Consider the following 72,089-nt stretch of genomic DNA (forward strand, 5'->3'; position numbering starts at 1 on the left):
CGAGCCACCCAGGCGCTACAAGGCTTGCAATTTTTAAATGAATTTATCAGTCTGATAGATAAAAAAGGGGTCATTTGTCAAACAGTAACATTATCATTACAATCTATTATTAACACTATATTAAAAGAATAACTATGCATTGTACAAATGCACTACAAAAATACAAATCCTTTGTTCCAGCTGCTCTAAGGATCTGGATTGGGAGGGATCGGACCTCTCATCCCATTGGCTCTGTTATCTGGGTTTCAACTTCAGTCCCTGGCCTCTTGCCATCAGTCTTTCTGTCTCCTATAAGACCTACCTTGGCCACTGCCGTCCCTGTGCTCCCGACACAAGACCAGAGGACAGGAGAAGGCTGCTAGAAAAATCATACTGCAGATCAGTGCTCAGAAGATACAGCCTCTGCCTTGTCTCCTCACACTTGTCACAATCAGCTGGAGGGGCCCGAGGCCAACCACCAAGACAGCTGCTTCTTGGGAACTGTCACTCCACACTTTTTTCCATCTGAGTCTCTTTCCTTTCGGAGCTCCTCCCTAGAGGCACATAGATTCAAAGCTGTAATTACAAAGCAGTAACAAAGATTAGAAAAATACTTGAGAGTTTATGGAGAATTTCATGGAGACGCCTTGATTTTGTCCGTACCACATCTCCCTAAGTTAAGTACAGCAGGGTTATAAGAAGGCTCCCTCAACTTCACTTTGGGGTCAGCGATCTGAAGCTCAGAGAGATTGAAGAATGTGTGTTCAAGTGACAGAGATGGGACCTCAGCCCAGACCTTTTTCCTCTAAATTTAAAGTCACATGATTTCCATAATAGCAATGAGGATTCATCAAATTTCCATAGTTTCTTCATTTGAAAGACCTCAGAGATTTCAATTCTTAAATATATATGTATTTTTTATCTTCCTACCATCCCTGGTCATTGGAGAAGGTGGTATGCCCACATTTTATAAACAAAGAAAACTAAGGCAAGAAATAGAATCTGACCAATCTAAGACTCACGCAAATATACAGACAACTCATTAAAAAGATCTTGTTGGCATTTGCTTTGCCCACCTTCCAGCTACCATGGCATCTCTCTCTAATGGGTTTTATGGGAGGATTTACAGTGTACCATGCCCGTTTTCTCACCCATGACCTTTGAGTTTGAGTACCTAAAATCCAGCTTCAAGGGGTGATTTGTTGCCCGAACTTCCAGGAAAGTGTAGGGGAGGAAAAGTTTTCCTTGACCCTCTTTGCATCCCTGGCTGGGTCTGAAAATTAAACTGACAAAGACAGATGCACAGGAGAAAAGCATATACATTTCACTGGATTTATACATATACCTGGAAGTCCTCACAAAATAATGAAGTCCTGAAGAAATTACCAGAGCGGGAAGCTTTTAGACAAAGAAACAATAGATTTGTGAAGAAGGGTTTGGGCTGGGGTAGCAAACGTGAAGAAGTAACAGGAAAGACAAGGATTAGTTTAATGAGGTTTGTTTATATGGATTTCTTGGCCCCAAATTCCATCTCCATGATAAGAAATGTCTTCCATCCTCCTGGTGCAGGGAGGGCACCTTTCACATAGGCAATTAATGCCCTGTTTCAGGGAAGGGCGGGGTGGGGGAGGCGAGCGTGGACGTCCTGCCTCTGCCTTTTCTCAGGCTCTTTCAGTTTAAGACATTCAATATGCCAGGGTGCCACCTTTTGGGGTAGTGTGTCTTGAACCCCATCAGAAGCAAATCAAGAACCACACATTTGAAAGACTCCACCTTCTCAGCCACTATTTAAACAGGTACAAAGCAGAAAACCATGAAACAACTTGAAGAAGCATAGAAAGATGAACTTTATATAACCCACCAGTGATTTCCTCTATGTGAAAAACCTCTGTCAATGCCTCAGCTATTATCATTCCTCCTTCTATTACTGCTGCTACCATCTACAGAAGGGCAGGAACTCTACTATTACTAAGCATTTTGCTTATATCTCATGGATCCTCACAACAAACTCAACAGTTAGGGATTTTTATCACCATTTCACAGATAAGGAAACAGACACTGATAGAGGTTAAATAGCTGGCCCAGGCTCACACCTCAGAAGTGGCAGGCGGCAGCATTCAAAGCCTGATCCATGTGACGCTGGGTCAAACTTCTGGGTGACTCTCTGAGGAGTGTTCTCTGGGGCTGTCATTTCAGTTCAATTATGCCCAAATCTAACAATATTTTCAGGAATGATTTATGATCCACTTGTGTGCACAGCACCTCTTCTGGGTAACAGGAGGCAAATAAAGGTGTTTATGCCATGAAACTGAGCAATTTTTGGAGGCAAAAATGTTGAGAAAGAAGACAAACCTCTAATACTGTGGAAAGAGTGTCTCCATTGGAGCCAGATGGGCCCAGGTTAAGGCCTGATTCATCCATTTATTGGCAACATGGTCTCTACTCTTTAGCCTCAGTTTGCTCATCCATAAAATGGGACTAATACTATCTCTCCTTTGAGGTTGCTATGAGGACAAGATAAATTATTTAAGGACCTAGCACATTATGTGGCCAGAGCACCCAACCATTCCTGCCAGAAATTTTACTGAGGGCCTGGGAGCTGGAAATACAGTGATGGACTGAGTGAAAATGGTTCTTGCTCTCACTGAGTTCACTATTTAGCGTGAGATAAATAGTTGTTTATATTATAGTGGCTCACCAAGTAACACAGCATTGGAACACATAACTAGAGGACAGAGGGCTGTTCTTCACCTAACAACCACAAGGAACAGCTCTCTCATGTAAGCTCAACTGGCCAAACAGAGTCCTAGCAAATGAATTTATGAATAGTTTAGGAAATAAGCCACTCCATTAGGAGTTAGACTAAAAGCCCAGGTATCTTGGTCTCTCTGAGCAGACATTCCTTTATTTGATAAAAGGAGTAATGCAGATGAATTCTGTGAGATGAGACAGTCTTATCAGTAAAAATAGCATCAAAGCTGGTACAAAATGGAAACATCTGGTTCTGGCAAAGGAGCTAAAGGAAACATGGTGCAGAAGCAAGTGACCTAGGCTTAAATAGGAGAGCTGGACTCGGGACCCAGACCAGGGCCTAAATGGCTGTGTGATTAGGAGAGGCCCCTGAGCCCCTCTGGGTCTGTTCCCTAGCTGAGTTCCCATCCACCTCTCCCATTCAATGGTTCAATAAATACAAAATAGAAAAATAATTAAGTGGGCACCTGGGTGGCTCAGTTGGTTAGGCGACTGCCTTCGGCTCAGGTCATGATCCTGGAGTCCCGGGATCGAGTCCCACATCGGGCTCCCTGCTCGGCAGGGAGTCTGCTTCTCCCTCTGACCCTCTTCCCTCTCATGCTCTCTGTCTCTCATTCTCTCTGTCTCAAATAAATAAATAAAATCTTAAAAAAAAAAAAAGAAAGAAAAATAATTAAGTAAGGTTAGTTTCCATAGCAATGAGACTAGCTCCAGTGAGCAATTTGGGCATCTAGTAAAATTAGAGACTAGATCATACCTTGACATCATTTCAGAAGGTGGATTTTGTAAACACGGCCCATCACCAGGGGATTCCCGCCTTACTCCACAGTAGTAGACAATGTTGGCTTTCAGTTACTGACTGGGGCAGTGATTGCCATTTCCAAGTATTTTTGGCTCTCTTCCTTCTGGGCAGAATTGTTATTTCTGGGCCAGCTGTGGGTTGCTGCAGTCATGTGACTAGTTCTGGCCAATGAGTGGGGAGTGAGAGACTGGCATCACGTTTCCAGGTAAGAGCAGTTAACTGTGGATACAAGACTCCTCAGAGCTCACATTCCCTCCAGCATGGTGACCCACAGTGTTCAAGACGGGGGCTGTTTTCCACCCTGGGTCCCTGAGTGACTAGAATAAACAAAGCTCCCTGCTATCCCGTGGTGGATACATAATAAGGAAAAAAAACCAAACCTTTGTGTTTTACGCCTTTGAGATTTGGGGCTATTTTGTTACTGCAGCATAATCTAACCTATTCTTACTGATGCATTACTTCATATAAATGTTTTGCTGATTTAATAGCTTCATGCAATATACACTAGAATTGTGTACTAAAATCTTTTACATTTAACTATGACTTCCTTCCACCTGATTTGACACCAGTGCATTGCCAGTACAAGGGACACCATCCACCACACTCCTGCAAGGGCCATTCACGTGGAGTGAAATGTGACAAGCAGTTCTGGACTTGTAACAGTATAGGGGAAATAAACTCATCCCACTGACTGTTTTTTTTTTTCTTTTTTTTTTTTATTCTTATGTTAATCCCCATACATTACATCATTAGTTTTAGATGAAGTGTTCCATGATTCATTGTTTGTGCATAACACCCAGGGCTCCATGCAGAACGTGCCCTCCTCAATACCCACCACCAGGCTAACCCATCCTCCCACCCCCCTCCCCTCTAGAACCCTGTTTGTTTTTCAGAGTCCATCGTCTCTCATGGTTCGTCTACCCCTCCGATTTCCCCCGCTTCATTCTTCCCCTCCCGCTACCTTCTTCTTCTTTTTTTTTTTCCTTAACATATATTGCATTATTTGTTTCAGAGGTACAGATCTGAGATTCAACAGTCTTGCACAATTCACAGCGCTTACCAGAGCACATTCCCTCCCCAGTGTCTATCACCCAGTCACCCCATCCCTCCCACCCCACCCCTCACTCCAGCAACCCTCAGTTTGTTTCCTGCAATTAAGAATTCCTCATATCAGTGAGGTCATATGATATATGTCTTTCTCTGTTTGACTTATTTCACTCAACATAATACCCTCCAGTTCCATCCACGTCGTTGCAAATGGCAAGATCTCATTCCTTTTGATGGCTGCATAATATTCCATTGTATATATATACCACATCTTCTTTATCCACTCATCTGTCCATGGACATCTTGGCTCTTTCCACAGTTTGGCTATTGTGGACATTGCTGCTATAAACATCGGGGTGCACGTACCCCTTCGGATCCCTACTTTTGTATCTTTGGGGTAAATACCCAGTAGTGCAATTGCTGGATCATATGGTAGCTCTATTTTCAACTTTTTGAGGAACCTCCATACAGTTTTCCAGAGTGGCTGCACCAGCTTGCATTCCCACCAACAGTGTACGAGGGTTCCCCTTTCTCCGCATCCCCGCCAACATCTGTCATTTCCTGACTTGTTAATTTTAGCCATTCTGACAGGTGTGAGGTGGTATCTCATTGAGGTTTTGATTTGGATTTCCCTGATGCCGAGCGATATTGAGCACTTTTTCATGTGTCTGTTGGCCATTTGGATGTCTTCTTTGGAAAAATGTCTGTTCATGTCTTCTGCCCATTTCTTGATTGGATTCTTTGTTCTTTGGGTGTTGAGTTCCACTGACTGTTTTTACTTCATTGATTTTCAGGTTAATGGAAATAATCTTTTTCACTTGCAAAGTATTTTGTAGTTTTAAAAAGCTCTTGCATTCGGGCGCCTGGGTGGCTCAGTCGTTAAGCGTCTGCCTTCAGCTCAGGTCATGATCCTGGGGTCCTGGGATCGAGCCCCACATCGGGCTCCCTGCTCTGCGGGAAGCCTGCCTCTCCCTCTCCCACTCCCCCTGCTTGTGTTCCTGCTCTCGCTATCTCTCTCTCTGTCAAATAAATAAATAAAATCTTTAAAAAAAAAAAAGCTCTTGCATTCAAAATGTACTGTGTCATTTATGAAACAGTCACAACCCTATAAGGCAGATACTATTAGCCCCATTTTATAACCAAGGGACTTGAAATATAGCTTAAGAGGCTGCATGAGGTTGCTAGTTAATAAGTGGCAACACTGGGACTTGAACTCTTGTCTCCTAACTCCATGTGTGGGACTAACTCAACTGCCACCTTTCCTTCAGCATCTTTACTCTGAACAGAAGTCTCTTTTTGTTTCCATCTATTCTAATTAGGTTTCCCTTAAGTGGGGGAATACTATACCGATCGGTTCCTCATCATTATTAGTTTTTTGCAACCTGGTTGTTCAAAAGAAAGTGTGGGTGGCAGAAACCCTCTACCATGCGTCCTTGGGGTGGTGGAGTCACTCTGGCTGTGGCACTAGAAGAAAATGCCATCACTAGGCCTGATACACTGGAGGCTGGCCCTCTGGTCCTCCAGAACCCCTGAACCCTGCCTTGGTTGTCAGTCCTGGCCCTGATCTTGGAGAGGATGACAGTCTGTGCGACTCATAATCTCACACTCTGGACTTGGCAAAGTAACTTGCCCCTGAAGTGTGGGGACAGGGAGCACAGCAGGGCAGAAGCCTGCGGTACTGCCCAACTACTCCCCCAGAGAGTCTGAGCTAGTCTCCTCCTCTCACACTGCCATCTCCCTTTTCTTTCCTTCTGTGTTTTCTCTTTTTTTATTTTTTTTATTTTTTTTTTATTTTTTTAAAGATTTTATTTATTTATTTGAGAGAGAGAGTGAGAGAGAGAGAGAGCACAAGAGGGGGGGAGCGGGAGAGGGAGAAGCAGACTCCCTGCTGAGCAGGGAGCCCGATGCGGGACTCGATCCAGAGACTCCAGGATCATGACCTGAGCCAAAGGCAGTCGCTTAACCAACTGAGCCACCCAGGCGCCCCTGTGTTTTCTCTTTTGGTAAAGTTTAGGTTTGGTCTATCAGCTTCCTTTCCTTAATTGGGTTTTATGTGAATGAAATCGCCCCATTTTCTGCATCACTGATACCAAGGTCAGTCGGGCTGGGGCACAAGTACTCAAAGACCCAGGCAGGAAAGCCCCACCATCAAGGGTCTTCAGAGGTGACTGACAGAGAATCCCTCTCCTTCCTCTCTCTGATTAATGCCCAGATGGTACAAAACTTCAGAAATCACCTGTGTGGTCCCTGAGTCTCCAAAGCTCTCCTGTGGATGTGTGTGGTGACACTCACACCAATCTCTGGAGGTGACGTGATATCAGAGGGCCTGTGTTGTCCTCACTGCCAACATAGAAAGACAAATCTACCTCTCTAGGATCTGCCCCTGGGACCCCAGCTCCCACAGAGTGTCCATCTTCCTCTCCCCTGAGGTCTGCTTGCCTGACTCCAATTTCTGTCCCAGCAGAGCGGATGTGGATGATTCTTTTCAAGAACTTTCTTCCACCAAGGAGGGTCTGATGCTGAGTTCTCATACTGGGAAGGAGTAAGCTTCCAGGCTGACTGCTAGGAGGCCCAGCTGCTTCACCCTCTCAAGGGCTCAGCTCAGGGCTGGGAAAAGCAGGTAGCAGAGGGAAGAAGAGAAGCTGCCTAGAGGAGGCAAAACACTCTCCCACTTCTTCTCCTCTCCTTCCAACCCAAGGCTCCCAAAGCTGGGGTTAGGTCACAGGGTCCTTAGCAGATGTAGGCACAGAAAGGCTACAGGACCTTGTCACAGGGGAGTCTTGTAGTTTCAGACCTCCATTTCATACCTACCTGGCCAGCAAAATCATCCTATTGTGCATTTTCATCTTTTTCAGTGCTTTTTGCTTTTTCACAGAAGCAATTTCACATAGATGTGTAGGATTATTTGATCAGTGTCTTTCTCCCTCGTTAGACTCACTACATAAAATCAAAGACCATACAGTTTTCCCTAGCCTAGAAAAGACTAGGCACTTGATAAATATTTGTTGAATGGATGAATTAATCTTCACTGCTGACATAGCAAGAGAGAATAAGCTTAAGCTATAGCAAGAAGGATTAGCTCAGCACTACTCCGGAGCCCACCACCTGGTTTTAAATCCTGGCTCTGGAACTTAATTCCTATGAGCCCTAGGCAAATATTGCTGTCTTGCCTCATTTTATAGTTCTCAATGGTGGTAACAGACTGCTACTATTGCTCTATATGGTTTTTCTGAGGATTAGATGAGATGATACATGCACTGTACTTCAGACAGTCTCTGGGCAATATAAATGCTCAGTAACTATTAGCTAACTACAGCTTGCTTGCAGATGGAGGGTAGCTGAAGGAGAAGTTTTGATTTTGCTCTTTGCAAGATACAGGAGGAAATGTGTAATATCTTATACTTACCCAAGGAGGTAGTTTTGAGATTTAAGCAAAAAGGGTTGTTTAACTATAATTTTTCAACAAAGACACTGGCCATATCTAGAAGTAGTATCTCTATAACAACATGGTCCTGGTTATTATACCAGACAATGACATTGTTGAAGGAATCAGGATGTAAGCCATGGAAATCTTTGGCAGTAGATAACTGATCATAAGTGCCTAAGACCAAAAGAGACTAAGTGGGCATCCCAATAAAAGCCTATTTAAAAAAAGACCAAAAACCCTCCAGATGTGATGTATAACAGCTTGATTAGGATCACAGAGCTCTTCCAAAGGACAGTCCAGGTGAAGTACAGTGGTTAGAAGAGCACGGATTTTGGAACCCGAATGCCTAAGCTCACATCCCAGGTAACCCATTACTTGCTATGTATCTTGGTTACTTAACCTCTATGGGTTTCAGCCTCCTCATCTGTAAAATAGAAATGATAAAAGATACCAGTTTTCTAAAACCATTACAAGGGTTGAATATATAATAGCATACAGTAAGTACTGCATTTAATATTAGGTCTAATTAAAATGTTGTTGTTTTTTTAAAATCACTATTGTGTAACAAAAAACCTATTCTTAGCCACTGGGCAAATGATCATCCATTTTTCCTAGAAGGGGAGGTAATCTGAAATAAAGGGCTACATAAAATCATAGAAAGTAGACAGTCTTCTGTCTGCTCAGCTTCCCTTGGCTCCATGTTTTACATATATCCTTTCTATAAACTATTTTTCTGCTTAAGTCAGACAAGATGCAGTTCCTATTGTTTATGATGAAGAGTTCCAGCTGATAATGCAAACTCCCCAGACCTACTAAGTGAGAATCTAGATTTTTGGAAGCACCCCAGGTGATTCTTATACCTACTGAAATTTGAGAGCCTTGGCTATTTTGGACTCTTAGACGCCTTCCAACTTTGATACTCTCTGATTCTATGGTTGTCTGGTTGTATGAACTGCTGGGCCCACTCCTTGTTGACAGATCCACTGGGCACAGTTTTCAGAGGCTGAAGCCATCTTTCTCCCTGTTCTCTCCACATCAGAAAGATGGCTTCAGCCCTCCTCCTTTCCCTACCCCCCACCTCACACCCATACATCACACTTATATCTGCCATAGGTGTGTAACCTGAGCCTGACCAGGGAACAGACACTTTTCTTAGCAAAAGTGACTTTGTTTTCCAGGATCCTCGACCATATTGCAGGGGGAAAAAAATCATGATATTCTATCTGTTCTTCATGGACAATTTTTCAGCAACTTTCCAGCAAAAGTTAAGAATGACATTATGGAATATGTAATGTTGTTCTCTCATTTAAAACAAGAGGCACCATCTTTCCATCTTTCCCAAAGGGGATAAGGGAAATAAATTATGTTCTACAACATCCAAGTTATTTCTCTAATGACCAATAGAATTTTTTAGCAAGATAGCAAAAGATGTGTAACCCCTTGTGATGATAATGCATTGGCAGGCTTCCCTCAGGCTAAGGGGATCTGCTGAGGCCCAGCATGGCCAGGAAACCTTAGACATAGTGGTGGTGCCCTGGCCTGAGGGAGTCAGGCCGCAGGACTAGCAGGAGCTGGGCAGAGCATGTAGGAAGGGCAGAACTGTGTTGGCCATTCTGGGAGGACATGAGCAGCTGTGCTGAAGTGGAGGTAAGCAGTGGGGAAGGAAAATGGTTCTCGGACAGAACAGCCAGTAGGGACCTGGAAACATTCTGATGCCTCTTTCCTGGCTGAACCTCACTGCTGGCTTCCCTGCCCCAGATCTCCCACATGCCCTCCTCATCTGTATCCTTAAAATATCACCTTTATCAGGTTAATTCCCCCTTCTTGAAAACCTACACAACGACCCTCATCTATGGTATAGAATGAGTCCCAAACTCCTGAATCAGCTGTTCAAAGCTCACCACAGCCTGCCTCAACTTGTCTTCCCAAATTGGCTCCTAGAATTTCCGCGAACCTTCTCAAATACTCACATACCTTCTGCTCAAGCAAAATGAACCCTACTCTCTTCTCAGTGCATTTCCCACATACTTAATTCCAGGCTTTTGCTGTCATGATTTCCCTTCCTGCTACTGAGCTCTGCTCTTCCCTGACCTGGCCTATCCTTTCCAACTTTTCAAATCCTGTGCTTGCCTGAAGGTAGATCTTCATTGCTCTATCTCAACCACCTACCAACATGGATCTTTGCCGCTTCATGGTCAGTCCTTAACAGCTGCCTGGGTGAAAAGAGACACACAGTCTGGAGGCAGAGAGCATGGGTTCAAATCTAGCTGTGCCAGTTACTAGCTCTGTGATTTCCCTAAATTTTTTTGGCTCTACAACTTGGGAAGTTTTTTCTATGATTGTGGATAATGCACATAAAATCTCTGCCATGAAGCATGGCACACAGTAGGTGCGCAGTAAGTAGTAGCTTGTAGTATCAGTAGCACCTACTACCGTGAATTCCTAAATCTCCTCTGTGTAGAGGTTGACTCCCCAATTTGACTCTTGGTGCCTCTTGGTGTCTTCCCTTGGAGTACTCCCCTCTACCACCATGGCCCACTTCCAAGTTCTTAGAATGGACTCAGAAGATACTTTCTGGGGTCTCTGGGAATTTTTGCTACAAGTTCATTGATTTTTCTTAAATAAAATAAAGTTGATGAAGCCTGAGACCAGCTTTGTACTCAACTGACAAGCCAGCTTCACAGAGCCTGGAGACAAATCCATATAACAATCTTAGGATAAAGTCAATGTGTGCTTCTGAGAAGGGAAGTCCTTGAGAGTTACAGTCTTGATCTGAGAACCAGGGCTTTCTCTGCAGAGCTGCCTGAGAACACCAGCAGCTTGCTAAGGAAACCACTTGGTTGTCAAAACACATCCCAGCTTCTCCTGTCAGAGATGTCAGCCAACATCTTAGAGAATGGCAGAGCAAGCTCTTGGGAGTTCAACGCTGATAAATGATTTGTAAATGTCACATAGACCCTAGGGGAGGATGCCAGTGTAGCTGGAAGTCACCTCTATTTCAAAGCAATGGAAAATTGTGGAATTTCCAGCTTTCTTGTATAAGCTCATGTACCATATTTTTTAATTTATGAATAGTAAAAAATTACTATAAATCCACTTGTCCCTACTGCACCACAATAATAAAATCTCCCCTTACACTAAGACCAATAATCTTATTACTCCCTTTACCCCATCCAGGTATGCCTTCTCTCTTGTTGCTGTTGATTCAACCAATCAACCAACAAGTATTTATCATGCTCCACTGTGTGTCCAGAACTCTGTCAAGGGCCAAGGAAGATAACAGAAGAAAACGTGGCTTCTGTTCTCAAGGAACAATTTAAAATCTAGTTGTCCTGTCAAATCTGCATTACCCAAGATCTTCTGCTGGCCTTCATTCAGCAGTCAGCCAGGAAATATTTATTAGACATTACTGTGTGCCTGGGATACAGAGGTTGAATGAGCCAGACAAGGTCTTGGTTCTCATAGAGCTTACATTCCAGTAGGAGAAAGAGGCAGTGAGCAAGTAGACAAATATTATAAGTTAAGAAATGGTAAGTGTTATAAAATAAATTAGATAAAAGACAGGTAGATAGGGTTGGAGAGGCTGGAGGCAAGAGAAAGTCTTTCTGAAGAGGTGGCATGATTAATTTTTCAAAAAAGCTAAGACAGAAAAGAGATGCTTAGAAATCCCTTCCAGTAGGGGGCTATCTATAAACCCTGGAGAAACACAAAGGATACAAGAATGAACTCTAGGCCTCTTGGTCAAGGGCTCTACTTTATTCATAGCATTAAGCACAGTTCCTGATACATAGAAGATGTTGAATGACAGTAGATGTGTAACATCTACTACATGACAGACAATGGACTGGGTACTGCCATGCGCTCTTCATTCAATTCTCACAACCGCCATATGAGAAAGGTACTGCTATCCTTACATGACAGACACAAAGAGGTTTTCACAGAAAATAAGCTAGAGTGACAGTGCAAACCCCAGCCGTCCATTTCAAGACCAGCTGGTCTCCTACGCTGTGAAGAATGTAGGCATGAGCGAATGAATGATAGATCATCCACATGATCTTTGAGCTCATTAATTTCTAGAAGGGATACAGGGATGGAGGCTACATGCTTCAGGCTTTGGATTATTGGAATCCATACAGTAAATTGCACCTGGCACATAGCTACACCCAAATGTTCACACATTTTCCAATATCCAACCAAATAGCCACTTGTCTGAGATGAGAGGCAGTCTGAGAGAGGTTATTTTCTGAGGTTGGACAAAGCAAACAGTAAAATAAATGGCATTTCTTTCCTCCTGTGTAGCTCATCAGTTCACAAGAAATTTTTGTGAACTGGTAGATCAAAATTTTTTTTATCACTATAAACTAATTACAGTATTGAAAAATAATGCGCAGTGACCTGCAAAGGACAGGAAAGAGCCCAGTCCTCAGATCTATGCTGGAAACAAAATTGAGATAAGGTGAGAGCCAGTCTCCCATTTAGGGCTTCACATACACTGCACCAGGACAACATTATTCCTGCTCTGCTGCACTGACAGTCCACCCATGGCCCCAGGTGTCCTACCTCTGTGCCTCTGCTCAAATGGAGGCTTCCTCATAGATCCCCTGCCATTTCCCCCACCTATGTACATCCCCACCATCCTTCACATCCATTCCAAACAGCTGATTCCTTTATCTGTTTTTGTTACTTGCGCACTTAAGTTTGGGCCGCTTCATAGATCATGGGCAAATAAGTCCTTCTAATTCATCTTTTTATACCGTATAGCTCTAGCCCAACATGGGCGATATTAGTGCTTAATAAACATTGCTGAAATGAATTTGATGTGGCTCCCACTTGGAAGATGCAGGGCTTGTTCTAAGCTCCCTCCTGGAACTTTACATGGTAATAACAACAAAAACTGACCCTTGCTGAGGGCTTATTACCTAACAAACATCTATGTTGTTTAATACATTTGATTATGACAACTCTAAAAGAAGGTCATATTATTATTCCTAGTTTATTGTTGGAAAAGACTGCAAGCCATTTAGAAGGAGATCACTTGCATTTGGTCACATAGTTGATAAGTGGCAAAACTAGGATTCCAACTCAGATCTACCTGCCTCCAAACCTCTCACTTAACCAAATGCTTGACTGCCTCCTTGCCTCCCCATACACTAGCCCTGTGGCTCCTCTTTATGCCTTCCTGATCCTCTTCCACCTGAGGCCCCTATATCCCAGCCCTCTGTTTTTCCACCTCCTGGGGTATAACATACACCCCCGCTGCTCTCTGGAGGACCTAAATTCTCCATTTCCCACGATTCTTTAATCCATTCTGCCATCCAGCATTCCACTGCCAGGCTCTGCCACCCTCCACACAACCTTCTGCTTAAACTCCCATTTTTTCTAGGCTGTGAGATCGTAGTTAAATTGCATTTGACTTAACTAGTTCATACTGAAGTGTGAGTGATTGCTAGCCACTTAAAGATCAGTGGGAATTTGACACTTGATACGAGGATATCTCAAAGAACTGAGTCTGAATCTGTGAAAGGAAAATTGCAAAATGTCTTGAGCAATGGCAACATTTCCTAGTTACACACATAGCCAAGATGACTCCTTTGAACATCTATTATTTGGGTATCAGAAGGTCTATACATACACATTTGCTTTAGAAAACTCTAATGAGTTCGTGGTCAGACCTCATTCATATATTTGTATCAAACAATTCAACACTTTTCATCATGATCCCATCATGTTCCTTTTTCCAGGTTCGTCTCTGAAATTCAGTGTCCACACTATACATCTCCTCTGCTGCCCACAGCATGAGGGTGGTCTAGACCCAGCATCAGAAAGGGGTGATAACTAATTCACAGCAGAGACTTAATCCTCAGCTTTGCCCTCTTGGAGTTTTCCCAGAAAAGACCTAACAAACACTGCCTTGCTGGAGGTGGCATCAGAGCAACCCCTTCAAAGTTGCAGAACAAAGCCTCTGTGTGGCTCTAGGAAATTCCTTCCTCCACTCAGATTCAGGTCTGGTTTGGTAGCCTCCAGCTGTCAACATCTGGAATCCATTTCCTACTTGGAAAAGCCACCCAGACAGAACTGCCTATACCCATAATTGGGCCCAGTGATGTGGCCAAGGGAGCATGGGGATCCCCTGAGGGCTGGGAGGGGATTGGGTCAGTGCCAGATTATCCAGTAAGAAGAGTTAACCTGAGCTGAGGGCACCAGCTCAACAGGGGACATCAAAAAAAATTTAAAATAACACTTGGAGGGGCGTCTGGGTGGCTCAGTTGTTAGTGTCTGCCTTCGGCTCAGGTCATGATCCCAGGGTCCTGGGATCGAGCCCCGCATCAGGCTCCCTGCTCGGCGGGAAGCCTGCTTTTCCCTCTCCCACTCCCCCTGCTTGTGTTCCCTCTCTCGTTGCCTCTCTGTCAAATAAATAAATAAAATCTTTAAAAAATAATAAAATAAAAAAACGCTTGGTGTTTCAGTGAAAGCATCAAGGAAAATACTAGAACTTTTGGGAATTTTTTAAAATTTATGTTTTGCTTAGTACTGTTTTTATTTTGAATTACATATGGGGGAGCACCATATTATTTTCAGTGCTTAAGACTTCTAAAGATTTTACTGTCCTGGGCCAAGGATTAGACAACTATATTGTATTGGACTGGGGTTGAGGACATGGGTTAAATGCCACACAGAGCACCTCAATATCTTATGTATGCCTAAATTCCAACAGCTAGCACAGCACAACTCAGAAAATGTGTGATGGCTTCTTTGCATTTGGCCCTATAGACACTACTGCTACCGGTATGACAGTCAACCAACCTGGCGGTCCAAGGTTTCCCATGAAAATGACAGTGGAGATTGATGGGAAAAGAGACCATCACCATTCTTCCCACCTCCCACTTCCACTTGGGTAACCCCTTAATTCATCTTCCAACACGGAAAGCTTTGGGAGTAAGGGAGATGGAGTGTTGGAAATAATAAGATTTCATCGATCAACAACAGGTATACATTGGTTGTCCTTGGCAGATCTGATGTATAGTCACTCTCACCAACATATTTTTACCCATGGTGGCAACGTTTCTGGTCTTCCACCTCTGTCCCTCAGCCCATCCTCTCTTCTATTCCCACCGTATGGCTCTTCCCTAGCTCCGAAACACTCCCTTGGCCAGAGAGTGCTCCATCCTTCCATTTCTAGGAGCTCCAGCTCACAGTGAATGTCTTCATGTACCTGGACTACACACATGGTGAGTTAAAGCAGAGCAATGACAACTGAAAATGCAGGCCATTCTCCCACAGCTTCCTAGATGTCAAAAAATGTATCAGTAACTGCTCTACAGCATTCAGTGTGGGAGGCCCAGAGTGACTACATTTTATTGCATTGAAAAACAGCTTGCCAAGGGCTTAATCCAGCTCCCTAACCATAGCAGGTGCCTCATCAACACATTACATATGGATATTACGATGAAGCTTATTTATAGGTGCAGTGTCCTGGGGGCCTGGAACCTACTTCTAGGGCATATGCAAGATGTCTGGAGAGGAGTCAATTCAGTCCAGAAAGCCATATTATTGAGTATCCCCTGTATTCCAGGCTAATTCTAGGCACTGAAATGAATCAGAAGATGGCGGTCAATTCCTGTTCTGAAGGAAGGGTTTGAGCCTGGGTGGAAGAGAGGTAGGTAAACAAGTGCTGAGGTTGGGGCAAATGTATTTACAATAGGAACACCAAAGAAGGGAAATGGCTGTGGGCTGGAGGAACTGAGGATGGCTTCTTTAAGGAGAAGGTATTGGAGCTGTTCATTGAAGTAGGAAGAGAATTTCAACAGATAAAAGTATAAGAGTCAGGTATACCAACCAAGAGGATGACTGATGGGAAGGCACACTGCTAGGTATCAGCTGGGGGCATGACTTTATCCAGTCTGGCTACAAAGTGTGAGTGTCTTTGGAGGTACGTGATGTAGAGAAAGAAAAGGCTGGGAAGAAAGATCTAGCATCATATTTGGGAGGACTTCCAAGTCAGGCTAAAGGGACTGGAATTACTCTGGTTAGCAGTCCTGAAATGTCTTGATCACAGGTGTTGTCCTCCAGAGAGATTAATTTGAAAGTCACAAGTAGGTGGACTGGAGGCAGACATGAAAGGCAACAAGAAAGACCGTGGGAGGCTACTCTGGCCATTCCAGACTCCATTTTAAAATTGGTGTCCAAATGACATGGGATTTATAGGTGACTTTACTACGACCAAAGAAGAACAAAAAAATAACAAGAATATAATAATAACATGTACACTATAGAGTACAGTAGAGGAACAGAAGCATAAACAACTGTCGGTTGTCCAACCTAGATATTCTGTGAGAAATACAGTTGACCCTTGAGCAACATGGAGGTTAGGAGCACCAAACTCCCACGCAGGTGAAAATCTGCATATCACTTCTGACTCCCTCAAAACTTAACTACTAATAGCCTACTGTTGACCAGAAGTCTTACCAATAACATAAACAGCCGATTAGTACATATTTTGTGTATGTATTATATGCTGTATTCTTACAATAAAGTAAGCTAGAGAAAATGAAATGTTATTAAGAAAATCATAAGGATGAGAAAATACATTTATAGTACTGCAATGTGTTTATATAAAAAAAAATCGGTGTATAAATCAACCCTCACAGTTCAAACCCATGTTGTTCAGGGTCAGCTGCAATTCCTTGCAATTCGATGCCTTGGCCACATAAGCACAAGGAACTGTGCTTGGGACCACTTGCTTCAATTTCCCAAGTGGCATCCATTTTAAAAATGCAGATTATTGCAGTAATAGAAAGTTTAATCAGCCGGGGAAGAAAGCAAGCATGTTTCCTATGACTGGCATGGATTACTAAGAGGTACCCATTCAGGTCTTAGTGATCTCAGTTGTTTATAATACATGCCAAAGGGACAGATGTTTGCACTCCTTGGAGTAAAGCTGCTGTATAAATCTTCAGTTTTGTTATTATAGTAATCTGTAAAATTACAATAAATATTACATTACAATGGTGTCACGTTATAGGCACTCAGAAGTTCCAAAAGAGCAGGACTTGCATTGGAATACAATTTATACACCACCAAAAAACAAAGCCAAAGACTCTTAAAAGTAGTCTTCAGATGTTTCAGAAGACCAATCACTATAAAACTGAAAACAAGAAAAAAAAAGGGGAGGGCGGGCAAAGCTCATTCTTTCTATGTAAAAGTGAACGTTTGGCAGATTATTATTGATCTCTCGCTATATTGGAGTGCATGGCGTGTTGTACGGAAAGGCCATGTGCAAGGAGCTGAGAGCCATGGCCAGACACAGGATGTCATGTGCTATGAGCAGGCCAGCTTGCAACCTGACAGAGAAGACTGGGCACAAGGGATAGAGTTACATGTGACGTGACAGGGCTGCAGGACTTGGCAGGAGGACGGGGATGACTTATACTAACAAGCACTAAATCTATGTCCTTTCCCTCATACTGCTTCTGAAGATCACTTCTTCTAGAAATTCTGGCTCAAATAACTCCACTGGACTTTGATCAATCCCCCAAACCTTTAAGTGCAATTGTAGTTCTCAAGGGCATTTTTAGTTGATTCTTTGGTTTTCGTTAGTTTTTTTCCTTATGATTTTTGCAGGTATCTCCTCATGTTCAGGCAGGTGTAGCCTGCCCACGTGAGTCTCTAGGTTTCCTGAGGGCAGAATTGGGTTCATTTCTGTCTCCCACACAGTATCCAGGACTGATGGCTTGTGCCAGCAGATGCGAGACACCTGTGGGAGGCAGAAGTGACTTCTCCTGGGTACAGAGGGCATGCATGATAGAGGGTACAGAGGACGTGGTGAGAAGAGGGAGACACTGGCCAAGCCCCCTTGATGGTCAGTGCTTATCTCCAGTTCCTCACCAACCACACCTCTCCAATTCTCCCAAAGGAGGGCTCTCACACGTGGAAAAGAGACCCGATGCCTCCCAGAAGGAGGAAAGAGTGTGGGCAGGCTGAAAGGGGAAACCCCGCTGTGCTCCAGAGCCCTTCAGTCCTGGAAGACCCACAGAGGAGCATACTCATGGGCATCCAAGCCAAGTTCACCGTCCAGGCACCAATGGGGTTGTCCTTCTGAATGTCTAGGCAATTGTATACTTTGCACACAAAGTCTGGCTTCCCCACCATGCTCTCTTCTTGACCCCACCACATTCCCTCCTAGGTCTTGCCGTTACTGTTCCTGGTCTTTGAATAGTTAGGAGGAACTATAGGTGTCTAGGGCTTCTTGCCTCCCTGCTCCCCACCTCTCATGTGGGGCTGGCCTCAGTCCACAGCCTCAGATTGCACACAACTGCTTTTTAGCACAGGCTCAAAAATCTGTTGGGGTCTCCTGTTAGTTGGCCAAACAATTAAGGGGGTATCTGAGGACCTTTGCCTGCCCCCCCACCACCAATTTTTAAAACTCGCCTCTGAACCCACCACTGGCCATCCAGCGGCAATTTGTTTTGTGCTTCCCTTGGGGAGATGGTCCCGTGGCATCTCTTTTGGGTGTGCTGCCTGGAACGGCAGGGCCACGTTCCTGCTCCTTGGTGGTGAATGGCCATAGGTGGTGTTGGGATTGATAATCCTGCCTGGAACTGTCCAATGGGCCTTCATTTTCCCAGGCACTCAGCTCTGCCTGAGGTCTCCACCCCTGTACTTCTGCAGGAAAACATACACTCCCTTCTGGTGCCCCCATAGTCCCCACATCCCTGTCCCCCTCTCTTCATCCTATTTCATGCCTTCTCATGCTTCCCTTACATGTCGCTCTTCTTGAACATGCTTCTCTCTCCCCTAGTTACAGCATTGTTCATTTTCCCCATAGCCCTCAATTTCAAAATGATCTAGCAAAATATTCATTTGCTTACTTGATTGCTGATTCTCCCCACTAGACTGGGAACCAATCAGGGAAGATCCCTTGCCAGTTATTCCTAGAGCCTAGCACGGTGCTGCCTCAGAGTGAATATTAATTGAATAATATTTGTTGAATAAATGAATGAATAAGTGAATGAATGAATGAATGATAGTATCAGGGACACTGGATGATAAATGTTTCAGTTTTCCTCCTAGACAGTGAGATTCTTCTCTATAGGAGCCTGTTCATTACAGTGCTATACCTCCATTGCCCATACAGGCCTGACACTTGCAATAAATGCAAATTGAGTTGAGCAAAAGCAAATCACAGGAAACAAATCAGGGCTTCACAAGCATGACTGGATACCCAGGAGCCAACCCTCACGGGCAGATGGGGTAGACATAAACTGATGTGGCAGGGGTGTGCCGGGGCAGGCAGGGTAGGGGGCAACTTGAGAACTTTCATGCAGAAGAAGCAGAGTGCAACACAAGAAGAAATCCAACCTCAGAGTCAGGGAAAACAATTCCAGTCCCACTTTACATTAGCGATGGGTATGACCTTGGGGAAATCACCTCTTCTCTCTGGGTCTCAGTTTGCTCATTTGTAAAATGAGTGGGACATACTAGATTACTTGTAAGGTTCCTTCCAGCTGAAACATTTGCATCGTGCTAAGTTTGACATCAGAAAATAAATACCAATTAAAAGGGCAGGTAATAAGCATCTGGCTTTGTCTGGAGGCCTGTGGTCTGGAGTTGCTTCACTCCAGGCTGGGCCACACCTCGCCCACCATGCACACTCCAATACATGTGCACACCATAGGCACACCATGCAAACACAAAGGGCACACAAGCCCAGAACCCATCTCTACAGCCAGAGAAGAGCCAGGTGAAGAGGTGAGGGGAAGCGTATCCTGATGACTCCTTGTGTGATGTCATGTCCAGGAAAAGACTAAGGACCGGAAGGAGAAGGAGGCCCAACCTCTGGTAGTCTGGGCCCACTTCTACCAACAGCTCAGGCAAAGCCCACTCCTCAGAGTCTTAGGCAGAAACTCCAATTTGGCATTTTCTTCCTCCTCCCCAGAAATGGAGCAGCCTGTCTTACAGCCACTAGCATGTTCTAATTTTCATGAAGAGTTAGAAGTGAGTAACATCTTCTTAATAAGGCCTTCCCTGGTCTAGGAAATTGTAGCATGAGAAACCTTCCCCAAGCCAGGGGTCAACATTTGCAAGAAATACAAATTCAATGGGGTAAAATCAAATTAGGGAGCCAGGTCAGGTGTCACAGGCATGACTGGATGCCCAGGAGGCACCCTCTGTGTGACAGATAAACCGATATGACAGGGATGCACAGCTCTTGAGCTGAGGCTGGTTTTGACTTTTTTTTTTTTAAGATTTTATTTATTCATTTGACAGAGAGACACAGCGAGAGAGGGAACACAAGCGGGGAAGCGGGAGAGGGAGAAGCAGGCTTCCCACAGAGCAGAGAGACTGATGTGGGGCTCGATCCCAGGACCCTGGGATCATGACCTGAGCCAAAGGCAGACACTTAACCGACTGAGCCACCCAGGGGCCCCTGGTTTTGACATTTTTAAATGACTACATTTCAAATAGTTATGTGAGTACCTACAGTGGTAGCTTCCATTTGCTTCTTGGCCTACAAAGCCTATAATATTTACTATGTGGCCCTTTTCAGAACTTTTGTCAACCTCAGCCCTGCAAAACTGCTGATTGTCCCTGCCAATGTCAAAGTTGGGACACCTACTATAGTCCTGGGAGTGGCACCAGCCTTGAACTCTGGACACCATGCGGAATGATGGTGATGAGGACAGGGCAGTCACTGTCTGGCCCACTACTCCCATCTCCCTCATCCCCAATTCCCTTCCCTCTTCCTAGCCACCTCCCAGGGCTCCAGAAGCTTCTCTTTTCTACCTTATGCTTCCTTACCCTCCCACACCTGACCCATAACCCTTCATTTTGAAACTCCCTCCAAGACACGTGATCACATGCTGTCTTGCATGACTTGCTTTTGTTTTACAGGAACTGCTTCCCCAGAGGGACTGGAAGCGTGAGAAGGCAGGGACCACGTCCTAACATTTGTCCCAGTATTCCCCATTCCCAGCACAATGAGGAGTGCTGGACCTGAAGCAGCTGGTGAGTAGCCATGAGCTGCTGAGGTCCAACTGCAGAGAGTACTTGAACATCACCCAGGTCACCCTCCACTGTGCACAAGCCTGCCATTTCTGGAGGGCACCAGGCGCAAGGTGTCCCTGCTCCAAGAGAAACACTTTGTGCCGTCCACTCCAAGCCCAGAAGTGCTCCTCTCGTTAACGCTAGAATCACCCAAAGGCGGGCTCTGTGAAAACATTCCTCTAGGGCTGATACTCTGTTTCATTTTCCCCTCCAGGGAGTGTCCCAGCCAGGCAAGGCACATCAAGGAGCTGGGGTTCTTAAAGCATGTGAAAAGATTTGTGTTTTGAATCTGTCATTGCTTAGAGTTCAGGAAGCATGTGGACAGGACAAGAAACCAGTAAGTAGAGAAAAAGAGGGGGCCAGACGCTTTGCAATAGGGAAGCTGTCCTTCCACAAGAGCATGACACAGAGTGAATATTAATTGAATAATATTTGTTATTACCTGCTCTCTGAGCTGTGGTGGCCAGAACTAGTAGATTATGAGCCCAGTGCTGGTTTCCTGCTGTGGGAGCCAAGACACAACATCTGGATTAAAAGCTTGGCTGGGGCCACTTGATCTAATCTCCTCAGGAAAGCAAAGGCTATGGAAAATCAATGACAGCAGAGAAGGGGAGGGTGGGAGAGGATGAAGGGGCCCCTTATCTAAGATAGCCTGGGTAAGAGCCTTGACATTCAGGCTCCTTTTTTGCTAATCATGTGAACAGGCAAACCAGGATGGCTGGAGTGAAACCGTGCAGCCTTTTTTGAGAATCATGGCAACAGGTGCCCTGAGGAGACAGATTGAAATCTTCGTAGTGGGTGCCCTGGTACCATGGCACTGAACTCTGGGATGCGAGGGTGCGTCAGTGTATTAGGGTACCCAACCCCCCCCCCAGAACTGCCCTCATCCCCTTTGTAGCCCTGCTTTGCAGGATCCCCTTCTCCTGTGCAAAATACGGAAACTCTCTTTTCCTTCCCTCTCTCCCTGAGGATTTGTATTAAGACTGAAGCCACTTACTGGACATTTCAAGAATCAGTTTGCTCTATTTGGACCAACATCTAATAGGCATCTGGATACATCTAAGACCCGTGTGTTGCTGTCTATTTGAGCCTCAAGGAACTGATTTTCAGGTCATAGGTGGTGACGTCTTTTTTGTCTTTAAGGGAGGGTGGAGCCCGAAGGGGCATCCAGTCCCAATCACCAGGTGTGTGCTGAACTACACACATGAGCTTTAAAGCCAAAGAGGGCTTGGAGGTGAGACTGTGAAGTTGAGCTCTGGCAAGACGCCCTGCTTTTAGGCAGATTGTAAATTATAAATAAATAATCTCTGTTCTTCTTTTGCTTCAGCATGTAATGAAAAACAACAGAGCTCTGCCTGCACAGTCCTTCTGTTTCTGCCTCAGATTTGCTGTTAAGAGTTCCTGATTGGAAATGACTCCAGGCAGTCACAGACACTGGCTTTTATTAATGTGTCGGCATCTTATTTAAATCCACAGTTCCCAGACATCAATTTAGCAAAGCCTCCCTCATCCCACGGAGATGTGGATACGCCCCCTCGGAACCAACAATTAAGCTCCCTGCTGTCGTGGGGGAGGTGTGGGTGTGGGTCACCAGCCCACCTTGGAGGGGATATAAGACAACATGTCTTTGGATTATTTAGCTTATTTAGCAGCAAAAGCCAGAGCAGGAATCCGGAGCCCCAGAGAGAAATTGCAGCCAGTGTTATACCTACTGTGATATTCACCACAACCAGCCAGGGACCCAAGAGATTTGTTCTGAGTTTGGGGATATACTCAGCACAAGGCCACCATCTGTAGAAACTAGCCTTTAACATGGACAAGCAAATCCTTCCATTTGGCTTCTTTCTGCCTCTGTCCCCCAGAAAGGCACTGCATTCTCCTCTGCCACCCCATGGTTGAGGGGGAGAGTTTAACAGCCAAGCACTGTTCCCTTCCTCCTCCGTGACTTTCACACCAGGGCTGCACTTCTGTGAACAGGCTTCATATCTGGGAGAATCAGGTTTGTTTCACAGAGCTGTTGAGAGCCATGTGAAGCAGGACCTAAAGCCCGAAGACAAAGGAGAACTCAGAAACGCAGCCCCAAGAGATGGCAGTGGGGCAGTGGGGCGTCTGATCTTCCGTTGCCTTTTAGCTGTATCCACACACTGTGCTGACAGTTGCGTCTGATACCACACCATCAGGCAGCATGTCAGAAACAGACTGAAACACACAGAAGTCACCCCTCTGTGATGCACAGAGGGGGCCCAGCAAAAAGAAGTTGACAATCAAATCATTACTTTTCCAGGGGCGCCTGGGTGGCTTAGTCGTTAAGCGTCTGCCTTCAGCTCAGGTCATGATCCCAGGGTCCTGGGATCGAGCCCCGCGTCAGGCTCCCTGCTCCACGGGAAGCCTGCTTCTCCCTCTCCCACTCCCCCTGCTTGTGTTCCCTGTCTCGCCGTGCGTCTCTCTGTCAAATAAATAAATAAAATCTTAAAAAAAAAATCATTACTTTTCCAAGTAATCCACCCCAGTCAAGGTGGTGTTTGCTCTGATTTCAAAGCCAGAAACAGCAAGTGAAGGACTCCTTTTTAAAATTTCAAACAACAACAACAAAAACTAACAAACATAAAAAACAACTAACACTTGCCTCAACCATACAACATTTTATTTCCTGGGATAAAAATAAAGAGAATGAATTATCAGAAGTCTTTCTTCAACATCATTAAAATGCTTTTCAAGAAAGTTACAAGAATTGTTTAAGGCGCACAGAAAAGGTCGGTCTTGCCTTTCTTCCAGAACATTCTTTGCCCTAGACGCAAAACACCGATACCACATCTCAGAAAAGAGAGAGGCTTATAGACACAGGAACCAGAACAGCCATAACCAGGGTTTCTGGCTCTAATATAAATATCACAGAATAAAACATCACAATAACTCTCTCTTCCATAAATACAGCATTCCTGGAAAATGTATCCAAAATATCTCCATCTGAACTACAGTACAAAAATCCACTTGCTGGCCATAAAAATAATATTTTCCCCTACATACAAATAAAATCATATGTAAAGCAAATTTGGAACACATAGAGGGGGTTACAAAATCTCTTGGGATCTGGGCTATTTAAAGTCATTTTTGTTTGGGTTATCCCTCTGCTGGGTATAGGGAACTGGCTACAAATACATCCATTTCACAGTGCTCACCATTTCAACAGCTCCTGCGTCATGGAATGTGGTACTTTTTAAAAATAGGCAACCCTTGGTGTCATGGAAAGAAGAGGAAAAATGGGGGATCAAGGGAGGGAGGGAGGGAGAGAAGAAGTGAAAGAAGAGGGACAGACTTCAAGGTGGGCTTGAAATACTCTGTGGTATAAAGTAGATACCCAGGCTCAGGAGGCCTCTGCTATCCCCACCCACTACCACCAGTCTGCCCAGGCTCCCCCTTACAAATCCGTTTCCCGGCTCGTGTCCAGGCAGAGGGTATAGAGGGACCTCCGCAAGTCCACATTGCTTTTGGCCTTGAGGTTACACTTCTCCAGGGGGCAGCTGCCCCTTCGGGCTCCATCTGCATTCTCCAGGGACACCCCAGCCTTGCAGAGGGACCCCTTGCTCCAGCTGGTCTTCCGGGGGCCTCCGCTGTCCAGCCCTGTCCCATAGCTCTGGCTGTCCTGCTCTTCCTTAAGAGCTGCCTGCTCCTCATGGTCCGTCTCCCGGTGGTAGAAGTAGTTGAAGTTGGAGACAATGACGGGCACAGGCAGGGCGATGGTGAGGACCCCAGCGATGGCACACAGCGAGCCCACGATCTTGCCCCCCACCGTGACAGGCCTCATGTCCCCATAACCTACCGTGGTCATAGTGACAACTGCCCACCAGAAGGCATCTGGGATGCTGGAAAAGTGGGTCTCCTGGTTGTCAGCCTCTGCGAAGTAGACGGCACTGGAGAAGAGGATGACCCCAATGAAGAGGAAAAAGATGAGCAGGCCCAGCTCCCGCATGGAGGCCTGCAAGGTCTTGCCCAGGATCTGGAGCCCCTTGGAGTGGCGGGAGAGCTTGAAGATGCGGAACACCCGGACCAGGCGGATCACTCTGAGGATGGCCAGGGACATGGCCTGCTGCCCGTTCTGGCCGGGGCCCCCTCCACCCCCTGGCTGTTGTTCTGCCAGCTCAGTGCCCAGGGTGATGAAATAGGGAAAGATGGCCACCACATCAATGATGTTCATGATGTTCCGAGAGAACTCTGCTTTGCTGGGGCAGGCGAAGAAGCGTACAAGCAGCTCGAAAGTGAACCAGATGACACACGTGGTCTCTACAATGAAGAAGGGGTCAGCCAGGGTCCTAGGCGGGAGAGGTGCCACCGTAGGGCCAGAGGGAGGCGCCAGAGCCCCGCTGCCATTGGCGCCCCGGGAGGGCCCAGAAGGCTGGTGGGGCACTGGGGGATGGCGGAGCAGCTCCCGTTCATCCCTGAACTCAGGCAAGGTCTCCAAGCAGAAGGTGATGATGGAGATGAGAATGACCAAGACCGAGACGATGGCGATGCCCCTCGCGGACCCCGAGCTTTCTGGATATTCAAAGATAAGCCACACCTGGCGTTGGAACTCGTTTCGGGGCAGGGGCTTCTCCTCTTCTTTAATGAAGCCCTCGTCCTCTCGGAAGCGCTCCATGGCCTCGTCCCCCAGCTGGTAGAAGCGGATCTCATCTGCGAACACGTCCAGGGAGACGTTGACCGGCCTCCGCAGGCGACCCCCGGACTGGTAGTAGTAGAGGATGCCATCGAAGCTGGGCCGGTTGCGGTCAAAGAAGTACTCGTTCCTCAGGGGGTCGAAGTAGCGCAGGCGCTTGGCCGGGTCCCCCAGGAGGGTATTAGGGAACTGCGCCAGTGTGCCCAGCTGCGTCTCGAAGCGCAGCCCGGAGATGTTGATAAGGACGCGCTGGTGGTGAAGGGACCCCGCGCCCAGAACCTGGTCCTCCGCCATGCCCAGGGCGGGGTCTCCTTCTCCCTCCCCGTCCTCGGGAGGCAGCCGTCGAGGCTGCGGCGGCTCCTGGGGCAGCGATGGCAAAGGCCGCCCTCCCGGATCCACTCCCCTCTGCGTGCCGCGCGCCCTTGGCGCCGGCTCTTTGGGTCCATCGCTGAGCCCAGCCGTCGGGGGACACTGGAGCTCTCCCCCTATGGTCTGGCCACAGCCTGTTCGGGCCTCACCTCCTCCTCTGACGGTCATGGCACCGCCGTTCTCCAGGGGCACCAGGGCGATCTCCATGGCCAGGGGGCAGGGGGCATGCTGCGCCCCTGTCGACCGGCGTCCGCGCCCCCCACTCACGCCCAGCTGGGCGCCTCGCGTTCGGCTCTTCTCCCGCCGTCGGCCGGACCCTTATGGGGCAGGCTGGGGCTGCTGGCGCGATCCCTTGGCTCGGTCCTGACGTCAAGAAGCTGCTGCCCTGCTCTCTGCCTCGCTCTCGGTCCTGGCAGCCCGTTACCAAGCAGCCAAAAGCCTCCTTCCAGCAGATGCAACCTTCAGCCGCCCCTCTCTGGCTGCGGGGCGGCGCTCGGCCTCCACCCTGCGCGGCTCCCCCTCCTCTTCCCTCCCCGCGCCCGGTCCCCTCCCCTTCTCCATCTCCCGCCTCCCCTCCCGGGTATCGCGGCAGCGGGTGCCTCCCCGGAGGGCACAGCTGGGGCCCGGGGCGAGGGGAGGAAGGGGGGCTGAGAAGGGAGCTGCCCTGGCGGAGGGAGGGAGGGAGGGAGTAGGGAGCGGAGAGGCTGGAGGAACAGGTTGTACCGAGAGCGCCGAAACTCCCAGGGCAACCCGATGAGAATAGCTGTGGATTTCAGTTCACCTGGGAACCCGCTGAACGCCAGGTGGACTCCAGGGGAAATGAATTGCCTTGGGTTGGACGAATGAGACATGAGATAACAGTCCTTTTACAATCCTCCTTTGGAGGAGTAACTAACTCTTGTCTCTTCTTTGGGAAGAATTACAGACAGGAAGGGGCTGGGCAGAGCTATGGGCCTTGGGGATCTATAGATCTAGAGACACAAAGAGCTGGAGATACCTCCAGACCCATGGTGGAGAAACCTCTCTCTTCCCATCTTCCTATACACCCACCAAAAGGCTGCCATTGCCTGGGGACAGCCTATTCCCAGTCTGGAAAGTCTGGAAAGTCCTGGCCTTTGGGACAAATTCGTTGTCTGGTTTCCTAGCCCTGAGGACGTATACCTTCCGGCTCTCACAAATCTCTTTTGTTAAAACCTGTAAGGGAGAAGGGGAAGAGGAAGAAAGAGATCCCAGCAAGAGCTGTTCCTTTCTGGTGAAGTTTGGAGCTGGCAACTGCAGCTTTGTGTAGGGGGTTTGTGCAGGGAGCAGGGGTAGGGGCCAGGGAGGCTGCGCAATCCCAGGGCTGGAGGATTCCCAGGAGTAGAATAAGAAGCAATACTTACTTTGCTCCTGTGATGTCCCAGGAGCATTCTTAGCACTTTGCAAATACTGACTGGTGTATTCCTACAGCAACGTGTTTTCTCTTCTTGGTACTATTACTATCTCCATTTCATAGGTGAGCAAAATGAGATACAGAGTGACTAAATTGCCCAGGGGCATACAGGTGGAAAGTGGTGAGGCTGGGATTCAAACCCAAGCCCAAGCGAGCAGACTTTGAGCCCTTGCTCCCTCCACTCCACTCCTCTATAGAAATGTGTAACCCCCTTTCCAGGTACAAGTGCGCCTTACCCCTCAGCATCTGGGCTGAGAGCTTCAGTTTTCTCCTGCAGGAGGCAGGGGGATGGCTGAGTAACAGCTAAGTCTTTCAGGGTCAGGAAATGGGCCCCAGCCCCTGTGGGGTTTTAGGGGGCATCTGTGGCCAATGGAAATATCTTTCAAGATGTATCTGCCAGTTCCAGACACACCCTCCAGGTATTTGTTGGTTTTAAGTTACCATAAAGTCACTGTTTTTGAATGTTTAAAGTTCATTCGAAGTTTTTGAATGTGTGTCTATTTTTGTTCCTGTATATTGTTTACTGTTTATATATGTGGATGTCACAACCTCTTGTCTGTGAATATATCTGCACATGAGGGAAGTTTTGGAAACTTGCTACAGGGTGCACAGGCATTTGTTGGAATAGCAAGGTGTGCACACACAAGCTTATGTCAGGGTTGGAGAAATAGATGTGCATGGGGTCTTTTTGTGTGTTGCATGAAGGTGGATGTGAATTGGGTGCTGTAACTGTTTTCATTGTGTGACTCTCTGCTTGAGGTTGGCTGTCCTTGCAGATGTGCATGGGTAAGGAAGGGGCAGGAAAGGGAAAATCAATATGTGGGGGCATCACTGTAAACACAGGGCCTTGTACTGTCCTCCTCAGGCCTCTGCCAACTCTGTTCCATCTGCCCTGGGTTTTTATTCTTCTCTGGCTCTGAGGTTGTCAGGATCAGGTCTGCCCCTGGAAGACTAGCTTCTAGAGAGTGAGCTCAGAGACCCACAGGAACTGAGTCTTGTTTACTGACTCATGCATCTTGTAAATACAAGGATACCATCTTGGTTCACAGGAGCTCTGCTTGAGCTCCCTATGGGAGAGATTCTCTGGACCTTGTCTTCCAGGGGCCCTTAGAGAGTCTGTTCCCTGAAGAATAAGAGCACAACATAATCAGTGCTGGAAAAGCACACAGACCAGGCCTCCTTGATGTGGTATTTTCTTAAATCTGCTTTCCATACATTTCCCAGCTTTGATAGGTTTCTTACAAAATTAGCTTCAGATGTCACATGTGGCAGCCAGGGTGGTATACTGGCAGGATGTCCTTTAAAGAAAGAAGTTGCTTTTTTGCAGCTTCCAGGAGTGCAATTAGCTGCGAGTTTCCAGCCGTTGGCAGCTTCAGGCCGTGCCTGGGCAGCCCTCTGCCAATGACTGAGCACGACAGGGGTACGGGCATCTGGCCATTTCTGGTCAGTGCAGAACTCTTCTGCTGTGCCATCTTTGCTCTGAATCTCCCCCCATTGGGTTGGCCACGGCTTTGTAAGAAATACGTTGCAGTCTGAGACTCTGTTCACCCCTCTTCCTCCTCCCTTTCCTTTCGCAGGTGTCATTGGGTCAATGCCAGGGGCTGAAGGTTTTCCCTGCTGGCTTCCGTAGGTTCTTTTCTCTTTCTTCCATTTCTTCCCAGTAAACTTTTTGTACTCCAACACTAACTGACACATCATATAACTGAAACTTACCCTCTGCTCCAGCCGACTAATCCTAGGAGATACGCCCCTCTATAACAGAGCTTCATGTGCACCATCCCCTGAGGATCTGGTTCAAACACAGACTCCGACGCAGGATGAGCTTAGAACACATTTCAAGCAAGCCCCACAGCTATGCTGATGCTCCTGTCCAGAGATCACACTTATGATGGTGTGCCACCTCCTCTCAGACAAACCCCAGACAGGGTCTCTAAAGGAATTATTTGGAGCACCTAGATTATGTCCCCCAGAATGAGCTATACAGAGGAGACAAATGGGAAGTCTTCTCTTAATTCATAGGACTGGTCCTAGCAGACCACAGGAGGACTGGTAAGGTGTGCAGAACCAAGAAAAAATGAATATTAGTAGGAGAAGTAAGGCATTGATGGGAAGGAGGGCTGGGCTCAAAGAGGAAGGAGAGAGAGAAGAGGAGGAAGAGGAGAAAAATTCTAAATGCCACCTTTATTAATCCATTAGAAAATAATTCATTGAGTGTCTACTATGTGCAAGGCATTGTTCCAGGTTCTGGGAGTATACTGATGACCAAGGCAGACTTATTTTCTAACCTCTGTGGAGTTCTATCTTGGAGAAGGCAAAAGCCACTAAACGTCTAATTTTACACTGGTTGTTTAATTACAATTTTAAGAAGTACCATCTAGAATATAAGGTGTTGTGAGAATAGCTGAGAGCCTGACCCCATCTAGGACCCAGGGGAGTTTTCCTGAGGTGGTGACGAGGAAGACAACCAATTCCAGGTGGATGGAAGAGTGTGTTCCAAGGCCCTAGGGCTGGTTTGAGGAACTGAAAGTTAGGGTAGTTGATGGGGGGCTCAGAAAGAGATCTGTGAGATCGGGCTAGAGAGGTAGAGGAAGTCCAGATTATGAAGAGCTTGCTAGGTCATGTTTCATGAGCTCCCCAGGAAGAGCCCATAATACTTCCTTTCTTCCACACTCAGATACTTTGCTTGTATCTTTATTAAAGCAAATGTGCCAATATACTTCTAGTTCACCCTCCACAACTTGTTTTAGCCTCTTCTCCCCTCAATTTCCACCAGAATATATCTTAACTTTATCTCTAATGTGTATTTATGTCTGTGAACCTTTCTTCTATCTCTCTCTCTCTCTCTCTCTATCTATCTATCTATCTATCTATCTTATGTAGGTAGGTTGGCAGGTAGTTGGATAGATAGATAATAAAGAGAAATAGAGAGATCTTGAAATCAAAGATCATACTTTACTCATCCCCAATCTTCCTTACACCACCAAACATTCATCTCATGAATTTCAACAGGTATATGTTAAATGCAATTAAACCAAGAGAAAGGAGTTCGGCTACGGAACAGGAAGGGAGGGGAAACAGGGAAAGGAACTGAACGTGAGTTCTGAGATTAACTAAATACACAAAGTGATTGTGGACATGGAACCCAATCAAAAAAATGTAAGGCTCATTTGGGTGGCCAGATAGGGGAAGGCCCTTTGTTCAGATTATATGCATTATTTATTACTATACAACCCACCTCAACTTTGTGTATAAAAACAACTTTGTGGCTAAAAACAGTTTAATATATTGGACTGTGCAATTTAGTTCCCAAGCTGAGAGAGCCTTTGAGACCTAAAGTTACTATAATTCTGTTTATTATATAACACTAAACCATAGAGCATAAAGATCCACTGAATTTTCATCTGGATCAAGGGAAAAGCTTCCACCATTGGGCAAATTTTAAAGGAACAGGAAGAGGCAAAAATAAAATTCTGTTCTTTTTTTTTTTAAAGATTTTATTTATTTATTTGACAGAGAGAGACACAGCAAGAGAGGGAACACAAGCAGAGGGAGTGGGAGAGGGAGAAGCAGGCTTCCCGCCGAGCAGGGAGCCCGACGCTGGGCTCGATCCCAGGACCCTGGGATCATGACCTGAGCTGAAGGCAGACGCTTAATGAATAAGCCACCCAAGCGCCCCTAAAATTCTGTTCTAATTATGCCACCAGTCTTTCCTGTCAAACATCAGTTTTGCTTCTCCACCTTGGATGGGGTTACAGACCTGGGAACCTCGTCAAAAATGTGATGAGAGGGTCCTAGCAAGAGGCCAGACTGACAAATCAGTAAAAGTAGTAACCAGTCAGTCCAGGGCTCAGGGCTCAGCTACTTCTGCTCCTCCCTTTGGAGGGTGAGAGGTTCTGTTTCTGTCAAAGGGACCCCATCCCTAAGCATCCCCAGGCACTGTGCCTGGTTGGGAGATTCTAGATTTCTTAAGGAGGAGAGGTGCACTCTGAGTCATTTCCCCAGTCCCCCTCCTATCACTCTGGTGAGCCAGTTATGTTGAATTACTGTCATCACACCTGAATCTCCTCTTCGTTATAAAGGGAAATTGAACAAAACCACCACTGTGTCTCCTCCATGAGGGAAGCCGTCACCCCCAGATTAGGAAAGCTTGTCTTCCCCTGACGTCCCCACAGCAACTTGGTCAGCATCTTTCTAAGGAAACACGGAGGTTCTGGGAGTCAGGAGAGAAGGTCTCAGAGCTCCGTAGGCTGGACCAGGGAGAACCAAATAGGAGGCAGTGTAGTTAACATAAACCAAAATACATTGTTAAAAAAAAAAAAAAAAAAGACTAAGGGGAAAACTTGATTAATGCGTCCTTGATAAGCTAGGTCTCACTGCTAAATGTTACAAAGTATGTAATTCTATGGCTTATTACTATTAAGTAACATATCACAAGAGCATATTATCAAGCAATAATGGGTAATAGAGTATTAATCAGCGAAAGGGTAAAACTGTCTCTCACCCAATCCTCTCTCCCAGATGCATTCTGCTTCTAGATCTGTAGTGGAAAACATCTTAATGAGGGGAGCAGCTGTTCTTCCTTCCCTCCCCTTCCCTTCTCACTTGCCTCTCAGTCCAACACCTTGGGAAGGAAGCCTTGGAAATCACCAAAGCAAATGAGTGTGTGCTTGTGGGGTGTAGGGGAGAGAGATGGCAGCAGAAGACAGTGAGTGGCAGAGAGGGAACGATTATGCCTAAACTGACCCAGATCCTGAGAGAGACCTCAGGCCTAGTGCTAGGATTTCCTGTGTGCAGGGATTAAGATGAGAGGCCCTTCACAAATCAAGGCTCACATCTGGAGCTAGGCTTTTTCTCTCCCTCCCTCCCTCCTTCCCCACATTTAATCCAGGAATAAATTCATTAATGGACCCACTGCATTTTCAGAGGCCAAACATAGAAATGAAAGTGACCTAGATGCACAGGGGCTGGGAGTAATGGTTTCCCTCCCTCCCCCCTCCCTCTTCCACTGAGGAGCTGGTGGGTTATAGGTGCATCCTTGACTATTTTTCTCATCTCTCTTTTTTGCCCTCAATACACCTCACTATGGTATTCACTCATAACTTTCTGACTTTGAAATTGTGAGCCAGTAGCTTCAGGTATTGTTAGGGTCAGAGATATTTGAATTGTTTTTTACTTCTTCAGTACTACCTGCAACTTTGATTTCCTCGCTCTCTGCCTAGGCATCCAGATCAAGGAAGGCATTAGTTGAGAATTTTATATCCAGTGGCTTTTCCAGCTGAATTTTTGCCCACATTGCATAAAGATATATTATGAATTTAGGTTATGTATCAAGATATATGAAAAAAAGTACTTTATTTTAAAAGTGCTAAGCAAAGGTAAGACAGTTTTATTACTATGGAAGGAGCATCCTTTCTGAGTCTGGAAAAACATGTGGTCACTGTATAATTCATGCAGGCCAGACAGCACCCATTTTTCTCAATGTCCCTATCAAAATAAATCCTCTTTATTCTGATTTGACAAAAAGATGGTTTAGTCATGAAACAGGATTAGGACCTGGAGGTAGGCTTCCCAGAGGCTTGCTACTCAAACACCAGTTCATGGACCAGCGGTGTCAAGGTCATCTGGGAGCTTATGAGAAATGTTATCTGCCAAGCCTCTTCTCAAACCTACTAAATCAGAATATCTGGAGATGTAGCCCAGGAATCTGCATTTCAACAAGCTCTCTAGGTGATTCTGATACTACCAAAGTTTGAGAACTGGTGTCCTAGAGGGGCCTGGTCCTTGTATTAGATGGGGGGAGGGAAGGAGTCTGGTCCTTTTATTAGATGCTGTGTTGCATAAGGAATTCAGGGGCTGTGAAGTTCTCCTGGATGAGATCTGGATTGAGGTAGATCCCAGTCGAGTGTCAGCAACACCTCTTACTCATTATGACACTCAACCTCTCTAGGCCTCGGTTACTTTGTCTGTCAAATAAAGACACTAAAACTGCCTACCTCTGTACTTGCTTTAAGCATTAAAAAGTCTGGAAAATCATAAGCACTCAATTAATATTAGTTAATATTGTTAATGCTAGCTAGTCTATGTAATCTGACAGGTGCCAAATGTAGGCACAGGCCCTAAATCATCTGCATTAGTTGCTTGGAGTGATTAGTGGTATTATTATATTAGTGGCCTTTCTCTGGTTAACCCAGTCACGGAGCTATGGGCTCCCAGTTTGTTGGGAAGTCAAACTGTCTCAGATGCCCTAAGTGGTGGGTGTGGGGATAAGGCAGTCATCGTCTGGCCCCTGACCTTCCTGTTAATATTAGTTTCCTATTGCTGCTCTAACAAACTACCCCAACGATATGACTTAAAACAATATAAATTTATTATCTTATAATTCAGGAGGTTAGAAGTACAAAATGCATCTTTTTGGGCTAAAATCAGGGTGCCATTTGGGTTGGTTGCTTCTGGAGGCTCCAGGGAGAATTCATTAGAAGCCACCTGCATCCCTTGGCTTATAGCCCCTTCTTTCATCCTCAAAGCCAGCATAATAGCATCCCTCTAATTCTGCTTCCTTTGTCACATCGCCTTCTCTTTTCTTCCATCTTTTAAGGACCTTGTGATTATACTGGTTTCCTATTTTGTGATCTTTAATTTAATCATATTTGCAAAATCCCCTCTGCCATATAAGGTAATGTGTTCACAGGTTCCGGGGGTGAGGACCTGGACATCTTTGCAGGACCATCATACAGCCTGCTACCCTGTTCCTGCCCCTCCCAGCGAGACTCCAAGGATGGAGTTTTGAGTGCTAAGTGCTAAGTGGAATCTAAGCTGTTAGCTAATCAAATCCTCTCACTGTACTGATGGACAATCACCTGGAGGTTTGCCCCAGAGAAGAAGCAGAGGCTGAGCAACCCAAGATCCCAGTTTCTAACCCAGGTCTGCGGAGTCCAGGTTCAGTGGTTTCTCCAGCAGACAGTCTCTCTGCAGCAGGGAAAAAACCCATGAGTGGCCAGTCATGTCAAATCATAATTCTTCAGACCCAGACTTGCTGGAAGATGAAGGGTGACTCTTCAGAGTCATCTAAATGTCTGAGTCATCCCATGAGTATCTCAGTCTCCCTATCTGTGGAAGAAGAGTTTATCATGTTTTCTGCTCTAAGAGTTGTGTCTCTACTCCTGAAAGTCCTCATGCACGGATGAAATTTTTTGAACTTAAAGCCTGATCTCTCCTTGATCACTGCCACTGCTCATGAAGTGAGAAGCAGCGTGATTTCTCACACACAGCCATCACTTCTTTCCCGGGTAAAGACAGTAATCTGGGGAAGGGCAATTATCTCGGCAGAATTACCAACCTTGCAGCGTGACATTTTCAGCTGTCTGAAATTACACAGTATTCATTTGCCGCTATTTTAATGTCTGTTGCCTTCTATTTCCCCCTCCCCAGCCAGACACCAAACCCCCACCTCCCAACCTCTTCCTTTCTTTTTATTAATCTTGGGAAATAATTTCCTTATTTTTAGCAGGCTCATACCACCAGTAGAAATATGATGATGAGGATCATAATAAGGGCTTTCACACTTTCAGCTGGGACTCAGCCACCACCCATTGGATTTTTCAACTAAGCTTCAGAGCCTTTGTCTCTGCCAACAAAGAAATGCCTGGCAAACACCCCCACGGCTGACTCTGTGAACTGCTTGGTTACTCTCCACTCCTCAGTGTCAGTGTTGTACACTGGGTGGTGTGAAAGCCAATTACCACACTGTAAGTGTGGTTTTCCTGGAGCTCAGGAACAAGAGGCAGTAGCTAGCAGTGAATGAGTGAGTATGTGAGTGTGTGTGTGTGTGTGTGTGTGTGTGTGTGTGTTGGTTGAGGAGGAAGAAGGAGGTGACTGCTAACACTGTCTCTAGGCAATGTAATAGGTGTGACATTGGAAGGTAGGCAACCAAGACTTTAGGCCTCACTCTGTACCTCTATTACCACGTGGCTTGGGCAAGTAATTTAGCTTCTAATATTTTTTTTTAACATTTTTGATTTGTAAAATGGGAAATAAACATTGACTCCATAGGTTATAAATGGGTTCACATAAAATAGCAAACTGCATTTAAGCTGGTGTCTTTTATGTGATCATAATAGTTAACATTTCTTGAGTTCTTATTAGGTGCCTAATCTTGAACTACATATATGATCCTTTTACATACATATGGCATTTTACCCTCAGTCACAACCCTATGAGATAGATGCTAGTATTAATCTTAGTTCACAGATATGGAATCTGAGAGTTAATGCGGTTAAGCAAATTATCAAAGGTTTACTGAGAAGTAAATGTAGAGCCCTGGTAATGCTGGTTATTGTTATACCATTATTAGAGCATCTCCTCTGAACTAGGGCATAGCGGAGGGAGTTTTTCACTGGGTGTCTCTTCCTAACTTTCTATACACTATGCCCACTCTGCCTTTGGCCATGTCAAGTCCCTGTTAAGTGCTGCTGGGGAAAAGCCAGTGACAAAGGTGTGAATGACCGATAGCTCTGAAGAGTTTCCAGGTCAACGCTTGTTAGCACATAAGAAACTCTAAAAAAGGTGGGATGTCCGGCATCTTGTCAAAACCAAGTGACTCTAAGAGGCAGAGATTTTCTACCTGGTGTTGTGTGACTTCCCAGGTTAGGACAGCCAGATTGCTTACTCAGAGGAGACAGCGCCCCCTGTTGGCTGCCCCCCTCCCACCTGCACCAGTCTGGCCTGCACAGCTTGGCTGAGATCAGAGGGACTGAGGGTGAGAAGGAAGCTCTGGAGAGGAAGTCTAAGACCACCAAGTCTAGATATTGGGTTTTCAATCTCAAAAGAAGGAGCCTTCTTAGAGGTCATTAGCAGTGAGCAAACACTGGAAATAAAGAAGGGCCTGTTTTTTGAAACAGAACTAATAATTGCTGGGAGCTACAGCTAGACCATGCCAACTGTCACCTTATGATGGATATTTTTAAAGACTTGAGCTTATCTAGAACCTTTCTTTTGGAGAACTCCAAGTCCTTGACTCCATCATTCTCTCAGCACTCACAGGAAATAGTTAAGGGAAAGATTAGGATGAGAAATCCAAATCTCTGAAGGAAGGGGTGTTGCACTGCATAATAATAGATGTGAAAGCTGGCTCTATAAAGCTTACTGGCTGTGTGACCTTGAGCCATCCACTTAATTTCTCTGTGCTTTAGGTTCTTTACCTGTAAAATAAGAGTAATAATAATAATGGTGCTTAATCTCATGGGGTTGCTATAAAGATTAAATGAGTTAATATTTGTAAACTGCTCAGACCAGTGTCTGGCACACAGCAGGCATTATATAAGTGTTTATTAATAAATGAAATTTTAAAGATGCCCAACATTCCCAGTGAGGTGCAGTCAATGCCAGGAAGAGAGCCCAGCACATTCCTCTTTAGAAAGACTATAATTAGAGCCAACCAAAAGATGCAGGAATTTCCTGTGAATTAGGGAACTGTGGTGGCCAGCAGTGGGGCAGTGTGTAAAAGTCACAGGCTTTGGAATAAGACAAATCTGGATTTAAATCCCACTCCATCACTTACTCTCTGAAACCTTGAACAAGTTGCTGGGGCTCTCTGAGCCGTACTTTTCTCTGTAAAATGGGGAAAACAATGTCCAGCTTGCCAAGTTGTCACCTGGATCGATGATATATAGAAAGTAAGTGGAATCCAGCATGCCCTCAATCGGGGGCATCTCTATTGTCATTGTGGCCCTCATCATCTTCACCTTCATCATCATCAATCTGCTATGTAGGAAGAATCAAGAAAACAAGGTAGTCTTTAAGTCAGTGATTCTCAGCATGGAGGGTCTAAGGGAGTATGTCAACATTGAAGGTGTGCGAGGTCAATATGAAGGCTGAAAAGTATATTCAATAAAATGTCATTTGGTATTTGGAAAGTGAAAAATAACACTATTGCTTTCATAATGCAGATCAAACAGAGTGAGATTCAACACATCTCTCTGGAGGAAATTGACAAATTCCCCAGAAAAATTGCTACACTGGAGAGAGAGTGTTGGGGCCTGGGATGGGGAGATTTTGTTTCTCTAGCTGGTGCTTATAAAGACCAGACACTCATATATATGATGGCTATGAACTTTTGAAAGCCTCACAATGAACTAATATATGCAAAATGTTAATTTTTAAAACTTTGCTAATCATCAGATTTGCTTTTTAATATTGAGGCTCCATTCTGACTAATGCAGAAATTTAATCTAGTTATTTCCAGGTAAACCAGTCAAATTCAGCGATGTTGACACACTCTCCTAGAAGTCCTAACATGTCATTTTAGATTGACAACTAAGTCATATTCAGGGTGTTTCTTCCATCTGCCTTCCTTCTTCCAGGGTTGATGTTAGGCTGATGGCTGGCAGGGGAGGGGGGGTGTGGGGGGCAGAGAGGGTGATGTTTACACAAATGTAGCAGCATCATTGTTGAGAAGTGGACACCCTCTTCTGGACCTAGATATGTCTAGAGCTCACACTCTTGCTCTAGAATAGTCATATTGCTTCTAGTTCTTGGGCATGTCTCCTCTACCCTGGCAATCCATTGAGACACAGCTGCATCCTCATCCAATCCCTGGGAGGTTTACTCACGTCACCTCTGATGTGTTTCCCTCCTTTTAGCTCAGAAACTCTTTGTAGCCTCACCAGGGCTCTCACTCCTGCCTTCTTAGTTTTTTCTTTCCAGTTGTGGGAATGGGGCATGAGAATGTTGAGTTGCCCTCCTTGTAGGATTACCAGATTTAGCAAATAAAAATATAGGACACTCAGTTATATTTGAATTTCAGATAAATAACAAATACTTTTTTAGAATAAGTATGCCCCAAATATTGCATAGGATATATTTACGCTAAAAATTATTCATTATTTTTCTGAAATTCAAGTGTAACCGGACATCCTGCATTTTATTTGGCAACCCTAACTCTTGGGCTAGTGCAAAGTCATGAGAAACTCAAGAAACTGTCTCCAGCCCTCCCCAGCGTAGGCAGACCACACCACCATCTGACCTCAAGGCTGCTGCACGTTGCAAGCACAGGAGACTTCTTTATGTGCAAATTAAGGAAACCCAACCAAAGGTGAACAAGCAAAACTTATTATAGCAGGGAGTCAACCATCATTACTTGCATTCTGGCAGAGACTCAAAGGCAGACAGAGGTAGGAAACCTTGATATTGGAAAGGAAAGGCTTCAGGTGTGCCCTGATTGGAAGCTGCTGGTATAGGGAAGCTCTTGGTGTGCTAACTAGAAGCATGGCACCCTATATAATTGGTCAGGAGTGCATATTTAGCTTTGTTGGTTTGTCCTAAGTTGGGAACAGGGACAAAAATTAGAGAAACTGTCGGTTTTTAAGTCCTAGTGTTTGGGGTGGTTGTTATAGAGCTTATTGTTGGCTTCCTGGACCAGTTGCTAAAGATAGTGGTCTTACTTCCTACCAGCCTGACTTGTAAATAGCAGGCTGATTTCCTGGGCTAGGAACTATCAGTAATGGGTTGGTTTCCTGGGTTGGTTCTGCTCTACTTTTATATAAGGTCTCACCATTGTCCATTTGTATATCTAGTGTCACATCTGCAAGACTTGTCACATCCCTGGACTTCAGCAAGGTCTCTCCTTGCTCATATCTCCAAACTAAATGAGGTGGTGCACAACACAGGATCTCTACACTCTCATCTAACTGCACTGAATAATATCCAACTATTCTCTCCCCCTTTGGTTTTATTGGATGGGACGAAGGGAGAGGAGGAAAAGGAAGGAATAAAAAAAAAGGGAGGGGAAGCCCTGCTCAATCACATATATATTTTCCAATCTTCCCCTACATGTGAATTGTGACTGGCTGTCTTCCTAACTTGCCCTGGATCAGTGAAAGTGGCTAAAGGTTTAGCTTTTTAAGTATTCACAGGATCCTTTCAGTGCAAATCCTATCTGGAGTGTGTCAGATCCCTAACATGGAGCTCAGCACCTAGAACACAGTAAGCCCTCCATATTTGTATGTTGCATGACCAAGTGGTCAGTAGTATGGTCAACTGTGCCACCCATGTCAGTAATGAAGATCTGATGAGCAGACCAAATAAGTACTTTCATAATTCTCAGAAAAAAGAATAGCCTAGGTGTTCTGAATTTGTCACATTAGGACAGTAAAAATTTTATGATGAGAAAAAAAGAATAGGCATTGCAGAAAACAGGAAAATACAAAGAAATTCAAAACATCTGCAGTCTCACCATCTAGAGATGATTGTTGTTAACATTTTTATGTTCATATTTTATATGTAATTCTTTGTGAAATTGGGATGCTCTTACATTTTTATTTAATATTATATTGCTAAGTTATTAAGTATTTTTAAAAGAAGATGTTTTTGTGGTCACATATTATTTTTCCAGCTCTACCAGAGTATATTTTTTAGAGCTGGAACACCCCCTATCTGAATCTATACATGAAAAAGACACTAAAAGATGATGTGAACTGCCCACATCCCTCAGGCAGTGAGAAGGCAAAGGCAGACTCTGAACTCAGCCATTGCTTCTGAGAATCCAGGGCGGCCTCCCCAGTGAATACTGTCCAGCGTGGGTCCCCACCTTTATGATGCTCTGTGTGGACTGTTGGGAATGGATCTTCCCTTACTTTATTCATGAGCCCTTGTCCTCCCTCTCCCTATGAGTATACAGATACTTCAAGTCAAGATCCTCTACTTCTTTGGTGGTTTATTCCCTCTTCTTCCCACCAGTATCTGCAGGACCAGCTTGCTGACTACCTAAAGCTTCCAAATCCATAAGATCTTAGATCCTGATTGGGAAGGTTTGAATTCCAAAAACCCTAATTAAAGTCCACCTTTGTAGCAGATGTTTTACCCTAAGACCACCCAGGGACAAAAGACAAAGTACTATCTTCTTTTAGAAGGGTTCCTCCATTTACACAGAGAACCCCAAGAAAGAGCGAAAGGGAGGGTGATGGAAGAGGAACATGGCTTTTCTCCTAATTTCTGGCTCCAGACACCTGTCCAGGCCCAGCAGCGCCCAGGATGCATGCTCAGCTGAGTACACAATGGAGTGTGTGTGGCAGCTGGTAGGGAGGGGAGTGGTCACTGAATTCTCAGCTAGAACATGATCAGGAAGCTGCTCCATCTTGGGTGAGTTTTATTCCTTCCGTTAGATGTACTTTGATTTATGAAGTGATAGCCAGGAACCCAGACCACCAATTTTCGTACCCTCATGTCAGATGCACCACAGCCCCCTCACTTCTGTCTCTGGGACCATCCCACTGGCCCCTCTGGGCCTCCCTATCTTGGCACATGGCCACTCTCTGGGCTACCGCTCAGCCCTGCTATATATTTTAAAATGTAACCAGCACCCTTTGCTTATCATTATCTTTAAAAATTCATGGAAGTGAACTACAATATTAATTACGAATCTGGCTATGTTTTTACAAATACAAATAACTTTGTGTTTTATAATATTCACACAATCTTTCTACACTGATAAACAATGCCTGCACAGTAATCCCGAACCAGGTAGAGTCATTATAGCATACTATAGGTTAAAGAAAGGAAGGGCACCTTCAGCTCACCAAGGATTTTTCTCTAAACCTTCTCTACCACACTGCCTCACACCAGGCTCTCCCCAGCCAAAATATTACTTCATTCAGACGTGACCTGGGACATATCATTTCCTCTTGTGCAGCTTAATCAGGCAGAAGCAGCTACAAAGATCTGGATGCACATTAGCTCTGAATTCTGGAATAATGATTTTTTTTCCCTTTATCCTGGCTGTTAAGCAAATGAACAGACTTTACTCTTATGTGTTCAAGAAGAAAAAAAAAAAAAGTTTGCCTTAAAATAGGCACCCACCTCCAAAGGCACTCAACCTGGGTATGGAAAAGTGTGTGGGATGTGTTCACATCCTGCATAACTTAGAGGAAATTTTCCTTGAATATACTGTCCACAGGATGCAGCCCTGCCTGGCCTTGAGTTAATTAACTAGAGTACCTGATGGATAAACAGTACCCAAATAGCATTGCATAAACTTCAACAGTTCTTGAATGTTCTTTACTGGTGAGGCATCACAAAATAAAGATGTACTTAGTGTAGAAAAAGAGCTAAGGAGAGAGATTATAAAGGAAAAATAAGCATCCTGGAAGCACAGAGACAGCTTTCAGCCCAACTGCTCCCCAGAGACTCTCCACTCATAGTTTTAAATGGATCAGCAAATGTTTGCTTCTGCCATACTGTGTGATCTCAGCCATGAGATCACCCTTTTGTTGATTCTCAGTTTCCCTCTCTGGGAAGTAGATGGCTGTATTTATTTTTCTTATTTCTCTTTTTCTCCCATCCTCGTTGGAGGCCCTCACTGAAACATGTATTCAGAGATTTGTTGGATAACTTCCATGTCTCCCGTTGCAGATAGAAGTATTGATCCCAGTTGGCTTTTATTACCATGTGGCACTTACAGAGACTTATAGAAGAGACAGGCAAACAACACAGAGAGAAACTCAAAGGGATCATGCATGTATATTTGAAAACAAATATTTAGACATATACACATAGCCCTCTCCATCAGTCCATTCACATACACAGAATCATCCAACTATATAACTACAAGTGCAGGTAGTAGTGAACAGACTAGAAGAGATGCAGGGGCAAATGTTCATGCAGCCATGCTAGAAACCAAACAGACCCACACTCACTCTTGGATATTCCTATCATTTCTCATTGCAAGGTGAGCTATCAAGCCAGCCTCAACTTCTGGCATGTTGCCAGCCCTGATCTTCACCAGAGGCCATGACTGCTAGTGGTGGAACACAAGGATCCAAATGCACATTTATTGTGCATTTATTGTGTGGGGAACACTGAGAATAAGACAGTCCCCCCTGTGAGGGCTCACATCCCGTAAAGGAAGGAGAAGTATAAAGAGTTACAAATCCATGTGAGAAGCGCTGTAAGGGAAGTGAGTATAGGAAACTTGGTCCATTTCTGTCCTCCCTAACTCTGAAAAAAAAAGAAAAAAAGGCATTCTCCTCCATCCTTCACAGAATGAAATGCAGGCCCAGAGGTATCTGCTCAGCACAGGTGGGTTGTGGCCCATGCTGTCTTCTGCCAACTCTCTGTGGGGGCGGCTCTGCTAGTTTCAGTCCATGGGTCCCTCCCCTTAAGTCAGCTTCTCCTGCTTGCTCCTCAGCTATGTCTGGTGGTAGCAGTTGAGGAAAAGGCCGATGACACTGAAGGTGTACAGATGGACCACCGTGTCAAGCTCATGAGAGAAGGAACACTCAGTGAAAGATTGTAGGAGCAGTGGGCAGCAGGGGTCACAAACTGACGCTGGGTGAAAGAAGGCATGAGAGAAAATAAACAGCAGAGCACTGAGAAGCAGTGTTGAGGAACTGGAAAGATAATTGCCCTTGACCCCTCCTGTCTTCACCTCCCTGTCTGCCAGCAGGGGGCAGGCCTCCTGCCACTGGGGAAGAGAAAAACCAGGAAGCCTGGTGAAGCACTGCCCCCAATTTCTCCTGACTCAAAGAGTATTCCTGACCCCTCTCCTGGCTCTGTTGTCCCACTTGCCCCAATCCAGTCATGTCTTGTGGACATTGGTGACAAACTCAATCCATCCTAGGCCCAGGAGGGCCATCTTAGGCTGCCACCATCATCTGGCAATGGTGCTCCCCAAACCAGAAGGTACCCGGTCACCTGGAGGGTGAGTCAGTGATCCCAGGCTCCCAGGATATTAGTGCTTTGAGGTCATATAGCCCAGCCCCTTCACTTCATGGATAAGACTGAGGCCCAAAATATGGAAGTCACTTGCTCTCCAGGTCCCATATCATGTCAGTGACTTAAGGTCGGTTCTAGGATTGACAAGATGGTTACTGAGAACCTTCCAAATTGAGAAACTAAGGAAGACCCAATGATGAGATGGACTTTTGTTCATGGTCAGATACCTCATCATGGGTGCAGCCGAGAATTGAACCCAGGGCTCAGCCAAGGCCCCTGGAGCTGCTGAATGATGGTTAAATGCCACTTCCACCACAGAGAGAGCTGCACACAGGGCCCCAGACTGGCTGGTCCATGGTACAGATATGTGAAGACATGGACCAAAGCTTCAGCATCTTGATGAAGAAGGCTACAGAGTAGGATGGGGAGATAAAGGGTAATAGTGGAGCTGCGCCTTGTGGTTTGGGGTTTTCTTTCATGTTCTCATCTTCTAAGCTTCAGAGAGCAACTCTGCACACCCTACAGAAAAAATCCTTGGGAAGGTCCTTTCATGAGGAGGTCTAGCACGAGCCATCTGAGGTCATGATGGTGGGTTGTGGTTGATGGAGAGCCAAATGAGAGTGCTTATAACTCCTTCTGTACTGTCTGGGCAGATGGCCCCAAGAATCTCCCACAGTCCCCTCCCCCTACCAGAGAGGTGGCTGGGAAGCTCTGATGAACAACGGAGATAAAATGGGAGAAGAAGCCTGGTCTCATGGCCAGAAAGAAGGGGAACCTTAGAACCAAACCATTGTTACAGGGATGCACGCCTCCCAAACTGGGGACTCAGCCCAGCAGAGAAGGGCCTGCCTCACAAGGTATCACTTACCTTGACCGTGTGTCACATATCTGACTCCAGCCCATGGGGTGAAGAATATGGTAGACATGCAGGAAGGTGATCTGCTCTGGCTTCTTTCATAATATGAAGAAGACCTGGAGAGGAAGAAAAGATGATGTCAATTCTAGGGACCCTATTTCTCTACTCTTCTCCTGGGGCCTCAACTGCCAAGGACATGGTGGTTCTGCCTGTTTTACTGAAGGGGACACTAAAGCTCAGGGGAAATAACACTACTCAAACACCTGCATAGCATCCACTGTGTGCGGGATACTTTGCATGTTTATAATATGATATAAACACTATTAATAGTATATGCTTTACACTTATCTCCATTTTACAGATGGGAAAACTGAGGCACAGAGAGGATGAGCAACTCGCCTGAGGTTATTTGGACACAGTCTGGCTTCAGAGACTTCAGAGAGCTCCTTCCAATATCCCATCCCACTCCCCAGAGTACTGGGAAGAGAACTCAGGTATTGAAACACCCAGCCTAGGACCCAGGCAACCATAAGACAAATTCCCAAATGTTCTCTGCTCAGACTTCATTTGGCAAGTTTTTGATAAGAAAGAGCCCCCTCCCTTTCATCGCTCCCCCAAAATTATGAACCTTACCCCAATCCCACTCTGAATCACGCAAGCTTTCTGGATTCACAAGCAAGGTTTCTTCTCCTCTTTAACACTTAAGAATGGCTCTTACTGCCTGATGATCCTTGTCACATAATATCAGGGTTTTAAATTTTTCTTTCCATTTTCATTTAGCTTAGAACCTGGCTGCTCATGGGGGTAAATGTATACGTTTATGCATGTGCATGAATGCAGGGGGGGGGCGCGTGGGAGTCTGAGGTAATGTAAGATGTTCGGTCGATGAGTGTCCTTCCGCTAGGTAGTGGGACCAAGGTTTTGCTCTGAGATCAGCCTCAGACATGGCCACCTGGGCAAACCCTGAGAACATTCAACAAAAAGGGTGCTGGAGGGAAGGGTTCGAACAGGTCGCCTCAAAAACCGCCCCAGACCCAGCTAACAGAGATAACTCCATACAAGTGGGTAAGAGCCAAAGCCACCGCCGCACTTACAGTACCCGGCAATTCAATGGCCCTTGAGAAGAACCACCAGCACACGTTCTCCATCTGCTGGACAGCAAGGGAAGTTCAGTCAGACCGCTGTCCTGGTGATGCCGCTGGCCAGACAAGTCTGGCTTCAGCCCCAACCCCCACCGTTCCTAGGCGCCCCCTACTCCCACAGCGCCAACCTGTCTGCGCAAAGATGTCTGTTAGCACAAGAAAAGGGGGAGGAGCTACTGGGATTGTTAACAGAAGGACTCTCCAAAGGTGCTCCTGCCTGTAGCCATGCAATCTTAATGAGCACACAGATTTTCTGGTCATCTTGTTTGTTGAAACGCAGATTCTTAATCAGTGCCCCTGGGGTGGGACATGAGATTCTGCATTTTCAACAAGTTCCCAGGGGATGCTGATGCTGCTGGTCTGGGGACCACACTTTGAGCAGCATGACTTCAGCCCATCATTCAACATCCCTCAATCCAGCATCCAAATCAGTACCCAGTGACTTGTAGAGCCTCAGCTAGATTTTATTTTCTACCAGGAAGCTTTTTGTTCTGTTTCCAGTTGAACAGAGAACAGCTAAAAATAATGAAATATCTACCCCTTAGCTACCACTCAGTGTGCGCCAGGCCCAGAGCTGAACATTTTCATACATTATCTACTTCAATCATCTTCCAATTGTATCCTTTTATAAAGTAGGTATTATTACCTCCACTTATAGATTAAAAAAACTGAGGCCCATAGAAGGTAAGTAAGTTGCCCATGGTCACACAGCAAGTAACTGGCAGAGCTGAGATTCAAACTGAGGTCTTCCGGGCCTCTATGGAACCAATCAGGTCACGACCTCCCATCAGAAGTCTCAGGTGACACCACCCCAATCAAGCTCCAGTTTTTACAAAGTGCATCCTGTCAACCCTCTCTCCAGGCCTAACACTGCCATGCCCTGCCATCCCCTTATCCTAAGCCCACTCGGACGGTCATCTCCTGGCTGGCAGAAGTAGTCGTAGTTAGCCAGAAGCAAGGTATCCATGAGCCAGGAGGAAGAAGAGAGAAGGAAAGACCATGTTCCACCATGAGACCAAACTGGCTGAGGGCCTGTGAGGCTAAGATCTCCTCCAGTCATGTTCTGGACACCACCGTCCCACCCCAACCCTCACTGAGACTTGGTGAGTAATTGCTAATCACCTCAACTTCATGGAGTGGCTAGAACAGAGGCTGGGACTTGCATACATCTTTCTGGTCTCTCAATTTTTTTTAATGTGCACAACTATGGACCACAGAGCCACACTGGGCACCTACTATGTGTGAGACCCTAAGTTAGGTGCTGGAGTATTAGAGGGCCACGAAGATGTACACACATTAGCCCTGCCCCCATGGAGCTCAAAGGCTTGCTGAGATGTCAGAAACAATCCTTACTTGTAAGGTTGGGGCCAGATAAAGAGTAGGAACCAGGAGGTGTTCCTGACGTTGGTAGCGGACTGGAGAATGAGGAGGCCCTGGGCAAACAGAGGGGGAGGGGGGGGCAGCTTCATGCTAAGGAAGGAGTGCAGGTGCCTGGACCTCTCTTAACTCCAAGGGATCAGTGGGAATGCAGTGGAGGCTTCCAGGAGGGGAGGAGGGGCCAGGAACAGACTTGGTTAAACAAGGGGTCTTGAAGACTGTTTTAAGGAACTTGAACCTTATCACTTAGTATTCATATGACAGTGACATGTTGAATAGTACTAAGCACTTCCCCATGCTAGACACTGTTCTGGGCCCCAAGCCACCTCCCTAAAACAAAACAGACAAAAATCCTTACCTTGCGGGACTTCCCATTCTGGTCATACAGGTCAAGGGAGCTACAGAGGGCTTCTGAGCAAGAGGTGGCCATGGGTATGGCAGATTCTCAAAGGATTATGGTGCCAGCAGGGTGATTTGTTGCCACAATTAAATGACAAGCTCTCTGGGGCATGTCTCATGTCTCACGAGTTATCTGCATCTTCTACATTGTGCCAGACCCTATGCTGGGCCTGACGTTTCAAAAAGAAGTGAGACTCGGCCCTGCTTTGAAGCACTTGCCGCTTGGAGGGGAGGCCAACAGATCTGCAAATCGTGAGATGGCAGAGTGTTGGTAAATGCTAAACAGGCTCTCAGGGTGGGAGAGGGCAGGTGGATTTGTAGTGTTGGCCAGCTCCGAGGGTGTAAGCGCTCCCACCGCGGCTGATCTTCAGCTACCAGGAAGTCAGTCACCGAGCATGGAGTTGGGGAGAGACGCTCCCAGGCAGTGCTGGCCAGCTGAAGGAGGCAGCCCTAGTCCCCTGCGGAGGGTAGAGGTGGAAACCCAAGGAGGGAAACAAATGACCTGGCCTTAGCAAGCCAAGGAAGTCTTCGGGAGAAGCCCGAGTCTGCAGGATGTGCAGGAATTTGTCAGGGCACCTGGGACAAGCGTTTCTGGCAGGAAGCATTTATGTGCCAAGGCCTGGGGCCCACGGGGCCAGGTTGTAGGCCTGGGGAAGAGTGAGGCATTGGAGGAGGCAGGGGTGTGGGCTGCCGGGGCAGTGGAAGGAGGTGGGGTGGGACAGGAAAGCAAGGCTGAGCCCAGAGGGCTGTGGGAGGCTTCTACACCCATCGACAGAGTTGCCTTACCCCTGCTGCTGGGAAGTCTCAGAGGGCCACGAGGTCCTTCTAGTGGGTGGGTGTCTGGGGTGATCATTGTATCAGCAGTGCAGAGGCTGGATGGGAGGTGAGCAGTGATGAGGAAGGGAGACGGATGGTAGAGGAGGGAAGGTGGGAGATGTGGCTCTCAGGACCTGCTTCTTCAGGCTGGACTGCTGGCCTCTTCCCTTAGGCAGAGGGGATGGAGGTGAGGTGGCAAGCTCTGTAGCCTGCTAGTTACTTGACCCCTCTGTACCTCAGGATGGTGCTGGTATGAGCAGGTGAGCAGGTCCTCGGAAAGCACTTAGAGCAGTGCCTCACCGTAATAAGCACCTTAAAATGCCAGTGATGATGACCACTTCCTCCTCCCACCTCCTCCAAGAGCTTTTCCTGACACCACAGCTGGGTCTCTGCTCCTCCCCCCTGTCCCTGGCACACATTTCTGTTGCCCTGCCTGCCCTGAATTGTAACCACCCATTTCCACATCTGACTCCCCACCTAGAGCAGGGAGCTCCTGGGGGGTGGTCATGCCTTCTTCAGCAGCGACTCTCCAGGTCCTCACAAAGCCTGGCAGTCAGCATACGTCCAGCATACATACTGACCAACAATCTGCCGAGAGCAAGGCGTCTGGAAGGAACCCCAGTGTTTGGGGCTCAGAACACTGGGCAGAGGGTCACAGAGCCTAGGTAGAAACAGGAGGTGTCGGGGGAGTTTTAGGTGTGAGAGGGGGATAATGAATTCTATCTTGCTTGCACTGGTCTCTACTTCTCCATTTAAAGAAAAGGAAAATGGCAGGTGGGATTTTTGTCTCTACAAGGAAGGCAGGGTCACCAGAGATGGAACAGAACCCCAGCTCCTACCTGTGTCCCCTCCAAGGCTTTTCAGCTTTCTGCAGAGGCAGATCATGGTCTCTTGCACACTCCATAAAGGAGGAGACCCTAGAAATCTACAGGGCCCCACTGGCCTTACCTCACAGAACAGGTCCCTGAGAGAGCCACCGGACCTGGGTTGTAGACAGCAAGAGGTCCTGCCAACCTCAGAGGCTCCCATCTGGACATGAAGTGAGGACTTGCCACCACCACCAGAAGATAGAAGACCAAAAGAAGGAGGACAGGGAGTGGCAAGTGTACCGGGACCAGGAATCCGTCCTTGGGTCTAGAAAAGCAAAGGGACAGGGAGACAGCAGAGCTGGCCACCATGCCCACCTGCCCCGAGCCCTCCCCTCAGCCAGGTCCCAAGGTCTTGCCCATCCCCTTCTTTTGTTCCTCAAGATGTCTGAAATCAGAATGGAGTGAATAAACAAACAAAGGTTCCCATTAAATGACACCATCATGTACCTCTGTTTTCAAAGGTCCAGGTGTATTTATTCCAGAGCTTCTCCAGGGTACCAGCCTTTGTGAGCACCTGTAAGTAAGAATAGTGTTTGTTTCTTGTCCAAACCAACCCCCCTGCTCACTCTCTCCCTCCCTCACCACACAGCCAGCTGAGAGTCTACAAGTTTCCTCAGCCCTCCCTCCCATCCCCCACTGGCTGCGGGCCTACCCACTGTTCCTGCCTCTGGGCATTGGAGACCACCCACCATGCACCTTTGAAAAGACTCCACTGGCCATCACTTTGCTCTAATCCTCACACCCTTTGCTGCTCCACTTGGGATCTCCAGTCTCTGCCGTGCACCCCCCAGATTGCAGGGCCCAAGGGTAAGGGATGCGACTCTTGTGCAGTGAGCAAGGGGGAGGGGCACAAAAAGCTCTGTTGCTCCCTCTTCTCTGGCTCTATGGCGCCTGCTCTTTCTGAGCATCCCTGGTTTCCCCTGCCCCTCACTGAGCCCAGCCACTCCCAGTCCCTCCAGGGCTTGACTTACTCCTGTAGCTTCTGCGCTCCTCTTGTCAGTGACTGATGTTGCTCTGGCTGGCGGTGGGTCCAAGTGACAGGTCCTCAGGTCTTCAGGGTGTAGGGTGTGACCGACAGGTGGCCTTACCCTCAGAAGCTCTCTCTCTACTCCTGTGCTCTGATCTGTGCATGATCCCCAGCCCCAGCCCTGACACACACACTCACACTCACACACTTGCTGGGAATCTGGAACAGAGGCTGACATCCATGTCCTGCATGGGCACCCTGCCCCAGTCACAGGCTCAGGGAGGAAGAGAACAAGAAGCAGCCCAGATGGAAAGAAGACACTCAGAGGGCAAAGGACAGAGGCTGTGGTTTGGAGAGGATGGACAGTGCCTACATGGAAGCAAACTGTCAGCCCACTGGTTCCCTTTGCATCCCCATGACCCGTGCCCTGCACTCTTCATTCTTAGCACGAGCAATCCTCTTGAAGAAGAAGGTGTGCATGGGATATCATGCTTCCTTCAGGGTCAACCATGCCTTCTCCGCTCATATTTGTTTTCTTCCTCCCTCTGTCCCATGTGGGTACATGGACAAGGACTAAGTGTACACCTTTCTTAGCCTTTCTTCTCCGCTCACCAGTAGGCTGAAGGAGCACTGGGAAATTGGGATTCCCACCCCACCTCTATCAGCCTGTGCCTAAAAGAAGCAATTGGGTACATCCTTTCCTCTCTTGATCAGATACGGGGAAAGAACCAAGTTTAGAAGCCAGATCCCTGAATGAGGGGCCAGCAGCCCATGCCCCAAGCCCCACTGCACTGTGATCCCAGGGCCACTCCTAGAACCAGGCTTTTTAGAACATAGAGCCTCAGTTTCTCCTCCGGCAAGAGAGTACACTGTGGTCTTGCAAAGGTTTGTGAAAAATCATGTCTATGTAAGCCCTGGATTATCCATGCTCAGGGCCCAGAGGATTAAGGGACTTAAAGACCCAGAGAAAGTAACGCATAATCTCCACCAGGAGGATTTGGTTTAGAGACTCGGCTGGCCACACACACTCAGCCATATGCCTGTACGTTCACACAAGCTGCTACAGACCCTCGTGCTGCCCTTGACCTTCTCTCTGCCTGGGAGCATATCCTAGCTGGGTTCCAGCCAGAAGACAAGTCCTTCTTGGTCATACATCACATGGCATTTCCTACAGAATCAAGTCAAAATGACCCAGCTGGGACTTCCAGTTTTCCCCTACTGGACCCTCCCATCCTCAGCTCTGTGTGCTACTTCTGGGGCCGCCATCAATCTGGTCTCCTCACTCTCCCTGGTGCAACCACACCCATTTCCTTCTCTGATGTGGCCACGTGTGGTCCTCCACCTCCTTCTTCCCTGTTTGAGGCAGGCCCCTCCTCTGCCACAGAGGCCCCCTCCAGCCTCCCCCTGCCCATGACAGGCACTGTCTGTACCTGGAGGTTAGCCTGTGAGTTCGGTGGCCCAGAATAAATGGTAAGTTCCCTGTAGGAAATGACCCCCTACTTCATTTAACAGGCTGATGGGACCCCTAGAGGTGATCTCCCCTCTCCCCAGCCCAAGAAGAAAAGGCACTAAGCAAACCTGCCTACCTGTTTTGGGAGCTCCATTATGGCTGCCTCTTCCCTAGAAATCATTAGTCTCCATACAGCTGTTTCTATCCTTCGCCCAGAACCTATTACTCATCCACTCTCAGAATTGGCCATGGGTGGGGGTTATAATATGGGAAATACAGGCTTCAGTGTCCCCTCTAGGCCCTGCACCTTTACAACAAACAGGGGATCTAAAGGTCGTGGTTATCACTCTGCTAACAGTTCTCATCTTGTGTCTTCCTTCATAATACCAATAATACCATGTAAGCGTACACATGGATCTCCTTACAGTGGTTGGGGAAGACCCTTGGAAAATCCCCTATATAGGAACTGAGACATCGTGACACCACCTTATCTCTGGGAAGCAAGTGGCATCAAGAGAATGGAACTAGGAATTTTAGGCAAGACACACTAGAGTCTAGTGCCTTTTTGGAGCTCAGCATAAATCTGCTGTGAGGGAGGAGTCCACTTGTCACCCACCATGCCCTCCTTCTTCAATGCTGCTTGGGTTTATAGATCATAAAGATTAGGGCAAGGCTTGTCTTTCCACATCTCACAATGGTCAAATAGGATTGTGACTGAATGCCCACACAGAGTCCTTCTGCACCAAGCCAAACAATAAAGGACAGAAAACCCTCTTGCTCCTTCCTCAACCTATTAACCATCTTGCTCAGAGAGCCCTGGCTGCCCTGAGTGCTGAGCGAGCTGAGCCGCCCCTGGGGCTGTGAGGTGACAGGATGCCTCCCTGATGGCAGAGGGCTAGAAATCGTGCATGTGGGACCCAGCATTTGCAGGGAATGGTATGCTTGTACACCTATATCATAACAATGGCTACTACTAAGCCATCACCATATGCCAACCACTGTTCTAAATGCCATATACACACTAGCAAGTATAATCCTCATGACCCCATGAAGTAGGTACTATCGACACCTCTTACTAATGAGGGAACTAAGGCACGGAAAGGTTAAGTAACTTGTCCAATATCACACAGCTCCTAAGTAGCAGGGTCAGGATTTAATCCAGGCAGTCTGATTCCAGAGCCCACGCACTTAACAAGTGTGCTATACTGTCCCTTCAGTGTCTTGGCATACCACAGCTTGTTTTATTGGGATGGGAAGAATCAAAGTATGGTGTTCAAGAAGACGAAGCCCTGATTTATCAGACTCAAAATACAAATTTTCCTGTTGGTTCTCACAATAATCCTGTGCAAGTAGCAATAAAAGCCTCCTCCCCTCCCCCCACCCCCCCAACCTTCCTTTCCTCTTAATGCCCATCTATTCACCTAGATCAGACCAGGGGCTTCCAGACTCTTGTGATTCAAAGGAGGACACTTCAGCCACCTCTATGTGGGGAAAGGGAGGCCTTAGGTCTTCAATTTGAACCAAAGAAGGTTTTTTCCTCTCTTCTGTCAATCTCTCTCCCCCATCCCCATCTCCTTCCTCCTCCTCCTCCTCCTCCTCCCTCTCTCCCTCTTTCTTGCCGCTCTCTCTCTGCAGGGGAGCTTGCACAAGATTTTACTGGAATAGAAGAGTACCACTGCTTTTTACAAAACATTGAAAATGGCCACCATAGATCATGGGAATTTTACCCTCAGCTCCTGCTGAATAATTTGGGCTGCACTAGTTTGTCTGTGCTTGTGCTGACAGGAGCGCTGGCATCGTCCCACCCCCATCTTCTGTGAGGGGCACCCCCGGAAGCAGTCACAGGACCTTTTCTTTCTCCACTGCAGGGACACTATCAAAGGCCCACCCTCTGCCTCCACACACCATCCTTACCAAGACCCTGGGTGATACCTTCTCACGATCAACCCCAGGAAGGGCTGTGCTTCACAAGGCCAAATTTCAGCCACGAAAGAGAGATTCTCAGGTGCTGATCTTACCTCTGACTTTATTATCTTCTTTGCATGTTATGCTCCTCTCACAATAATGTAGTTTACCCTTCTGTTTCATTAATACTGTTGTAAGTTGGCTTAACATTTCTAGAGTGGCCTACAGGAGGCTGTCAAAATAAATAGCGAGGCATGCAAGCCGTTTTTGAGCATCTGCTACATACTGCTGTGGATTTGGGCACCAGAGTCAGGCCAGTGCCCCTCCACCATTGCCCACGCAGCCTCCACCACCCGGGTTGCCTGGTTCTGCTAACTTCACGAAAGCCCCATGACGGCACGCACGCCTGGCTGAGCTACGGTTCTCCATCATAACTCGGAGCGACTAGTTCCAAACTTAAGGAGCTCACTCCTAGATAGGATATTCATAAAGACAAGATGAGGGGAAATGTGTGTGTGTGTGTGTGTGCGTGCGCGCCCACACAGGTGTATTGAACATGATGTGAGACAAGTAACTTTATTTCTGTCCGTATTTGCCTTGACCAACAACCATGGGGTTGCCCCAACCATACCCATTTCTGTCTACTTTCCTTCTGCCGCTCTCCCTTGCTTCCCATGCAAGGGAAGTCTAGGAAGTCTAGAGAGTGCACTATGGGAACAGGGGTGGGGAAAAGAGTGGAAGCCCCACACCACGGACAAAGTGGGGAGGAGGGAAGGAAGGTGCACAGTGGGCATCATGGGAGGATGCACATATAGGAGGCCCCAATATGGGCAGAGATGCCCATGTCCACCAGCCAGCTGAGCATCTCCCTGGACCTCAGGGAGCCTGACATGTCAGCACAGTCCTTCAGCGTGTCCCTTCCCTGCGTGCTGACAAGAAGCAGCCCCACAGGCTTTGCAGGTCAACATTGGCCAACATTGCTGCGCGCTGGCCTGGTTTCTCACTTTGCCCCTAGATGTTTCCAGCTCTGACGCATGTGGGGGGTGTACAGGCTGCGGGCTACACCCATGACCTCGGGCAGCCTCCCCTCCCCAGTCGAGCTTGAGCAGAGAGAGCTCATTGTAAGCTTCACACACAGGTGCCTTGGCAGGGCGTTCCTGCCAGCCTCACAGATGCAGTAATAGGTCCTCGTACAATGTGGGCCATTACCAACAAGGATAACTAAATCATTCATTTCATTAACAACAGGGTTTGGCAGATAATTGTGCACAAGGCAATTATCAGCCCTGCACATTCCAGGAAGGAGTGCGGAGGGCTGATATTCAAGAGAGCTTCCAGGAGACATATGAGACAAGGTTGAAACCACCAGTGAGTGCTCGCCCACCAGAATGAACTGCTCTTGTAAGCCTTTATGGCTTTATGGTCAGAGCTGGAGAGAGAGAGAGAGAGAGAGTTCAGGTTTGCTCCCTGCAAAAAGATTCCTTGGGTGACCCTGGCCTTTCTCTGCTCTTTAGTAGAATAAGCTCCAAATTCCACCCTGCCCATTTCTGCCTCACTGCACATCTGGTCTTCACAGGCCCATCCACCACAGACATCTTCCAAAATCACCGATTTTGTCACGTCAGCACCCTCCTCAAAAACAGAACTTACTCATTGTCTGTAGGTTTCAACTTTAGCTCAGATTAGTACTAAAAATCCTCCCTGAGTGCATCAACTGATGAATAGATAAATGAAATGGGGTAGGGATATCCACACCATGGAATATTATTCAGCCATAAAAATGAACGAAGTACTGATTCAGCCTACAACATGGATAAACCCCAAAAGTATCACACTGAATGAAAGAAGACAGTCACAAAAGGCCACATTTTGTGTGATTCCATTTATATGAAATGTCCAAAAGAGGCAGAGCTAGAGAGACAGAAAGTAGATTAGTGGTTGCCAGGGGCTGCAGGGCAGAAGAAGGGGGGAAACTGAGAGTAACTGCTGGTGGGTATGAGGTTTCTTTTTGGGGTGACCAAAATGTTCTGGAATCTGATCGTGATGGTGGGCATAATTCCTCATATACTCAAAACCGCCAAATTGTACATTATTAAATGGGTGAATTTTCCAGTGTGTGATCTCCAAAATAAAAATTCTCCCCTGAACCCAGGGCATGGGGTCAGGCGGGGGCCACCAAGCGCTGGCTTGAAGGGCCAGGAACCCTGGACTGGCACAGTCCTGGGAACAGGGACAAACAGACGTCATGGATGTTTATGTGTCATGCTCCCTTCAAAGTGTTCTTTGGGTGACCCCATTCACAAAGCTAGTGCATGGTGTGGCTTAGGATTACAAAGAAAGCCACTCATTCATTCTAACATTTCCTTTATTGAGTAGACAGCAAATTAGCTCAAAATTCTGAAATCCCTTTCTCCCCTAACCTATTCTTTTTTTAAAAAAAGATTTTATTTATTTATTTGACAGAGAGTGAGTGAGAGAGAGAGAGAATGAGAAGGGGGAGGGGCAGAGGGAGAAGCAGACTCCCCACCAAGCAGGGAGGCGATGCCCGATGCAGGACTCGATCCCAGGACCCCAGGATCATGACCTGAGCTAAAGGCAGACCATTGAGCCACCCAGGTGCCCCTCCCCCACCCTATTCTAATTTGCCAAAGTAGTTTCTGGGGCATTCCAAGGTGTTGTAATGTGGACCAGCAGTCTTCCCCTTGACCATGTCCAATGAGAAATTTTTGCTTATTACAAGAACTCATCCCCTTATTTCAAATCCCGCATCCTACCTGATTAATCACTTGTCCAGAATTAAGATTTTTCTCAAGCATAGATTTCTATGTCCAACTTTGTCAATTTGACAAGGGTATGTAAATGTTATTTGACTATTTGGTTATTATTCTCAGGAAATGTTGGATCAAAGAATGAAGACATAATATGAGGATATTAGGAATTGTTGCTTTGAGCTACAAGAAAGAGACATTTACAAAGAAAGAAAACCAACTTTGGTGACTCTTGTGAACAGGATAATGTGGAACTGTGTGTGTAGACTTAGATCTATTTGCTGAATAATTTGTCATATTTCTTTACAATCACTCCTTGGGTGCCCCTCTGCTTCTGCTTCTCCATCTGGAAAATGGGGGGAAACACCCACTGGCCTAGAATTCTTAGAGGATATTATTCCCTTATTCCATAACTGACTGTTCACTCTTGAGAAAAACTCTTAACTGTTACTTTCTTTTCCTCCCTCTTTATTTTATTTATTCGTTTCATTTTACTGTTTACTGTACTGAATTGGAGAGGGAAGAAAAGCCACCAATAAACCCAGTTTAGTATTTCTGAGTCTTTTTCAAGACCGAGCTGGGGAAGGAAGGAGTTTGAGCTCATGGAACAGAGTTGAAGACTGTCTGTGGATTTGGGGTCCCTGAAATGTAGAAGGAATTAGGGCAGTGGTTAGGAAGGAGGCTGGGCCTAGACAACTTGGTCCCTGGGTTCTGGCCCCAGCTTTGCCTCTCAACTACCCAACCATCTTGAGAAGATAATTTTTCTGGGTCTTAGTGTCTTTTCCTGGGAAGTGAAATCTCTAGAAGAGGTGATCTGGTTGGCATTGGGTCATTTCATTAAAGTCACATTGTTTACTCCATACTAACCAACCTAGAAGTTGCCTTTTCAGACTCACTGCCGGTGGTAAAGCTGAAGTGCTTATTGTCAATGACTGTGCTCCAGAGCACTGTCTATGGAGCTGCACCTGGCTAACCCTGAGATATGTTAGATAACCCTGGGGAGGTGAGATCTCCCATCTATGTTGAGTTCCCCTCTGAGTAAATCCAGTCTCAGCTGCTTTAGTGTGTTGCCATTACATAGATCTGCTGACACATAGAGGGCAGGTGGACGAGGCATGAGTGCCAAGGCAAGTGGATGTGGCCTGGGGCTGCCCAGGGCCAGGTCAGACTGCCAGAGGTGAAATCTGAAGACCCAAGTCTACAAGGGCCTGTGTCCGGGATGCACTGGGGAGAAATGTCACGGGATCTTTGTGAGCAGGAGCTATATCTGCACCTTCTTGCTATAGCTAATGCTAAGGCTGGACTGCCAAGAGAGGGTTTGCCTTTTGGCACTGCTGCTGGAGGTGAGACAGGGGCATTCACTCAGAAAAGCACTGGCACCACCTCATCACATGTGTTATAAACACCCCCTCTATGCTGGCAATTCTGCGTCTGCACAGAGAGCATAAAGAAATGCTCACAAGGTCTGCTGAGGAGGTTCCCAGAGGTGATATTTGCAGGGTGGGAGCTGAGGCAATCTGGAAGTCCACTGCTAGGAAGGGCAAGGTGGAATGCAGAAGGGAGGAGGGTACTAGGTGAACACACCAAGAAACAGCCAACTAGAAGAATATGGAGCCACATGGATGAACCTACAAACCACGGTACTAAGGGAAAAAATAAAAAGCAAAATTAGATTTATAACATAACCCTGGTTATGTAAATTAAACATATATGCCAACAAAAGAGGAATATATAGCTTGGAAGAATGTGTACAAATACACATTAGGTGCCTTAGAATGTTTGCCTGTGGGGGTGGAGAGTGGGAATGAGAATCAAAGAGAATAAATACAGACATACATAAAAAAATAAGTAAAACAAGACAAGGGCAGTGTAATGACCTGAGGGGTATGATTAACCCACCTCTACACTGGAGATAAAAATAGAAAAAACAAACAAAGACTTGACAGCTGGAAATTATTTTTTGGAGCTTGTGTCTAGGACCCGGTGACCTTAAAATTTGATGTGCTCACTGTCACAAAATCTTAGTGACATTATATCCTACCCCTCCAATGCCACCAATTCTGTCACTGATGACAAATAGGAAAGGGGAAATAAACAAGGAAATTTACAGTGTTTCTCAATGTGCAGACAGCCTCTCTGCTGGGATGGCTTCCGCTTAGAGAAATGAAGGAGTAATCCTGCTGGTCTGATATTATTTCTTGCCACACCAGATTATGGAGCCATTGAATTTCCCAATTCAAAGTCATTCCTGGGAAGGACAGTGGCAGCAAAATGCACCCTGATTCCCAAAACTACTGAAGGCAAAACCCCACTGCTTTAGGAAGGGCTCCTCACATCACCACCGAGACTGCTCCTCACATCATCATCAGTGGTGGCTCCCAGTGGACACGGTCCTCAGAACTCATGTCCTGTGTGGCTCCCTTTCACACTGTCCTTGGGTTTGGCCTTGTGACTTCCTCCGGCAAGTGCAATGCAATCATTTTTGATATGGACTTGTGCCTTGGGCCTCAGCCTCTTGTGAAGCTCTGGGAACCCTGAGCCACCACAGAAGATGGTCAGGTACTTACTGGAGACACTATGAAGAGACAGATGCCTGATCAAGCCCCCCCATCCCCTAACCCCGGCTGGCCCAGCCATCCCAGCAGAGGTGCCAGATGTGTGTAAAAAAGACACTTTGGACATTCCAGCCCCAGCAGCAATCACGTAAAGTGGAAAAGCTGCCCAGTTAAGCCCAATCAATCCACAGAAATCATGAGAAGTGATAATGCATTGTTGTGTTAAACCACTAAGTTTTGGGGTGGTTCATTTTTTATAAAAAGGAACAGATATGAGAGATGCTGGCATGAATTGGGTGCCTGGTTGGTGTCTACTGAGGCAAGGGGAGGGTTGAGAAGAGTCTCCACCCCTGCCCAACAAACTAGAATGAAAACTCTATGAGTGGTGGACTTGCCTGTCTTGATCACTGTTAGGTCCCTACCACCTGGAACCACCCTCCTCCCCACCCATAGGAGACACTCCATAGAACTTGGTTGAAGGAATGAACAAATGAATGGGTGGGTGGAACCCCAAATCCAGGGTCTGGAGTGTGTCCAGGAGATGACCTCCACGTGTTAGGCTAGTTTGGATTTGTGCTGTCTGGTGTTGCTGAATCTCCCCGTGACCACGCACACCATCACCGCAGTATCTCAGGTCTGGCAGCCTCCTTGGCAGGCAAGCTTAGCCTGGGGCTGCCTTGCTTTTCCTCTTCTCACCACTAGAGGGCAGGTGCATCCTTGGATTCAGCCCCCCAGTTCTGCAGGCTCCAAAGGTACCTTGGGCTTCCCCGCTGAACAGAATACTAAATGGATCTGCCAAGATACATCTAACTTAGAGATCACTAGAGATGTACTAAGTGGACAAAGGCACATATCGCCAGTCCTATGACCTCACTCTAGCCTCCCTTCTGCTGCTTCTGCAGTGGGGATCCTCAAACTAAGGGCTCTGAGCCCCCTCTGTGTTCTGATTCTAGGCAATATCACCTTGGAGTCACCTTCCTGCACCCTACTCTCCAAATTTTCCCAGCTGGAAAACTGCTGATGAGCAGAAGCCAGTCTGAGGAGTTGAGAAAAGAGGAATATCTTAACATGTGCCCATGGGTGTGTTTGGGATACAGTCTGAGCTGGGCCAGGTTGTCCGGGGTACGTGCTTGTCAATATGCCTCACCTTAGCTGGTCCTCAAGGCACTTTGGAGAGGTGGGTCTTATTATTATGCAGATGAAGAGACTGAAGGTCAGAGTAGTTAGTTTGCCCAAAATCACATGGCTGGTATGTGACTGAGCTGGGACTCAGACACAGGGTGGCCTGGCTTCAAAATTCCTGCCATTTCCCTCACAAGACCAGCAATCCTGAGGTGACCAGGACTTTGGAGAAGGAGCAAACTCTGGGAGGATGGAGAAGGCAATGGAACTCCAGGGTAGATAAACACATGGAAAGAACTGTACCAACCATCAAACATTCCTCCTCTCATTTAGTCCTCACAAGTCTGCAAAGTTGCATGACTTCATCTCCATTGCCGAGCTGAAGAGGAAGGCGGGGTGAGGTGAGGAGCCTGCCCAGTGCTGACAGCACATGGGCGCTATGCCCTGGGGCAGTCCGGGCAGCATTGGCAGCTACTGGACTTCATTACCCGAGGCTGAGAAATGAGGGGACACACCTCCATCCATCTCCTGATTCCTGGCAGCAGGTGGTGGGGGGGATACAGAGGTTCAGGTGCTTCTGGTGCCCTTTGTTTCCTTATCTACGAAGTGGGTTCAGCCAGCTCCGCAAGAGGCAAACTAGTCTGCTCTGTTTGGACCTGAAGTGGAAAGGCCCGAGATAGGAAGAAATCAAGAGTGCGGGTTTAAAAATTATGCAAACTCTGCTTCTCCTTTTCAAAGGTTTTGTAAGGATCAACGTAAGTATCTATGGGACAACTCCTAGGACTTTTTCTTTTGTCTTTCTTCCTCATCCCCTCACTCATTTTGATTCAAGGCAACAGAAGATAACTGGGCTGGGCAAAGTCCCCACACCAGGCACCTCAGGGAAGCAGCAAAAGTGTGTACCCCGGGGCAACAGACACTGGACATCTAAGCGACAGAACAGAGCACACAAGCGCCAGGTCCTAACAAGGCTTGCATCAAGTATGTGACCTGCACTGGGTAGTTCTCCTTCCTTTCTCGCTTCCTGTCGTGCTAGCAGCCAGGCTCACGTTCCCAGGAGACACAGTGGGGATGGGGCTCACACTGGGCCTGGCCAGAACGCAGCAGACCTGTGTCCTCTCGCCAGCCTAGTGACAGACCCCTCTCTTCCTGAGAAGACAGTGTCCCATGTTCTTTACCTGCAATGTCTGCTCTGAGCCCGGCTCAAGCCAACATAATTGCATCTCCTTCTCTTGCTGCAATTGCAGGAAACATTTTGCAAGCGGATGCTCCCTTTTCCTTGGCACTCAGAGTTCCCAAACCATGAGCAGGGCACAGCACTCTTCTCTCTAACTAACTGGGGCTGAGGAAGGAGGGGAGTCAGCATCTACGTGTTTTTCCATGCACCGTCATCGGATGGACAGGAGCACACAGTTACCCTACCTCCTGGCCTGCATATCATTCCTGTTATAAACAGGGTCCTGCTGCTGTACACAATGTATTTTACGGATGGGGAAGTGCCTGGCACAGAGTAGGTGCTCCATGAATGCTGGCTGGACAAGGGGCTGCAGGTATGTGGCTCATTTTTGACAAAGTCGTTGCTAGGGGCACCTAGAAATGCAGCCCGTCCTTGCTGGGGAGTGTGGCAATGCTGGGATCTTCCTCCTCTTGCCTCTTCAAGGGGAGCCAGAGGACTCTCTGCTCCTGATAGAGGCAGAGCCAGCATCCCCTCCTGGGGGAAGAGAGGGAGAGAATGCAAATGGGAGAGGTCTCCCGAGGCGGCCTCAGCTGCAGCCCTCCCTGCCTGTGGGGGTCCCCACACAAGGGCAGCAGCTTGTCCTCCTCTGCCCTCAGAGGCCATGGTCATTGAATAGGTCTGCATCTTCCCTCTGGGTATGGGGTCAAGGTGACCCTTCCAAGTCTCTTTCAGTCTGAAATTCCATAGCCAGCTGGAGAGCCCAGTTCTCCCCTGGGGGGCTGCCAGGAAGGGAGGAATGAGGGGCCTAGACGCAGGTAAAAGGAGCTCTGCCTCCTGTGCTCTGGGGCCTCTGGACAACCCCCCAGGATGCTCCCTGTCCCAGAATGGTGCAGAGGGCCAAAAAGCACAGGCCTACTCAAGGTGATGGGGCACAAGTCACTGCAGGGATGTCGGTGCTAACACCACCACCTGGGGGCCAGGTTCCAAGGAACAGCACACCTTCCTGGCCACAGGGCCACCTAGGAGGCACAGCGGTGGGGGGGTCATACCAGCCCCACACGGTGCTCATCCCAGAGTCAGAGACATGAGGGCCTGGGTGTAAACCAGCCGATCCCAGAGTCGAACTAGCCCGGCCTCAGCAACAGATGCCGTGATTGAGTATCACCCACAGTCTGTGGCAACCAATTAGCCTGGGACGTGAGCAAATTACGTCTCTTCAGAAGCTTCATCTACAGGATGGGAAATGCCTGCGAGCTGAGCTTCTCTAGTGACTGGATGGCACTTGGCACAGACATGCCACCTGCCCACAAAGGAGCTCGCCCACCACAGGCAGCCAATTCGGAAGTTTGAAACTTGCTGGAATGAGATAAACACCTTTGATGGCCAAGAGAAGAATGACAGGGCATTTTAGTTATCAAGAATAAAGCAATTCTCATCCATAGGTGTTCTTGGTCTGGCCATTCATGGTAAGCATCACCCACGGGTTTGCTCTCTCTCCTCCCTGCCTCAAGGTGTGAACTCATAATTCCCAAATATCTGGCTGGGTGAGACCTTACCCAAGCCCTTCATGTCCAACAACATGCCCACAGAGCGCACGTGTCCAAGGTCACACAGCCACCTGTGGCCAAGGGGAGACCAAGACCCAGTCCTGTTGAGTCCAGACACACCATTCTGATTTATGTGATTTATCATGGTTCTTTCTCTTTCTCTGTCTCCCTCCTGCCACTCACACTTCCCAATCTCCCCTGGAATGGTCTTTCCTTGGACTTTCAGAAAGCCTGAGAAAGGAAGGATACCAGAAAGCCAACAAAAAGATGGGAAGGGGAATCGAGTTAACATTTTGCATGAGAAAATGAGCTGTTTCATTTCAGATTGCAAATCCCAGACAGGTGGAAACTGTGTTTTCTCTATATTCCATGCCACCGTGATCAAGGGTACCACCATAGCGAGAGTGAAAACCTGCCAGCCATCAGTCGGTTGTTCTCCCCGCATCTCCCGTGTGCACAGGTACACATTAGTTCCTGTTCTAGGACTGGAACTCAGCTTTCCAGACACTGTCCCGCTGAACAATTACTATGGTTTATGTATGGTTTAACCCAGTGTTTTTCAAACTGCATATAATGACCTATAGAAGGTCATGAAAGCAATCTAGTAGGCTGCATAATTATTAAAATAAAATTAGACCACAACAGAAAGAGACAGAATAGAATAGAATAGAATAGAATAATCAGAAAGCAGTAAGGGTGTTGTTTCCCCAGATATTTGTCTCATAAGCATGTGTGTGCAGATACATACACATGTACATATATACATGGATAAGTGTATGTGTATATTCATGGATCATGACAAAATATTTTTCCTACTATGGGTTGGCATCAAAGAAAGTTTGAAAGTTACTAGTTTAGCTTAGAGGTAAAGTATAAAGTCCTTGTTTAAATCATGGTTCTAATACTCCTATTACTGAGCTTTTAGACTATTGTTTTCATCTTTCTGAACTTTGGTTTCCTCATCTGTAAATTGAGAATAATGAAAGGTTTATAGGATTGAAAACATTAATTGAAACTATCCATGTAAGATGTTAAGCATGGTGCCTGACACAAAGTAAGTACCAAGAGTATCAAGTATTAAATATGCAGGTGATATTTTATACATATACTGCAAGGACTCATATTGCAAGGGTGACAAAGAACCATAGCAGTCAGGCCAAGCAGAAAGCAATCTGTGGGGAGTAACAGAGTGACACCACGGGGAAGGCACCTGTTGAACAGTGGGGCCCCATACCTGAACCCCTCCATTACCTATTCAGTCATGCATGGGTAAGCATCACCTAATTCCTGCAAGATGCACATGTATTTCAAGGCTCATCTTTACCTTTGCAAGCGGACAGGCAGTTTGGGGTCTCCTGAATAAGGACAGAGCAAGAAGAGGAGAAAATAAGTCCTGAAGATAAATTGTGCCTCCTTCATAATTCCACAGGGGGCCAGTGCCACTGTCTTCCTAACTCACTCCTGCCTCGTAGAGCAGCTGGAGGGACCTGGGAAATTCACCGCCCTCAGAGATCCTCGGGAGAGAGCTGAAGGGCGATGAGACAGTGCTGCTATTGCTGTTTTTTGGTGCTTATTTGTTTGCTGTTCACAAAAAAAACTTCTTCTGGCCCCCTGAGCAAGGATGGGTTTGGGTGGGAAGGACGCAGAGCCTCTTGGAACCTTTTGCATCCAAGAAGTGAGTGGGTTTTTATATTTAGCAGATGACTCACCTTCAAGCACATTAGTCACAGCCTTCCAGCTCCGATCTGGCAGGCTGGATGCTGGGGATCTCAGTGGGGTGAGATCAGACAGGAGACTGGGAGACAGAGCAAGAGAGCTCGGGAAGCTAGAGGCAGGAAGACCAGTATGAGAGGCGGAGCAGTGAAGGCAGATGCAGAAGGCCCTGAAAGAAGCCCAGCCAAGTCGTGCCCAGCAGAGAGGTTCCAGGGCGGCAGACTCTCTGGCTCAGGCTTGCTGCAAACACCCAGCCATCAGGGAGGGAGAGAAGAAGGAGGCAGGACCCAAAGCACCTGTCTCTGAGGCTGCGCCTGTGGCCTGGCTCACATGTCCAGGAGCCCTCCAAGGGGTTCCCTCTGGGCCATGCAGGAAGCTTGGGCTTCCTGGCTGGCTAGGGCATGACTGGAGCAGGGGTTTTCGCAGACCATGCCCAGGCCATACTTGAGCTGGGCAGAGAGGGAGAACCTCTGAGAAACACTGTCACAAGAGCGAAAGGAATAGAGGAGGCAACAGCATCTCCTGTCTAGGGCAAAGACTCTCAAGGGCGGTCCCGGGCCCCCCTCCCTGGTGTCAAAAGGCCCTGGGCCCTTAAGAACAGTGGAGCATGGGGGCCCCAACCCAGGCCTCCTCCACCTGACTCCCACTGGGCGGGTCCAGAGCATTTTCTTTTACAGGCTCTGGTGCTTCACAGGTACATTAAGGCTCCAAAACCTATGATCTGGAGCTAGAGTTCAGCATCCCAGTAGCCTGATCCTGATTCACTGTGGGGTAAGGGCATGTTGGTATTCTTCCTTGTTCCCAGTTTACCATTCAGAAAACGAGAAGCTCACTTAAAGGATTGTTTTAAAATTAAAAAAAAAAAATGGAGGAAAGGAACATAAAGTTGGTTTGTTGTTTTTCTTCTTCATGAGAAATCTAAATATTTCTTAACTAGAACTGGATCAGGCTACAGGGGAGGAACACTACACCTGGCTGGATCCCATGGCTCCAGAAATGGTGAAGATCATCTTGAAGTGAACTCCAAGGGGCTGGTGTCCGATGGCAGAGGGCAGCTGGTTTGGGACTCACAAGCTGGGATGTGGGGCCACCTTTGGCCCATCTTGGCCCACGGACCCAGCAAGTTAGGGCCCATGTTTCCACCATGGGAAAGGGGTGCTTCCTTCTGGCAGGTCAGAGGACTTGTTCCTCCAAACCTCTCTCAGGACAAGTGGGACCATATCATTGGGGCCCTGGGTTGAAGTGAAAGCAGCGAAGCAGGGGGGACAGTGGGGAGTGGGCAGGGAGGGGCATGGAGCCTGCCTACTGAGGGGGCTGCTGCATCCACCCTTCTTTCTCACCAGCACCCTCAAGGTGGGCGCCCTTGCCCCTGTGAAGGACAGGACACTGGACTGAGAATTAACCAACCTGCCATATTCCAGTGGCAACACTGAGAGTCAGGACTTGAATTGGGGTCCAGAGCCCATGGTTTTTTTCACTTCTCTAAACTGTGCTTCACTTTGTCACCAAGATCCCTGGGTCACTTAACAGACCTGCCACATTCTGGATAATATATCCTGGGCATCCCTCTTCCCTTCATGCCAGCCCCCCTCCCTTTGCTCTTCCACCCACCGTGGCCTGAATTTTAGAAGGGCTCCTCTTGGTGCTCTATATGGCAATCTCCACCCCTTGATTCTTGGGCCATTTCTTCCATTCTAGCCTTGGTGTCTTTTCCAAGGCCACATAAAGCTCATCTTTGAGACTCCCTAGGCCCACCGTTTCTTCACTGTCCCATGGCCCGCCCTCTGCTGCTACAGGCATCCATGTCTCTGGAGCTTGGAAAGGATTCTTTTTGACAACCTTGGCTCCCTGAAGGCCAGGATTGTGCCTTTCCATTTTCCTGCCTCACTCATTTGAAGCTTCATACCTAGAAATACAGATAGGTACAATAGCCATGAAAAGGAGCCTTGGGGAAACGCCCTAGCATAGACTCACACATCTCATCTTGAGATTGCAGGCCAGCTCTGTCCTCGGTCTGCCTCCTTCCCTGAAAGTCTTTGCCGCCTTCTGCTCTCCACAGAGAAGACTCAGTTGAGCAGCCTGTTGAGCCAGAGCCCTGAGCCAACGGCTGCAGGAGGAGGCTCCAACAGGAATAGAAAAGCATGGTCTTGCTCTCAGCAAGTAGGTGCTGTGTCCTCTCTGTCTGTCTTCTCACCTACCAGACTGGAAGGTCCTTGAGGACAAGGCCATGGGCTTCCTTTGAATGATATGTCTGACTAGCTGCAATGGATAAGTAACCACAAAGCAGATGGGAGAGACAATGAGAAAGGGGAAGGGTGCCACGGGAGTCCTCTGAGAGCCCAGCTCATGTTCCTGATCTCTGGCCTTGGTAACTCTGGATGGACAAAATGGATGGAAAATGTTGAAAATAACATCTCTGACACAAAAACAGTTAGGAGAGTGAAACAAGACAGTGCCTAGGAAAGTGTTTAGCAAAGTGCTGTCTCATAAAATGGCACTTTATGAACTAAATTAATTATGCTAGTGTAAGCAAGGCATATAAAAAGAAATGAAATTTGGGTAAGGGGTACATTAAATACAACAACCACCCACTATATGCCAGGCACCATACAAGTTACTTTGCCCATGGCACCCTATAATGTTCATAGTGACTCTACTTTGCAGAGGAAGGAACTTAGGATCAGAGAGGTCAATTTGTCTACCCAAATCCACACAGCTAGCAAGTGACCAAGAGTCCTGCTTTGAATGGACACTTGTCTATCCCCAAAGTTAAAGCTCATTCTTTTTTTTAAGATTTTTTTTTAAATTTTATTTATTTGACAGAGAGAAACACAGCGAGAGAGGGAACACAAGCAGGGGGAGTGTGAGGCTCGATCCCAGGATCCTGGGACCATGACCCGAGCCGAAGACAGACACTTAACGAATGAGCCACCCAGGTGCCCCTAGAGCTCATTCTTTTATACCACAGTGCTTCAAATACTTGAGAAAGCTTAGGGGAGAAATTTCCTTTTCTCAATTAGGGTTTTGAGAAGATGGTGGGAGGCTAAGGGAGGGAAGAAGAAAGAGAGAGCTTCAAGACAGCCTTAGGGCACCCCTTTAAGAATGGGTGGCTTAACTCCAGAGAGGAGGCTGAGCAGGGCCAGACTGTCACAAGAAAATCAGAGGCTACATCAAGGCTGAGCATATCTAGCAGGCCAGCAGGCAAAGACTCTAATAGCGGTAAGGACTGGTTGTGCCCAGAAAGGTCCTCTGGTGTCAAAGATTCCACTTGGCCGGGGGACTGGGCGGAGGGAGGAGGGTCCTGGGGGAAGCAGGAAGTGACGGTAGCCCAGCTTCGACGGCACATGCCTATGAGTGTGGTATACATGCCCAGTCCAAGTAGCTATTTAAAAATGAAGTCCTTAGAACAAGGGCATCATGATCCAATCCCCATGCAAATACACATCACTTGGAACAAAGATTCCAGGAAAGAATGATCTCTCCTGACGCCCTTAAAAATTCCCCCTTGGGGTTTAAAAGCTGTTACTGTCTGGAAGACATAACATAACCAGTTGAAAATCCTCCCATTGAAACTGATGTCATGAAACCCACAAGGTGAAAACAGATTCCCAACTCATGTGTTTTCTGGTTCAGTGGCCTCCTAAAGCTGGGGGGCTGGCTGATCACGACACTTGGCACTTAGTGGTATGGCCAGTGCCCTTTTCATGATGCCTCTGCATTCCCCCCCAGACTCTGATTTCCCCTAGTGGAGCTGGGGAAATTGTGCTTCTCTGTGATTTCCGGTGTGCCCAGCAGAGCACTTGACATGTAGTAGGAATTTAATTATATTTATTGAGAGTCTATTATGGGGATTGCCATTTAGCTTTTTCAGAAGCACTGAAAGACATCTTAACACTTTCTTATCATTTATTGTTTGTTATTTACTAATTTGTGATTAATTAATAATTGAAAATCCAGCCCTGGTAACAGAATAGTCTCAGGAGACTGGTAGCTGGGGATTTCTTAGTTCTCATCTTCTAAGGTTTGTCCCTCAAATACCTTATTAGCTGAAGATAGCAAGCTTGATTTTATGATGTTCTGAACAAGAGAAAGGGAAGGAAAGGCATTTAAGTAGCCTCAGCTCTTTTGTCTCAAGTGGATTCTTTGAGGTTTTGTTGTATGCTGTGGCTTGGCAAATACAGGACCGATTGAATACGGTTCTGTTCTTAGAAATGTGGATGGCCATGATTCGTGGGAGCCACTGTCCCTCTTGCCACCATCATCTGCATCTTCCCCTTGGTGGGTTTTCAGCTACTTAGGGTCAAGAAGGTAGCTTCTCAACAACATATTCTGCCAGCCCCTTCCTCCTTAAGGAGTCTTGGAGTCTGAGGGCAAGAACTGCAAGCCATAGGTTTCTGATTTGTTGGTATTTCATCAAATTGTCCTCTGCCTTAAAAGCTACTAGAGGCTTAAGATGCCCAAAGAGCATGTTTTGTTGTCTGTCTGCTTCTTCAAGTCTGTCTCTGCTCAACAACAGGGCGCTCTGCTGGCCATAACCAACTCCCATCACACCAAATGAAGAATGGGACCCATGTGGCTTGGGGACCAGGCTGCAGCTACAGGATCCAGGACAGAAGGTTCAATTCTGCCCCTTCCCCACTCTGCTGTGTGGCTGGGGTTCAAGTCCCCAGGACTCCTGCTCTTGCATTTCTTTCCTGGTCCACCAGAGCCAAGTGATCGAGAAACACAATCGTCCCCCATGTGGGCTCCATAGACCTGCATAGACCACTTATACCAGCAACTTTCAGAGGAACACCAAATAGACACACCAGATGTGAATCTTTCCCCACTAAACTCTAACGTTATTAATTTTATTAATAAAATAAATATTAATTGTGGCATCAGAATTCAGTTTTCCAGAAGGCTGTCCTGAGCACAGTCCACATTTGACTCAATTTCAATTTCCTGCACCTTTTATAACTATATGTTCCTTTGGTACACTCTGAAATGATAAAAGCCAAAACAACAATTGCTACCATATGCAGGATACTGCTATGCTCCAGGCAATTTACCTATATCATTTCCAACTCTCATTATAGCCCTGTAAGGTAAATAGGATGATCTCTATTTTTGCAGACTGGTAAATAAAACAGAAGTTAATATAAATTTAAGTCAGGTTGTCTAAAGTCACATGGCCTGTAAGTGGCATCTAAAGCTGAAATCCAGTGCCACCTATGTCTCATTCCAAAATCTTTGTCCTTTATGCCTTAATGAGCCTCTATCCTTAAAATAATGAACCTTAATCATTCAAAGGTAGACTCAATTATTCATGATATTTACCAAGGTGGGGAAAGGGGCTAACAGGGTACAGTAGCATGGTGCAACCAAAAAAAGACAAGAAAAAAATGTTCTGGTGAACTTTCAGAAAGTTCATAGTTCATTAGCCAGAATAGCACAGCTCCTGAAGAATTCAAATTTAGTTCCTCAAGATGTGACAGCTATGTGGGTTGTCACAGGGGATTTCAGAGGCTTAGAGGCTGCTTGTACCTGCTCTGAGCTGTGTTCTCTTCCCGAAACTTTGGGCCCTCAAAGGCATACATGTACATCTGTGCATGTGAATAAGTGTGTGTGCATGGGTGTGTGTGCACCTGCCCAGGACATGGGAGATGGTGATGATAAGAGCAGAATTCCAGACACAATATAGTCACATGATTGGCTTAACCAAGAACAAAGAAATGGATCATATTGCAGAGGATCAACAGGATGAATTAGATAAACCATTAAGCAATTGATGTGTTTCCTGGCAACTGAATAGCATAGTGCTGAAAACAAAAATAAATTGACTTGTACCCATAGAATTGGCTGTACAAACAAGCCTGGCCTCAATGACAAATATATAACTAGAAATGGAACAAGCAATGGATTGTTTTCCTTTTATGAGAGGGACACCACAAAGCTTTTGTGCAGCATGGTCTTAGCTGGTGAACCCATTTAATTAGGTACTCTGCGGATGGCCTTTCAGATTTCCCGCCCACAGCTTGGCTTGTCCATATATCACTAACAGTTTCCTTGCTAAGCGACATCTCCACTCTGTCCCACAGGCCTTCACAACTCTAGGTGAGGATCAAGGCAGCATTTATGGAGGCTGGAGGATATGGCAGCATCCATCTCACAGATATCTAAGATCATCTAAATAAGTGATATGTCAGCCACTATGCCCTCTTGTTTGGTTGTACAAAATTAGGGAGGGGTTGGACAGATGGATGGATGGACAGATGGATGTGTGGATGGATGGATGGATGGATGGATGGATGGATGGATGGATGGATGGTTGGATGGGCAGACAGAAAGATGAAAGAACAAATGGACAAAATAAACAAATAAAAAGATTAACAGAGAGTGCCTACTTGATGCCAAAATAAAGTATGGGAGCTTTTATATAACTTATCTATCTGCTTATGATATAGAAGACCAGCATCCAGGTGCTTATAAGGAAGTAACACCTCACATTATCTGTAAATAACTCCTGGTAAAAAACCCAACCAGAGAAATTATATTTAGAGAAGAGAATATAAAGAATGGTGACATTCTACTCTGCTGGGCATTCCAAGTTTGAGCCCATATCAAGTGAAACCCTAAGAGCATTGGCCCCTCAGGAGCTTTGGGAGCTGTCTTCAACTAACCCACAGCTGAATACTATGCCCTCAGCTTCTATTAAGATTTGTTGTAAAAACCACTTTTGCATTTATTTGTAAAATCATGGTTGGGAAAATTGTTCATTTTATCATTCAAGGTCACACATAAAAATATTACGTTATGTAATTTTATCCTTTTTCCCTTTTTTACCTTAGCTGGCAAGAAGCTCTGAGATGAACATGCCAAACCATTATAGTGACTAGATTGGCCTACAGCATTAGCATAATTTTAAATCCTGATATACAAATACATTCTTGCTTTAGAAAGCTTACTCTACCTACATCTATGTCTTTATCTATACCATCTATATCCTTAGTTGTGACCTATCTCAGATCCTTTTTTAGGAAAAAGGCAGTAGACAAGTCAAAACAAATTAATAAAAACATAGTATTTATATATTGCCAGCATGTTTACCTTTAGTGGAGGCTGAGAAGAATAAAAAGCACAAAATAAGACTAAGCCTAAAAGTGCTTATATGTTGCCAGGAAATCAAATTCATTTGACTGCACACAGTCTTGCACACCCAGTCACAAATATGTACACCCATCATGGCATCCTAGAATATCCGCAGAGCCACACACGCTCAAACTCTCTAACCTGCACTACTAATCCACTCCCTGCCTCAGACCTGAGGTTTGGCAAAATCCAATTCAGCATGTAGATAGATGAGCAGATCACTGGCTTACATAGAGTCAGGACGTAACTGTTTCATTTAGCATGAATCCTGAATCTCTCTCTGCCTGTATTATTGCCATCTTTAGTGTGTTTACTCCTGACTTTAGGGACTTAATTTCTCTTCCTGGCTACCCAGGGTTAGGTGGGAAAAACAATCACACATTTCATAAAAGTTTTGGGTGCTTATAACTATGTTAACTATCATTTCCTCAATATCCCCTGTGTTCTAATGCTTGCATGGTTTGATACATGGTTATATGCATCTTGCAAAAGGGGAAACAGGACAGAGAGGTTAACTCACTTCCAAAGAGCACACAGTTAAGACCCAGGACTGTCCGATTCCACAGTCTGAGGTTTTTCTCCTCCTGACGCTAACTCTGGGGTGATGCTCAGGGTGGCCAGTATGGAATTTAACACAAGGAAAGACCCTGGTTCCCTCACTATTTCACCTGCTATATCAGAGCTACCTATTAAAACCTCTTCAATGCTAGGCACAGCAGAAGATCTGACAACAATGTGAAAGGCAGTTGACAAAGGCAAGTGGAAGACAGAGCAAATTATAGGAATCCTCATTATTTTAAGGGGAGAAAATAAGCCCTAATGCCTTGCCCTGAGGCAAGTGTTCTGGCAAATTCCCAGCTGGGTTACCTGTGTATCCAGCTCTCCTGGGTCAGTCCAGGACACCTGGACACTTGTCTAGGGCAGAGTTTCTCAACCTTAGCACTACTGACACTTTGGGCCAGATTAATTCCTTCTCGTGGGAGGCTGTCCTGTATATTGTAGGATGTTTAGTAGTACCCCTGGCCTCTATCCACTAGATGCCCATAGGACCCGCCCTTAGCAGTAATAGTCAGAAATGTCTCCAG

The 72,089-nt window shown here is 46.7% G+C and overlaps 1 protein-coding gene across 1 annotated transcript; it reads right to left on the bottom strand.

The window, feature by feature from the left end:
* Positions 1-23,672: 23,672 nt before the first annotated feature.
* Positions 23,673-26,527, bottom strand: KCNA5 (potassium voltage-gated channel subfamily A member 5). Its single transcript, XM_021690641.1, has one exon. The coding sequence runs from the start codon at positions 26,278-26,280 to the stop codon at positions 24,469-24,471; it is 1,812 nt and encodes a 603-aa protein (XP_021546316.1). The 5' UTR covers positions 26,281-26,527; the 3' UTR covers positions 23,673-24,468.
* Between the last annotated feature and the right edge of the window lie 45,562 nt (positions 26,528-72,089).

This window comes from Neomonachus schauinslandi, chromosome 5 (genome assembly GCF_002201575.2).
Source record: "Neomonachus schauinslandi chromosome 5, ASM220157v2, whole genome shotgun sequence".
Classification (NCBI taxonomy): domain Eukaryota; kingdom Metazoa; phylum Chordata; class Mammalia; order Carnivora; family Phocidae; genus Neomonachus; species Neomonachus schauinslandi.

Bases quoted from the DNA above. Each gene is read 5' to 3' on its own strand.
- KCNA5 (XM_021690641.1), bottom strand. From the start codon at position 26,280: ATGGAGATCGCCCTGGTGCCCCTGGAGAACGGCGGTGCCATGACCGTC.